The sequence below is a fragment of the Rutidosis leptorrhynchoides genome, chromosome 2 (assembly GCF_046630445.1).
Source record: "Rutidosis leptorrhynchoides isolate AG116_Rl617_1_P2 chromosome 2, CSIRO_AGI_Rlap_v1, whole genome shotgun sequence".
Lineage (NCBI taxonomy): Eukaryota > Viridiplantae > Streptophyta > Magnoliopsida > Asterales > Asteraceae > Rutidosis > Rutidosis leptorrhynchoides.
The window spans coordinates 452,666,807-452,738,895 of record NC_092334.1 but is presented as its reverse complement, the minus strand read 5'-3'; the positions used below and the strand labels follow the sequence as shown (position 1 = coordinate 452,738,895).

At 34.0% G+C, this 72,089-nt stretch overlaps 3 protein-coding genes across 5 annotated transcripts; 2 read left to right on the top strand and 1 right to left on the bottom strand.

Annotated features, from left to right (window-relative positions):
- The first annotated feature begins 29,280 nt into the window (after positions 1 to 29,280).
- Positions 29,281 to 32,970, top strand: LOC139892497 (short-chain dehydrogenase TIC 32 B, chloroplastic-like). Its single transcript, XM_071875606.1, has 7 exons — positions 29,281 to 29,500; positions 30,633 to 30,864; positions 30,976 to 31,055; positions 31,644 to 31,797; positions 31,884 to 31,962; positions 32,072 to 32,159; positions 32,630 to 32,970. Exons 1-7 carry the CDS (start codon positions 29,281 to 29,283, stop codon positions 32,860 to 32,862), a joined length of 1,086 nt encoding a protein of 361 aa, XP_071731707.1. The 3' UTR covers positions 32,863 to 32,970.
- Positions 32,971 to 36,061: 3,091 nt separating this feature from the next.
- LOC139892496 (arginine-specific demethylase JMJ20) lies at positions 36,062 to 40,143 on the top strand. Of its 3 annotated transcripts, none has more exons than XM_071875604.1 (9): positions 36,062 to 36,271; positions 37,902 to 38,072; positions 38,165 to 38,327; positions 38,463 to 38,580; positions 38,790 to 38,859; positions 38,953 to 39,033; positions 39,117 to 39,173; positions 39,291 to 39,402; positions 39,594 to 40,143. In XM_071875604.1, the coding sequence occupies exons 1-9, from the start codon at positions 36,197 to 36,199 to the stop codon at positions 40,037 to 40,039; spliced, it is 1,293 nt and encodes a 430-aa protein (XP_071731705.1). In that variant the 5' UTR covers positions 36,062 to 36,196; the 3' UTR covers positions 40,040 to 40,143. The 3 variants fall into 3 exon arrangements, with proteins under 3 accessions (XP_071731705.1, XP_071731706.1, XP_071731704.1); XM_071875605.1 differs by having other exon boundaries at positions 36,062 to 36,288; positions 39,735 to 40,143; XM_071875603.1 differs by having other exon boundaries at positions 36,062 to 36,288.
- A 6,538-nt stretch (positions 40,144 to 46,681) lies between these two features.
- Positions 46,682 to 49,075, bottom strand: LOC139892495 (protein neprosin-like). The gene is made up of 7 exons (XM_071875602.1): positions 48,974 to 49,075; positions 48,709 to 48,795; positions 48,385 to 48,600; positions 48,105 to 48,269; positions 47,953 to 48,006; positions 47,586 to 47,732; positions 46,682 to 47,059 (listed from the first exon to the last, which is right to left on the bottom strand). The coding sequence occupies exons 1-7, from the start codon at positions 49,049 to 49,051 to the stop codon at positions 46,682 to 46,684; spliced, it is 1,125 nt and encodes a 374-aa protein (XP_071731703.1). The 5' UTR covers positions 49,052 to 49,075.
- Between the last annotated feature and the right edge of the window lie 23,014 nt (positions 49,076 to 72,089).

Below are 72,089 nucleotides of genomic sequence, written 5' to 3'. Positions count from 1 at the left end.
ACAATCTTCGGCGTTCTTCTCCGGGTACTAGATTTCCCGCACGGAGTTGAAGACCTTGAAAATATGACTAATATTATAAAAGAGAGAGAAAGAAGTGAATTGAAGTGTGTGTTGGAATGAGTGACAAAGACGCCAGGCCAGCCCGTTTACCATGCCCGTTTGATTTGGGCGTATGGCAGGTCGTTTGCCATACTGGAAAGCCTTTTGGCAGGCCATTTGGAAAGCCGTTTGGCCTGCTGATTCGCTGGATCGTAACTTGATTTCTTGTCTTTCACCGTTTTCGCTCTAGAATCTTCGTTTTGGCTCCGATTCTCTTGATTCTTTTTACACCATCTTCTAATCACTTGTTCTTCAATTTTGACCGACGAAGCGGGTATTTCGGCGATAAAGTTTGGAACTTTATTGTTTTTGGGCCTTAATTCCGAGGTGAAAATGTGACTTCTTAGCGGATATCAGTCGCCTCTTCGTAAACCAAGCAATGGTATGGTGGGTTGCTATCACAGCTCCTTTGACTGAAGAACAAATGAATCAAGTGACTTTGGAGCAGTTTGCTGCTAAAGTGCAAGAATAGTATTGTACAAATTATGATATCAATAGATTGAAGCAGGAGTTTATGGATATGAAAATGATAGAAAATATGATGGCTGATGAAGTCTTTAAGCAGTATATGGATAAATTAAGGTTTTGTACAATAGTGGGTGCCTGATGAACAATCTCAAGTGCGGAAGTTTGTAGAGATATTGAGGTTGGAATACAAGACAATTGAAAGACTTCCTACGTCTTTAACCCAGGCTCATATGTTAGCAAAGATGACTGAAAATGATGTGAAAGCCGCCAAAAGTGCGGAATCTCATAGTGTGCAACAAACAAGACCAGCTGGAAGTCAGTATACTCAGAAGTCAAGGAAATCAGGGAAGTTCCAGTCTAAGGGACAGTCTGGTTCAAGTGGATCTGTGTTAAGTGATCAGAAAGTGTGGTGTAGGGAATGTAAGTCTACTCACAGTGGCAAGTGTTTGTCCTTGAAAAGGAGGTATTTGAGGTGTGGGATAGTGGGTCATGAACCGCAGAGTTGTACATTTAAGAACAATGTATGTTGGAATTGTCAGAAGGAAGGTCACCGATCGACAGATTATCTGTCTACTAGGAAAGCGTATACTGGGTAGGATCTGGGACAGGGTCACGGTCGCGTGTTGGTTCAGCAGTAGGATCATCATCTTGTTCTACAGGGCAGAAACGCAAGAATCCTCCATTGCTGGAAGCCAGATCCTTTCACATGTCAGTAGATGCCTCAACTGCTACTGACGATGTAATCACTGGTATGCTTTTAGTAAGTTATGTGCTGGGTCACGTGTTATTTAATACCAGAGCCAATCGCTCATTTTTGATATAACGTTGTGACTAACTTCTGTATATGTAATAATTCTTAGGTGACAAACAGAAAGGTGAAGGCTCAGTAAAATAAGACCACTGAGTACTTGTGCTTTCAGGTGAGTGGGACTATCTTTTCGGATAATGTTATATAGTGATAAGATAGTGTTATGTCTTGTGATTAGTGATATATATACTCATTAACCCATATTTTGTATGATTAGACTGTGCCTTTAGTCTGTGACCAGTGACTGTGATATTATGTGATTACTTGTACACCCAATGATCTCGTCGAGGTGTTTTGTGCGACGGAAGAGGTCAACCATTCCTAGTCGGGTGTTTGGTACGATAGGAATTGTGTTGGGTCCTTGTGTTACTGACGAGTGCGTCACGTCTGGAAGACTATACAAGTGTTTTGGTACTAAGGACTGTCGGTGAACTCTAGCCCGATCATCTAGAAGTTAAAGGCCTGACCCGGCCGTCGGTCCTCTTGTGATCTTTTTTGTGCTAGTGCCCCAGTAGCCTGTGACTTGTGATCTTGAGCAATTCTTAGATTTTAGAGTGATATCCTATTGGTTTATTTCCATTCACTTAGCGTTATGCTAACTCCCCCACAGTGTTTTGCCCTGCATGTGTATATTAGCAGCTTTTGGTGGGTATTGTAGGGAAGATGAAGACGTTTCATATAATGCAACTCTAATGTTTTTATAATAAATAATAGATTTGTAACGGTTTGTAATATTAACCTAACACCGGTGTTTTCTAATCATATAATGATATAATGCATTTTATATAATGTGTTTGCAAAACAAGTCTTCCGTCGTGAGTGTTTTAAAAAACTAAATAAATAATATATATGTGTAAAATTTATGGTGTTACAATTGTCCCCCATAACTCCTCTAAAGTCACCCAACCACCAAAATTTGAGCAACATCGCTGGCCACCACCAACATGGTGGTAGACCGCTACAAACCGTTAGAACACCAGAGAAACTCCTACAACCACCACCACTAAAGCGGTGGTGTAACACCGTAATTTGTTATTATTATTATACACATCGAAAGTAACTAAAACAACCATATACATATATATAATTACTTATAGTGTATATTACAACAACTCGATGTTACGTGTCAAAAACATTAAATCATTGTAATACACACATCAAAGTTATGGGCTTGTCAAACATAACAAAATATAATCTTATCTTCTTCCATCACTAACATGCAAAGACATCAGACATGTGGGGGAAAGATGTGAGGGATTAGCACGAAGCTAAACTCTGTTTCAGAGTTATAATTTAAGGAGAAAAGAAAGGAAATGGAAAGAAATTAGATTATATTGGTGTTCATGAGTTTTTTTAAGGAAAGAAAGGAAATGAAGTGACGGGAAAATTATGCCTAATTTTTTCTCCAACAATTCCTTCCAAATTGGAAATATTTGCTTCTCTTCATTTCTATTCTCTTCTCTTCATTTCTAGTCTGTCCTTCAAAAACTCGGGAACATAGTGTAAGTGAATGAAACAACCTAACTGAAAATAGTATATAGCATCAACTTCCATTATATTAAAGTAAACATATAACAACTATAAATACAACAAGAGGACCGACAACTTGTATGGGCCTGCAATCACTAGCTGATCAGGCTAGAGTTTACCGATAGTTCTTTTTACAGAGTCAATAGCATAGTCTTCCAGACACGACGCATGCGTTATTCTAAACTATACTACACAAACAGCAACAGTTGAACCCAACCTAACAATTTAAGGTTGACCTCTTTGAGTTAAGCCTAGAAATTCAAGACTGACTCATTTCAACTAAACACTTTGTGCACAAACTAACATATAGTGAGATGACCCGTCCTAATCCATAAGGACGAATACAATAACATATGGTTACATTGCGAGGTTTTTGACCTCTATATGATACATTTAACAAATATTGCATTCATTTTTAAAAGATAACCTTTCATTACATCGAAAGTTGACAAGTATGCATACCCTTTCATAATATATCCAAACTATAGATGACTTAATATGTCATTTACTTAATAATGATCTTTATTGAAATCAACGACTTGAATGCAACACCCTTTGAAATATGTCATGTATGACTTCAAGTATTATCTTTAAAATGAACAAATGCACAGCGGAAGATTTCTTTCAAACCTGAGAATAAACATGCTTTCAAGTGTCAACCAAAAGGTTGGTGAGTTTATTAGTTTATCATAATCGATTATTTCCATAATTTTAATGGACCACAAGATTTTTATTTCCATTTCTCATAAACATCATCTCATATCAGGCATTTCGCTAAAACTGCATAGAGATGAAAATCATTCATATGGTGAACACCTGGTAACCGACATTAACAAAATGCATCTAAAATATCCCCATCATTCCAGGACTCTCATCGGACATGATAAAATCGAAGGATTCGCGTCAATTAGGGTTTCTGTTCCCTAATTCTTATATTACCAGACTAAAAAGGGTGATATTCGATTCGATAATTCAACCATAGAATGTAATTTCAATTACTTGTGTCTATTTCGTAAAACATTTATAAAAGCAGAGCATGTATTCTAAGTCCCAAAAATATATATTGCAAAAAGCATTTAAAAAGGGAGCAAATGAAACTCACAATACTGTATTTCATAGTAAAATACATATGACGGCATTGAACAAATGCAAGGTTGGTCTCGAATTCACGAACCTATATTAATTATATATATTTATATGTTGGTCAAAATCTGTCTAACAATTCAGGTCAAGTCATAGTGTATCACAATTCTAATGCTCGAGATTATCATGCAAAAGTCAACAAAAGTCAACTTGACTCAAAATGATTTCCAAAATCTATACGTGTTTATTATATAACCTAAATATAGTCGTTTTATTTATTTAAATATAGTTATCAGATTTTATTAAAGTAAATAATAAAAGTCATTTATTAAAATATATATATGTGATAAAAATATACTTTTATATATCTTAAGTAATAAAATTTATAAAGTTCACTTAATATCATAAAAATACAATGGTATGTATTATTAATGTAATTATATTACGCGTGGTAAAAATATCTTTGTATAACATATTTATTTGTTAAAATAATATTGATAATAATAATAAAAGTTGTATTATTTTGTAATAATAATAATAATAATTATTATTCTACTAATAATAATAATAACAATATTTATATTTACTAATGATGATATTAATTATAATAAAATGATTAATCTAATCATGATAATTTTAATAATAACGATACTTTTTATTATTAACTGTAATAATAATAATAATATTTTATAAAAATAATAATTTTATTCAAAATGATAATTTTTAATAATAATAATAATAATAATAATAATAATAATAATAATAATAATAATATTGATAATAATAATAATACCTTAATGATAATAACATTAGTAATAATAATAATAACAATAACAATTTTTATTGATAATACATATATTAATAACGATAATGATAATAATAATAATAATATTAATAATAATGACGATAATAACGACGATAATGATAATGATAACGACGATCGTAATAATAATAATAATATTAGAGTTAACGATAATTCAGTTGACCATATCTTTAAATCCGTTCATCGAAAGCACACGACTTCTAAATGAAAAGTTAATAATTTTTCGACAGCTTTCCAATGACATGCATATCATATACCTTACATCAGTGTTATATGTATTAAATTCGTGATTCATCATATACTATTTAATGACGAAATAAAACATACAAGCATGCATAATCATATATACTCGAGCACTAGTCAGGGATACACTATTAATATATAAAAGATAAGATATGAATGCTCACGTATCAATATTGAGATTCAATATTGCAGGAAAGTACGTAGACACAACGGAGATGATAAACACTAGATTTGACTCATGAGCATACCCCCGATCCATACCCATAACCTCCATAGCTATAACTCATAATTTCCTTAGCTCTATCCAGCTTTAAAAACCCGTTTAGAATTCGCTCGCTCATAACTTCGTCGTAGTATTTTATGTATAATAATAAATATTAATACTACTACAAATAATAATAATAATAATAATAATAATAAGATTAATAATAATAATCTTTATTAATAATAATAATAATAATAATATATAAATAAAATATAAATCATATGAGTAATATAGATGGAGAGAAATTGAGTGAATGAAATCAGAAACTGAATTCGATCGTTTATAAAGAGGTGTGGCTACCACCAACCCCTCTATATATATATATATATTCCTATCCATTTATATAATGGTTCGTGAATCGTCAAAATTTGGTCGAGGTTAAATGAATGTAAGAGCACAGTTTAAAATTCTTGAGATTCAACTTAACAACTTTGCTTATCGTGTCAGAATAATATAAAGGTAAAGTTTAAATTTGGTCAAAAATTTACGGGTTGTCACAGTACCTACCCGTTAAAGAAATTTCGTCCCCGAAATTTGATCGAGGTCATCATGGATAACAATAAGAATGTTATTATGACGAATATAAGTTGATAAATAAAGTTTTATCATCATTGAGTAATATAGATAAAACAATTTGATTTTGTGAAGAGTACGAATGAAGCTATCGCAAAAGAGTGAAATGAGTAAGTGTAGATTCGTCATATCTTTTGACTTAGATAGGATTGATTTCTAGAGTTCAAGGGATTTTGAGAAAATCTTCGTAATAAGATTTGATTCTTCGGTAATTAAGGAATTTAGGATCCGCTTTGATTAAATGCGATAACCTGTTTTGATTGCTCTGTCGGATATCTTACTATATATCCACCCCCTTCGTTTCCTCAATTCCACATCTCACACCTTCTATTCTTTCTCCTTCAATTTATATTTTAAAGCATTCGTCAATATGCTTCATCCAGTTCTGATTCTTGATATACTCCTAACTTTCATATCTATCGTTCTTCTTTTTCATCTACCACCGGAGGAATCTATTCACTTCTACTACACTCTTAGTTTTATAGTGTTTCTAGTTCTCCCGTGTCTTTACGTTTCAATACTTATTGATATACACGGTTTTTAATTTATGCGCTGTCGTCGGGCTTTATATCTTTCCTTATTTTTCGAAGTCCCTGCTCTTGTCTTTCTATAATCATTGACATCCACAGTTAATGCTCTCTCCTATTTGCTGCGATTTATACTCCCATTTCTATTTCGGAGCTTCATGCTCTGTTTTCTCTTCTATCCATTAAGCACAGCAAGTAATGGTCCAGAATTCGTAGGTATGAAATTTCGAATGAACATGGCTAATGTTCTAAGAGAGAGATTGTAATAGCACGATCTTGATTGGTTAAATTACCAGAAGTCACCGGAAAAGATAGAACTATCAAGAAATATGTTCTTGATATAATTAGAGATCAAGTAGAATGCAAGAGTCGTGTAACATGGCACATGATGATGGTATGGTCTGTGAATCATCATGTTTCATTAGAAACTCAGCATGACTTACTGTAATATAATCACGTTAATCAAGTGTCATTATATTATACTAACTCATGCTTCAGTTCCCAACACTATTTCAAAACATTCATATTTTAAATTCAAATCTCTCAAAATTTAGAAACTAAAATTGTTTCTTTTATGATATAAAACTGATAGCACGAGGAGATAAATAATCTTAGATGAAAGTAGTTATGAATATGTCTTTAGAAATATCGAAGATATTTATAATGAAAGATTTGATAATATCTTAGAATATCTAAGATCAGAGGATGATAAAAAATATTGTCCGCAAGAGTTTAAAGTAATGAGCAAGGTATTCGCTAAAGACTTCAGCAGACACTGAATCATTTAGATTCTTTGAAGGCAGATTTAGTCTTTGTGATTTGTCCACAACCTCCTTCATGATTTGGTCAATCCATTTTCCAGTTCTATACCTTCTCTTCTTCTGAGCTTTGCCAACACACTATTCTTTATCATTAAACTTTTGACTGTTAAGGTCGTTTACGGTTTTTGCTGCTTCATTAGCATTTTTTCAAAAATTCGGAGAACTAGTTCGCAGTTTAGGGTGTTTTTCAGAAACTTCACATTCGAAATATGTAAGTCTAGGAGATAAACGTTATATGTATATATATATAACTTTTGGCGTAGAATTACTGCAAAATTCGAGAATAATGATTCAAGCTTTTTGGTATGGCAATTACCGTTACAAGATGCAGATAAGTACATGATAGGGTTTCAATGAATAAGTATAGTGATTTTTCGGAGAGGCTTAAGTTAAAGGGTAATGAAGTTGTTGATACGTTTACTGTTAATATGGTGGAATGTAAAAGGTTCCCTGGCAACAATGATGAAGGGGTAATCGTTATAATAAGGCTTATTCGATTGAACAATTGAAGTTGTTTTGCTGGAGCTATGACAAAACTGTGTATTTTGAAAAGGGATTGAAAAGTTATTTTTGGTAATAAATGCCAAAAGATTTGACACATATACGTGTTAAACTACTTTGGTTTTGAGAGTTTTTCAGGGGCATGACTGTGGGTAACATGTGGTTAGATCATCATCTCGATTGTTCATTATTTGAAGTATCTTCAGGAATTTCGAGGGGTTTGAACACAGATTGTAATCGTTAATATACATATGATGTTCTTGAATTTTGAATGACATGAATATTTTTCTGATGGTTATGAATAGAAGTGATGTTTTAGCACAGTTTTGAATTCAAAGTATGGCTTTGAAAGATGTAGAAATCTAAGAGTGATGTCTTCTGTTAAATCTTGACTTGAATTTTGATTTGTTAAAATCAGAATATGTAATCAAATTTGAATGAGAATGGTTGTTTTGATTTCTATGAAAGAATGAATATTGTTGTGAAAGTAGTAGGTATAGTTGATGATTCGTTGAATCAGAATCGAAGAATGTAACATATTAATTGTGAATTTATATATCTCTCGGGTATTACCTACCCGTTAAAAGTTTCACAAGTAATATTTTTTTACAAAAGAATTTTATTACAATCTTTATGAAAATATACATGTATGTATATTTTCTTTAGATGTAATATAGATTTAATGAGTTAATATTAAATTAAACTCATTTGATTTGCAGTTAGAACTAGAATTGAATAATTCCTAAAACTTTAGAATTTACGTAATCTTTACTAAGTATTTCTTCCACTTGAATGAAATTATGAATTAATGCTTCATTATTCATCTATTGATATTTCTTTAGTGAATGATGTTGGTGTTAGTGGAATTCTTGTGAACTTCGCAAGGTACGAATGATGTTGTCTAGAAAGTTTCGAGTACATCAAAGATGAAAGTGTAAAATCAAACATGTAATTGATTAATACACTTGGTTTATTATGAAATGGGATTCATTGAGTTGAAACATAGATTGTAGTTAACGATGGTTAAGTCTTTAACGAAGGATGTACATCATTGCATATTAGTAATATGAATTAACCGAGTAGTATCTACCCTTATTTAATTCATTCATAATAGCTTAATATGAAAAGATATACTATGGTTTTCAAAATTTATATATATAAGATATACATATAAATTCTTCAGTGAAAATGAGTTAATACTTCATAACTCGTTAATATGACATACTTGATGTTGATTAATGATGTTGTTCGCGGTGATTATAGATCTGGTGGAGCTTATGATGTTGTAGGTGCTGCTGATGCTGGTGATACTGTCGGTACTGCTGGTGCTGCTTGTATAACAAGTCTATTTTGTAACGCACGCACCATTTCTATCAGGGTTTCTATTCTTCCCTGTATCATCTCTATCCACCCACTCATCTTGGTTTACGGTTATGATTAGAATAAATAATCTCTAAAACTTTAGAGATTACATAATCACCGTAGAATATTTCTCCGATGAAGTTATGAATCAATACTTCATCGTTTGTTGTTGTTGATATTCCTTGGTATCTATGGCGAGTATGGCGTGGATGCTCGTGGAACATTTTGTGATGTCGAAGCATGGGGTGTGGATATTGTTGGTAGTGGTAATGGTACTGTTGGTGTTGATGATGGTGATACTGATGATGCCGGTGATACTGCTGGTGTCTGTGGTATTGAGGCTTGCAATGTGGATGTTGTTGGTAGTACTGGTGTTGCTGATGGTGCTTGTAATCTTCGCACCATATCCTCCAAAGCCAATACTTGAGCGCGAAGCTCGTTCACTTTTTCTATTACACCAGGGTGATTGTCGATTCGGATGAGCGGATGAATAAGATCTAGAATTTGTGATAATATATAATCATGACGAGATACTCTGGAAATGAGAGAAAAAATGGTGTTTTGGACTGGTTTGCCAGTAAGTGCTTCAGGTTCTTTGCCAAGAGGGCAATGTGGTGCATGGAAGGGATCGTCTTCTTCTTGTCTCCAATGATTAAGTAGACTACGAACCCATCCCCAATTCATCCAGAATAGATGATGGCTAATTGGTTGATCCATTCCGGTCATACTGCTTTCGGAGCTCGAGTGAAACTCCATATCGAAATTCGAGGGACTTGAACTAGTGGCGAGTTCCATTTTGTACTATCGAATAAAGGATTTTTCGATATGAAATGATTTCTGGTTATCGGATGGTATTCTAATTACATAGAATATCTATATATATAGAACAAAAGATTTCGTAGATTATGGAAGAATTTACGGAATATGTCAGGCAAATTTTATAGTAACAGATACGCTAAGATATGAATTAGTAGATACGCTAAGATACGAATTTTGTTTATATACTATTCATGCAATCAATTCAGTAAGATGTGTCTAGACTAAGAATAATAAGCATGTAATTTCTGACAAGAAATGATAAGCAAAACTTTTTTTGATATGCAGACACAGTCGAAGTCCAGACTCATTAATGCATCTTAATATCTATCAGTTAGACACACTAATGCAAGACATGGTTCGCTAAGACTACCGCTTTGATACCACATGAGACGACCCGTCCTAATCTATAAGGATGAATACAGTAACATATGGTTACATTGCGAGGTTTTTGACCTCTATATGATACATTTAACAAACATTGCATTCGTTTTTAAAAGACAACCTTTCATTACATCGAAAGTTGACAAGTATGCATACCCTTTCATAATATATCCAAACTATAGATGACTTAATATGTCATTTACTTAATAATGATCTTTATTGAACTCAACGACTTGAATGCAACGTCCAGTGAAATATGTCATGTATGACTCCAAGTATTATCTTTAAAATGAGCAAATGCACAGCGAAAGATTTCTTTCAAAACTGAGAATAAACATGCTTTCAAGTGTCAACCAAAAGGTTGGTGAGTTCATTAGTTTATCATAATCGATTATTTCCATAATTTTAATAGACCACAAGATTTTGATTTCCATTTCTCATAAACATCATCTCATATCAGGCATTTCGCAAAAACTGCATAGAGATAAAAATCATTCATATGGTGAACACCTGGTAACTGACATTAACAAAATGCATCTAGAGTATCCCCATCATTTCGGGACTCTCATCGGACATGATAAAATCGAAATACTAAAGCATCCGTAACCCGGATGGGGTTTGTTAGGCCCAATAGATCTATCTTTAGGATTCGCGTCAATTAGGGTTTCTGTTCCCTAATTCTTAGATTACCAGACTAAAAAGGATGATATTCGATTCGATAATTCAACCATAGAATGTAATTTCGATTACTTGTATCTATTTCGTAAAACATTTATAAAAGCAGCGCATGTATTCTCAGTCCCAAAAATATATATTACAAAAGCATTTAAAAAGGGAGCAAATGAAACTCACAATACTGTATTTCGTAGTAAAAATACATATGACGGCATTGAACAAATGCAAGGTTGGCCTCGGATTCATGAACCTATATTGATTATATATATTTATATGTTGGTCAAAATCTGTCTAACAATTCAGGTCAAGTCATAGTGTATCACAATCCTAATGGTCGAGATTATCATGCAAAAGTCAACAAAAGTCAACTTGACTCAAAATGATTTCCAAAATCTATACGTGTTTATTATATAACCTAAATATAGTCGTTTTATTTATTTAAATATATTTACCAGATTTTATTAATGTAAATAATAAAAGTCATTTATTAAAATATATATATGATAAAAATATACTTTTATATATCTTAAGTAATAAAATTTATAAAGTTCACTTAATATCATAAACATACAGTGGTATGTATTATTAATGTAATTATATTACACGTGGTAAAAATATCTTTGTATTACATATTTATTTGATAAAATAATATTGATAATAATAATAAAAGTTGTATTATTTTGTAATAATAATAATAATTATTATTCTACTAATAATAATAATAACAATATTTATATTTACTAATGATGATATTAATTATAATAAAATGATTATTCTAATCATGATAATTTTAATAATAACGATACTTTTTATTATTAACTGTAATAATAATAATATTTTTTAAAAATAATAATTTTTTTCAAAATGATAATTTTTAATAATAATAATAATAATAATAATAATAATAATAATAATAATATTAATAATATTAATAATATTAATAATATTGATAATATTAATAATAACCTTAATGATAATAACGTTAGTAATAATAATAACAATAACAATTTTTATTGATAATACATATATTAATAACGATAATGATAATAATAATAATATTAATAATAATGACGATAATAACAACGATAACGATAACGATAATGATAACGATAACGACGATCGTAGTAATAATAATAATAATAATAATAATAATAATAATAATAATAATAATAATAATAATAATAATAATAATAATAATAATAATAATAATATTAGAGTTAACGATAATTCAGTTGACCATATCTTTAAATCCGTTCATCGAAAGCACACGACTTCTAAATGAAAAGTTAATAATTTTTCGACAGCTTTCTAACGACATACATATCATATACCTTACATCAGTGTTATATGTATTAAATTCGTGATTCATCATACACTATTTAACGACGAAATAAAACATAAAAGCATGCATAATCATATATACTCGAGCACTAGTCAGGGATACACTATTAATAGATAAAAGATAAGATATGAAAGCTCACGTATCAATATTGAGATTCAATATTGCAGGAAAGTACGTAGACGTAACGGAGATGATAAACACTAGATTTGACTCATGAGCATACCCCCGATCCATACCCATAACCTACATAGCTATAACCCATAATTTCCTTAGCTCTATCCCGCTTGAAAACCCGTTTAGAATTCGCTCGCTCATAACTTCGTCGTATTATTTTATGTATAATAAAAAATATTAATACTACTAATAATAATAATAATAATAAGATTAATAATAATAATCTTTATTATTAATAATAATAGTATATAAATAAAATATAAATCATACGAGTAATATAGATGGAGAGAAATTGAGTGAATGAAATCAGAAACTGAATTCGGTCGTTTATAAAGAGGTGTGGCTGCCACCAACCCCCCATACGATCGCATGGGGTTTGGTCTTCCTGGCCATGCGATCGCATGGCCCAGGTATCCAGCTCACACTCTTTTGTTTCACTCTGCCAGTTTTAATTAATATTATATATTTATATATATATAACTAAATAATTATATATATATATATATATATATATTATATTATATTATATTTATATAAATAGTTGACTTGTAAAATTACTTTTGAAAACTTGTACGTTGACATTCGACTTATATCTTGGTTCCGATTTCTCGAACGCATTTTCGTACGCTTAGAAAACTAGCACGTTACGTTACGCGACGTATACCTTTATCAAAAATTAGACTTATACAACGATGAATCATATTATAAGAAATGTAACTTATATATTTGAGGGTTGTGGTCATTAGCTTTTATAAATCGACGTCTTGTTATATAATAATATTATTTTAAATTAAAACTTTTTATGACTACTTTATTATTATATCTCGTTATATTGTAAAGTATATATATATATATATATATATATATATATATATATATATATATATATATATATATATATATATATATATATATATATATATATATATATATATATATATATATATATATATATATATATATATATATATATATATATATATTCTCAAAATATAAGTTTGAAATATTTATTTAATAATATAATATTTAGTTTTTTTCAAAAGTAATTATATTTCAAGACACATTTATAATCTTTTAAATGATAGAAAATATTATGTCATATTACGCTTACGTTTTTGAAACGCAAAATATATTTGAAATTTATAATATAAAGCTTTAATTAAGTTCTTCAAAATTCATTAACAAAGTATCTTATAAAACGTTTTGATAATAAAGTTTTCTCTAGATTGAAAACGTTTTAGTACTAAACCAAATAAATATGATAGCTTTTGTTTTCCAAAACTCATATATATTTAAGAATCATTTTGTTAAAAGGTTAAAATAATGGAAATCGTTATATCGTATTTGAAAAGTAAAATTTATATATAATAGATTTCAAGTTTTTAAATTACTAAATATTGATGAAGCATGAGATAAAGTCCAAAGGTTAAATGAACGTACGAAATCATTTTAAGGTAAAACATCGATATTTATTTTCTAAGTTATCTATATCCCATAACTTTACTTTCATCTTAAATAATATTAAAGTTAAATAGTTGACGCATATAAATAGGACATTGAACAGGAACTACACTAACCCTTATCTAGTTCCCGTTAATTGACACTTTTGTTCTTACTTGTAAATCACTTTACCAATAATTCCGAATATCGTTAAAAAAACAGATTTCTTAAATCATAGTGTACCTTACAGCAGAGACCTGTAATCATATCACAATAAATCAGATAATTCAATTATTTGATATTATCTTTTAATTCCAGCGATAAATATATTAAACATATATCGAGGCAAATATGTTCATGTAAAGTATTATACATTTAATACTTTGTTAACATTTTCAAGTTATAAAATATATACACACACACATACACACACATACACACACACACACACACACACACACATATATATATATATATATATATATATATATATATATATATATATATATATATATATATATATATATATATATATATATATATATATATATATATATATATATATATATTTATATTCATATCCATTTATATAATGGTTCGTGAATCGTCGGAATTTGGTCGAGGTTAAATGAATGTATGAACACAGTTTAAAATTCTTGAGATTCAACTTAACAACTTTGCTTATCGTATCGGAATAATATAAAGGTAAAGTTTAAATTTGGTCGGAAATTTCCGGGTTGTCACATATAGCACATTATAATCAACAACTATATAACCATGGGAGTCTAATCATGCAGAAGTAACAACAGTAGCATAATCTTCTACTCTATACTAATATCTGAAAGGATAGTTCTACACACATATTGCCAGCAAAACTCGGTGGTCGTATATTATCAGGTCTTCTCCTTTCCCTTATGTAACAACCTCACATTGGGCCTAGTGGTAATTGTCCTAATTGCCCTTGTGTGTTATTATATGTCATTTTAATAAATATATATTTATAATTATTTAATTGTATAGTTGAGACCAGTTTGTGACAAGGGTCACAGAACAGGTTTGTTTATTTAATTTAGACCTCGTTTGGACCACTTAATGAGGTGTTTCGTATTTCAGATAACTGATAAATACTCGTGTGTATCACGGAAGAGATTTCCTTCCAATGAAGGAAACCCCTTTTAGTTAAAACCTCTGCTTCTCCTTTTATTTTCATTTTTAGAAATAATAACACATACATACACAAACGCTCCCATATCTCACAAACCCTAATCCCTAATCTTGTTCTTGATCTCGTTTTTAAACTGGAAATCATTCCTTGTGATTTCAGTAACAACATAAGGTATTTAACAAGCGATTTCATGTTTTTAATTCGAGTTAAAATCTGTGATTTTCTTAGTTTTTATGTCAAAATGGGTTTTGAATCAAAAAGTGATTTGAATGTGTTGTTTATGTCAAATTGATATTAGAAAAAATTTGTATATGAGTTATATATGTTTCCTAAGTGATTTGTAGTGTCAAAATAGTGCAAAAACGAGATTTGAGGTTAAAAATGACGAAAACAGCGACCTGGTACTGATGAACAGCTCCCGTACGGTTGCAGGATGCATTCGTACAGTTACGGGGTGTATCCGGACCATTTCTGATGCAACCAGGCGGTTGCAGGTGCAACCGGGCGGTTGCAGGTGCTCCCGCGCGGTTGCAGTCTGACAGCTTTTTGGAAAACTTGTTTTGGCCGTAACTTTCAAACTGTAACTCTGTTTTTGATGAATAAACTACCGTTGGAAATGTAATGAGATTTAATTTCTAATGGTGAAGTTTTGAAATGCTAAATCAAATTTTAATTTGGGTCAAAATGATGGGATAACGCGTATATCTCGTTCTACACGCGTGGGATAGTTGCAATTAGATGGGGAACCATGTAAACTTGTCATATATGGATATATTAGGCTATATGATGTTGTTTAGAGTATAAATTGATGATATTATTGGTTAGATATGTACTAACTTGAGATATGGTATTCTCAGGTAATAAGGGAACGGAAAAGGCTCAGTAATATAAGACTTCTGAGTTCTTGCTGTTTATCAGGTGAGTAGGACTATCTTAACTGTTATATGTATGTAGTAGCGGATTATGCTACTGTTGTCCTGCCATGCTATACCTGATGAGTTAGCATATGATGTTTATGCTTATGTGATGATTATGTGCACTTGGGTATTATCGGCTATGATGTCTAGTCGGTAATCAGCTTTGGGTATAAAGCTGAGCATAAGGTCAACCTTGCTGTCAGGTTGGGTTCAAGAGTTACTATTCGTGTAGTATAGTTTGAATGACGCATCCCCTGCGTCCGGATTACTATGCGAGGGAGACAGTAACAGGAACTTTCGGTAAACTCTAGCTCGATCAACTAGTAGTTAATGGCCCGTACAAGCCGCCCAGCCTAGTGTTACCATTCTGGTTTACCTTGTTGATGCTATGTCATTGTGCTTAGCTTGATGCTAGATACCTATGACTGTTAGGATAATTCTATTCACTTAGCTTTATGCTAACCCCCCACAGTTTATCCCTTGCAGGTTAAGTTTTGCATGCTATAGTTTTGGGAGTGGTTGCTTTTGGATATGTTTGACAGGCTACACTCTGATGTTTATATTTTGATGCCTATATGTGTGTAAAAGCTTTTAGTTAACGTAACACCTGGATGACTGTAATAACTATGATTTAGTTAATTACTACGTATGGTTTGTAAATATCAATATATTATGTTTCCGCTGTGATTTAAAAAAAAATGTACGGTGTTACACCTTAACACCTGAGAATATCATATTTTGAGTCTGTATATTTGATCAAAACAAAATTTAAAGAGCTAAACAGTTAAAATACAACAACACAACATTTGGGTCAAGATTGCACCTGACACATTCTCAAACTCGAGTTATCCGTACAAGTGAGCTCCCGTGCACGTGCGAGTAAATTCAGCCGTATGAGTGGCATCTTAGACGTACGAGTCGCAACACTTGAAAAATCAAAATAATCAACACGATCACAAAATGACTCGTACGAGTGACAATATAGCACTGACGGCAGTGGCAAAAGTGTTAAGGGGCAGGGGGTGGCCTCCCCTAATGGATTTTTTTCAGTGTAAAAATTTTGGGTTTTTCGACTTTGCCCCCGGTGGATTTTTTTTTTTCCCCCAAACCTACATATTTTGCCCCAAAACCTTCAAATTTTGCCCCAAATTCTCCAACTTTTGCCCCAAAATTTTCAAATTTTGTCCCAAAATCTCCAACTTTTGTCCCAAAATCTTCAATTTTTGTCCAAAAAAATTGCTACGGCTTAAAAATTTTTTTTTTGCCCCCGGTAGAAAAAATCCTAGTTTCGCCACTGACTGACGGTTGACCAACTCAATCTCACAAGTGAGGGTCATCCGTACGAGACATATAACATAACTACACGATATTCACTCGCATGGGTGGGACCTCACTCGAACGAGTGAGTCTCACCGGTACCAATTTACGTGCTCATCTAAGATTTCTACAAAATTCGAATGTAAATATAATTTTTGTACAAAAACTGAATTAGCATAGAATATATAAATTCGAATATATACGGGGTACTTGTTTTTAAAAAACTACATAAATGTTTATATAGAATACATAACTTTTACAAAAAAATTTCAAAATATATTATTTTAAAAAAATATATAAATTTAACAGCTATAGATTTTGTACAAAATATATAATACATAATTTTAATAGATATACATTATGTACAGAATATATATTATCCGTAGGTTTCATTCGATTTAAATATAAATCCATATTTTTATTCGAATTCATAAATCCTTTTAATAAAAAAAATTAATTGAACTGGATTAACGATACAAACATCTAACTTTAATATAAACCCTAGATTAATGATTTGTGCTAAAGAAGTTGGTATAAATTGATATTACAAACATGTGAGTGGAAAGATGGTTGAATGCATATAATGATTTTTGAGAGAAGATATTGAAGAATAGAGTGTTTTGTGAGGAATGAAAGTAACCGATTGCTCAAAACAATGTTAGGATTCCTAAATTGATTAAGAGTGAGTTAAACTTTGGTAAGATGACATTATCATGGTAGAGGTTTAATATATAGTATAGATTTTTAAAACATTTGTAACATTGATAGGATTGTGAAGACGTAGTAAGATTGGCACAACCTTATCTATTAGCGATTATATAATGTTTATTTAATTATTACATTTTCAGAATATAGATAATTACGTAATTAATAGTTTTTGACAAATTCAACTTCAGAATCAATCAATTGCGATTTTACATACTCTAAACGTTAAAATGAAAAAGCAGGTTGCCTATTACTAAACATGTACTCGTCATGGGGACTGTATACACGTTGATTGCAATGGATGAACGTTTAAGGACTTAGTGACTTTAATTCTCTGGTGCGGTTTACCGCGAATAACCCTAGTCGAGATGATAATCTCCAAAAGGGTGGTTAAAACGAGTTCACCATTGTTCGTTTTACCATGACAATGGCCGTGAGGGTTTCATTGGGTTTATGTTCATAGAAGATACATGTTACTGTAAGTTGTAGTTTCAGAGTAATCATATGTCGAGTATCTAAAATGTGATTGTTTAATGAATGATGTTAGGGTTTGTATTCATAGTTAAATCTTAGACCAAGATATTCTTGATAAAGTCTAGTTTCTTCTAAACTATCTTCCATATATGACGGGGTTATAATTAGGAAATGATTAAGACTTAATTTAGGATAAGATTGTTATATGTGTGCAACACAAGATCGCAGCACCAAATTTGAGAGTAAGATTGTGCAGGACTTAATCAGATAAGCATGCACAATCACATAATACGCACGAGCGCTGGATGCAGCGCTGGATGCAGGAGTACGCGTATTATTAGCAGCACAACGTGATTATCAAATAACCTAATTATTTCAGTATTTCCTTTCCACTTATTATTATTTCAAATTGTTTGTTAAATTATAAAAAATGATTTACTAAACATTTATAAAACTGATTACTAGATTATTGTGTTATCAAACATCATATTCAAGTTCAAACACCATATAGATATAACATGTTTTATTACAGCTGAATATTTAATTATAACTATTTAAAGCGTATAATCAATTTCCAAAACTCAAATCCAAACACTCCCTTAGTTGTGTTGGAACTTGCTCAATATTTTTCACAAAGTACCCAACTTTATAAGCATATAAGGTTCCATTCTAAAATCAATTAGTGATAGATGAATAACCTATCAAGCTTAATTATATATTGCCCTTAGAATTTTTATCACCGGAACATGTCTCCTAAGCTTATCACCAGGAAAATTTAGATATAAGGTATCATGTGATTCATTAATGTTGGCAAACCGATAGTACATCTTCCACATTATAATCGAGCTCATCATAGCTCTACCACTTGTAGAAATTTTGGTCAATATATACTTCATCAGTTACCCAATTATATAAGCTTATGATGTTCTACTTTAGAAACAATCGATGATGGAGGGAGTAATACATCATACTTATATATTGTTGATGAAATTTTTTCTCAAACCAATATGAGATTGAATTTGCATCAAACAAGTAGAAAAAGTTATAGGGAGAGTTGTGAAGATAGACCTCACCATATTAAATTAGTTCAATATTATCAAACCGTTTCTTATTATTATGTAGTAGTATCAACTAAGCGTATATCTTATAGGGTGTCATCGCCTCCTTTAAAAAAAATTTAAATAACGAAAACAATAATTATTTGAGTTACAATCAAGGTCAGCGTAAAGGAGATATTACAAAAATAGTGAAGACTCTGGAAATTATATTTATCAACAATGTATTAATCTTTTCTATATCTCTCGATCATTTTTCAACTGAAATCAATTTCAAATCAAATAAGTATCGTAAGTTTAGGAAATTTAATTTAAAAAATGTACAATTAAAATCGATATCATCACTGAAAATAAGTATAAACATGCAATACTAATATTAATTTTGCACACTCTTAATACTTATGTTCAAATTTCACCACTGTTGGTGCATTAATCCTCAGTTCTATAACTTGCAGTTGTTCTATTGTTAAGGCTTGTTACATTTCAGTCATGTATGAATATTGATTACTGTTTATTATTGTTTAATATGTTTAACCAATGCCGTCAGGCGGTTTCGAGTTGTTTGGTTGGCAACTCTGACCATCGACCGATGGAAGGCACTATCGGTCGAGGGACAAGGACAATCGGCCGATGGTCGAAGACCATCGACCGAGGGTCGCTGCAGGTGTATATAAATAGAGGTGTCGGGTTTCATTGTTAGTTAACGAACCCTACACCTCCTAGCCGAGTCATTTACTCCTGTTATCATCCCTAGCAATACCCCAACGACTACAAACCCTAAGGCGTCGATTTAATCAACAATTAGTTGGTTTTCTTTGATCCCGAAGCATAATCGTATTCATCTCACCCTAGATTAGTGTTTTTCGCCTCTAATCATGTGTGTACGTTTGTTCTAAGATCCTTAGATCGTCTACAACCACTGCTATTAAAGAAAAAAACAAAAAAAATAACACGTAAAGCCCAACTTTTCTTTGTTTGTTGATATCGCTCCAATTATACATATTTTATATTGCGATATCGAGTTCAGTTCGTATTCATTTTGTGATATTTTGAAGATATAATGAGGTTTTTATAAAGTTTATTGCCTTTTGATTCAAGTGATGTTTTGGAAGTATTCTTGGTGGTTTACGAGAGTTTTGGAGCTAAAAAGATGAATGTTGAAGAAGGTTCAAATTCTGGTTTGCGCGCCTCCACCGTTTTGGCCATAACTTGAGCATACGGACTCGAAAAAGGTGAATCCAAAGCCCAGGCGTCCGTAACTCAGAGCTTTAGGATAATCAAGAATTGAAACTACTGTTCAGAGGATGTGCACATCGCGGTCGCGATTGGCACATCGTGGCCGCGATTCAGAGACCGAAAATTGTAGTTTTCGAACAGCAAAGTATCCCGGTCGCTATGCAGCTATTCCGGTTGCGATTCGGGGCGGTCAGACTTTCGAATTTCCATCTTTAAATACTTCTATTTAACCCTAACTTTAGGGTATCGATTGGGGATGGATCCAGAAGCTAAAGAAGTCATTTTTGGAGGTTTTAGAGCCATTCTTCACCAAAGGAAAAGATCTAAACATCAAGGTTGAAGATTAGATCACTCTATCAACATTGGTACTCTAGTTTTTCATTATATTAGTGATTTTATGATGAATTCTAATTGTTCCAATTGTGTGTTTGATTCTCTTTTGAACATGCCAGGCTAAACCCTCTAGTGTTTGCTCAGATGTAATAACTTTTGATCGTTGGATTGTTCTTTATTTCATGGATTTAATGTTTGATTGATTTAGTTTATTTAAGTTTGGTCAAAGACCCACTATTATGCATGCTTTCTACTTTAATTTGATTTTACATGTTATTATATTTTTATTGTGAGATAATAGGTGTTAGATAACGTGTACTTCAACACTTCATGTGATCTAGACGATTAGGGATTTGATTTCAAGTGATTGTATTAAATATCTAATCGGTAATTGAATGGTATTAGGCATTATAATCATGATAATTACATTGAGTGATCTTTGTAGTTAGGATTTTAAGTGATTTTAATCTGGACCAAATCTTAATAGCTTAATCTAAGTGATCTATGAGTATTTTTTTCAACCAAAAGATCCATTATTGTGTGAATCGGTTACTTGACTTTAATTACATAATTCGTTATCTAGTTTACGTGAGTTTATTAGTGATAAATGGATTATGCTTTAACTCTTAGGAGATCTAGACATTTACATGTGAGTGTGAATGGTGATTAATTGGTAATTCGATAACACAGTCGTGTAGTTGCTTTAAGTGATTGTAGTAATTAAGGTTTTGCGTGAGTTTAACCCAAGTTGAATCACAATAGTTTAATCATATATAGTTTGATTGTTTGAATGCGATTAATGTGAGTTAGTCAAGTTTAGATGATTGAATTATAACCTATCAAACATTTAATTAACTTTAATCGAGAGAACAATCCATGTCATTAGTGAATCATCTGAGTGAACACTGCTTCGTCCATCTGATTATTTGTTTTATTTATTTTCGATTTATTAGTTTAATCAAACCCCTATTTTACAACATAAATCTTCAGAATAATTATTAGTCTTAAAATCTTAAACGCTGCTTCCTGTGAACGAATTCGTAATTTTATTACAATAAGATTAGGTGTGTCTAACGCATATCAAATTTTAGGCGCCGCTTTCGGGGAGCGGCGTGTCTTAAGATTTTAAAAGCTTTTAGTTATTCGATCCTTTCATGGAAACTTGTTTTAATGAAAGTTACTTTTCTGTTTTTTTATATTCAGTTTTACGCGTGGTCTTGTTGTGGTGTGGTCGCAGGTTTCTTAGAGTTACCTTTTTATATTCCGGCCTTAGAAAATATTAAGAAGGAAGAAGTTAAGATGGGTGAACCGCTCAGGGTTAATCCATGGAAGCTTTGATGAAATCTACAAGGTCTGGTAATGGACATGCCATTACCCAACCGGTAGTCGATAATGATTTTGAGGTTAAAGGGCAGATTTTAAATATGTTTACTCACCAGTGTCAGTTCAGGGGTACACAGAAAGAGGATATTCGAGCATCTTCGAAACTTCAAAAGCATCTGTAATTTGTTCAAGATTGCCCAAGTTGCAGATACGATTATCTATTTGAGAGTCTTTCCTTGGTCCTTGAAAGACGATGCCAAGGATTGGTTAGAATCATTGCCCGAAGGTGAAATTGATAGTTGGCCTACAATGGAAGATAAGTTTCTGCAGCGTTTCTTTCTAGCTTCTAAGGCTGCTAAATTGCAGAGTGACATTAATCATTTTGTTCAGAGGTCAAACGAGACACTCTATGAAGCATGGACACGGTTCGGTAAAATGCTACGCAATTGTCCTCAACATGGGTTGAATAACTTTAATAAAGTCCAGATATTTTATAAGGGTGTTAATGTGCCGACAAGGAAAGAAATAGATATTGCTGCAGGTGGGTCTCTAATGAAAAAGACGCCGGATGAAGCTTATAACATCATCTCCGAAACAGCTACGCACTCTTATGATTGGCATCAAGAGATGGATGTTTCTCGATGATCTCATGTAGCTAGTACCGAAACTAGTGATGAACTCGTTTCAGTTAAGGCACAACTTGCAATGGTTAAATGACAGATAGAATCTATGACTAAAGAATTGCACGCTATTAAAGTTGGTTGTGAATTATGTCAGGGACCACATCTTGCAAAGGATTGTAATCAGGCATCTATGGAAGAGCAGGTGAACTACTTGGGTAATCAATACAATAATCAATACCAGGGAGGTAGTTCGGGTTATCAAATGAACGTACCACCAGGGTTCGTTAATCAAAATCAAAATCAGTCATATGAGGATAAAGGTCCTTCACTAGAGGAGTTATTGTGGGGTTTTATTATAAAGATAGATGAAAGCATCACGGCTTTGAGGCAAGATAGTGAATCGACAAAACAGCAAGTGAGAAGTCAACAGGCCTCGATACAAAATTTGGAACGGGATGTGGGGCGTATAGCTCAATCGCTAACACAGAGACCACCGGGTGATCTTCCTTCGAATACGCAAACTAATCCGAATGTCAATGAGCCTCCCCGAATAATCTTGACTAATAACCACCGAAATGATGTGAAGAATAAAGAGCCTCAAGTTTCTAATTATTCGCAAGTTAATGTTATTTCTTGTGTTGAGGGTTGTGGTTTCGATGAGGTTATTCCGACTTATACTCATAATGGTGTAGACGGTTGGATTCGAGTTAGTGATATAACTCTCGCGTATGGTAATCATTTGATGAGTTTGATGATGGGGAATTCTTCTAGTTCGGGTAATCAAGAGTCGGAAGTGAAGAGTGTGGAGACTACCGAGTCTCCCGAGTTCAGTGTAAACAATGTTAGTGAAAGTGAAGTGGAAGAGGAGGTGAATCTTTCACCTAAATTGAAAGTTTACAATCCGCCAATTCCATATCCAAGAGCTATTCCATCCGAGCAACCAAAAGACACTATTTGTAAGTCTATTAATACTAATGATAATATTTTTGTGCATGTACCTTTGGTTGATGTTCTTGCAGGTATGCCCAATTATGGGAAATTTTTAAAAAGATTTAATGGCAAAGAAGGGTGAACATGAGCAGGCATCCTCCGCGTTTCTTGAAGCGGAATGTGCTGCTATTTTGGAAAAGAGTGATATGCCACCAAAGTTAAGTGATCTCGGGCCATTCATAGTGCCCTGTAGGATTAATGATTCTGGAATTTTTAAGTGTTTAACTGATTCAGGTGCGAGTATCAATCTTATGCTGTTGTCCGTTTATTCATGTTTGGGGTTAAATAAACTTAAGTCGACTAATATTGGAGTTAGGTTGGTTAACCAGTCGATTAGTAAACCCATAGGGATTGCTGAAAATTTGGTGGTTAAGGTAGGTGAATTAGAGTTCCCAGCTGACTTTGTCTTTGTTGATATGCCAGAAGATAAGGTTGTACCCATTGTTTTAGGTAGACCATTTTTAGCAACTGCAGGTGTGTTGACTGACTGGAGAACTTATAAATTGATTTTGAGGAATAGAGGTAAAACCTTAAGCTTCCAGACTAAGTTTAGTGTTAAACCACCACCCACACCTGTGGATTCTGTGAATGTAATTACTAGTGTTGAAACTGAAGCTAGTAAACCGAATAAGTGTGGGGGAAAGGTAGAGGAAAAGTTTGTTGATAACCGCCCGAGGATAGTGTTATTGATAAATCAAGGAGGAAGTTGTATAATCGGGTTAGGAATTCAATGTCTGAGAAAGATGAGCACGTTAGGAATAGATTGATGTCAAATCTTTCTAGAAAGGAAAAGGAAAAGCTTAGGGAGTTAACCAAGGAGTCAAAGATGGCGAATGTTTGGTTATTAAATGCAATTGGGTATAGAGATTCGATTAAAGGTTCCAGGGGGTTGAAGGATGGACCCGCATACCATCCGGGCATCAGTTGAGAAGGAAGAGGAGTCGAGTGCGCGACTCCGGAATAAACATCGCACAACCTTGTAAAGTTTGTAAGCAATTCTTTTATTTTTATTGCATGACTTTTTAAAACATAAAAACCCAAAAAAAGTATAAAACATTTGAAAAAAAGCTGGGGACTGGATCGCGGCCTGAGCACAGGGTATCGTGATCGCGATATATTTACAGAAATTAGAGTTTCAAGAACAAGCTCGATCGCGAGCGGGATACACTGGATCGCGACCGCGATTCGGGTGTCAGAAAAAAATGGTACAAGATACAAGGTTGATCGTGATCGGGATTAACCCAATCACGAACGCGATTCAGCTCCAGACCAAAATGCATTTTTCCTTTTATTTGCTGTTTGTTTGAGACTATTTTTAATTTCTTTTTTTTATATTTTGGATGCCTGTATTTGATATTCGTAAACTATGTACTTGGATGATTTGATGGGGCGTTTCGGTACCGTGGTGGTACCACCCCATTGTTTGCATGCGTGGTTTGTATTTTGATTTGCAGGTTATGATGATTCGGATGCTGTTATTTTCAAAGACTGGCATTAAGTTCAGCGACTTATATTGCATTTGAGGATTATTGTGTGATTAATGTTCGAGTGGATGCTGATGTTCTTATGCTGGCAGTAAGTTCAGCGCCATCGTGCACCGTCTCTCCATGATCTTCGGATCTAAAATTCCGGGTTTCTTTTTCTTTTTCCCTTTTCACTATTGCCCTCTCGAATTTATCTTTGATTATCTGATTTCATGTAAATGAGGGCATTACATGATCTTAAGTTGGGGGGGGGGGAGATAAATTCTCGCGAACATTTGTTACCAATTTGAAAATTTTTATGAACTTTTTGAATGGTTTTTGTTAAAAATAAGGGAGCAAAGTATTCCGAGATTTCAAAAATCCAAATTGTAGGATGATTCAAGTCCATCCATAAAGGAAGTTGAGTCTTCCGAATGCCCATCTTACTTGATGTAGGAGACTTCCTAATCTACATCATTTCATACTGACATTGGTTAATACTTCATTTCACGATGTATTACACCGATGTATCGTACTGTGGGAAGAGGAGCCTTGAGCTTCAACCGTGCTGTCTTTTTATGTAAGAGCAATGGCTTCGTGCTAGCGTTTGCTTAGACAATGCACGCCATGGCCAAAAGCCATGGTACCCTTTTAAATACGGTAATGTAGTATCTGCTTCCTACATTTTCTTAAAACTAGCATAAAAGCTAGATGCGTGGGAAGTGGGGTCCAAGGACCTTAAAAACATTAACCAAGTGTTTAAACACTTCCGGGAGAATTGAGTCCTCCCATGTTGTTTTTAGGAAGTAAAGTCTTCCGGAACTTGTAAGCAAAGTCTTGCAAGTTAAATTGAGTTTCAAAAGACCATTGCTTGAAAGTAAAGTCTTTCAGGTTTCGTGCACTAGGCACCCCCGCCCCCTCCCCCCCCCCCCCCCCCCCCAAAAAAAAATTTACACCCAAGGTAGTTGCTTTCTCATCGCCTTTGAACCGGAAGGTAGTTCACTTCGGTGATATACCGGGTTGGCAACTACCCGTGCGGCTGTCCCACAACCGGGAAGGCTTGTATGTACACCGCCTTTTTGAGCCCAAGACAATTGTTATCTCATCGCTTTCGAACCGGTAAGTAGTTTATCCAAGATAATATACCGGGGTAACAATTGTCCGTGCGGCTGTCTCAAAACCGAGATGGCTTTGAAAGCACATAACCTTAAAACCCAAAATTTTCGGAAAACTGGTTTCGTGTAAAAACTTAACTAGTTTTCCCGTTCTTAAAATGCAAAAATGGTTTTATAAATGTCTTGTTTTCCCTAAGGCCAAATTTGTCTTGGTTCCGCACGTGGTATTCTTGATTCGGGGTATTGAAGCTTTTGGGTAGTTACGAGTTCGATTTTAGAAGATTGTGTTGAATGAATGCTTGAACCTTGTGCTTGTTGTGTTGAAGACTACACGATATGAAATTATTGCTTTTGAAGAATGATATCGGTATGTCGTGATTTTCTAATTTTTTAAGACTTGTCCGAGTGTGTGTATTTCTACATAAGTTGATATTATTTAAAGATAGACTTGCTTGAGACAAGCAAGGTTCAAGTGTGGGGGATTTGATATCGCTTCAATTATACATATTTTATATTGCGATATCGGGTTCAGTTTGTATTCATTTTGTGATATTTTGAAGATATAATGAGGCTTTTATAAAGTTTACCGCCTTTTGATTCAATTGATGTTTTGGAAGTATTCTTGGTGGTTTACGAGAGTTTTGGAGCTAAAAAGATGAATGTTGAAGAAGGTTCAAATTATGGTTTGCGCGCGTCCACCGTTTTGGCCATAACTTGAGCATACGGACTCGAAAAAAGGTGAATCCAAAGCCCAGACGTCCGTAACTCAGAGCTCTAGGATAATAAAGAATTGAAACTACTGTTCAGAGGATGTGCACATCGCGGTCGCGATTGGTACATCGCGGCCGCGATTCAGAGACAGAAAATTGTAGTTTTCAAACAGCAATGTATCCCGGTCGCGATGCAGCTATTTCGGTCACGATTCAGGGCGTTCAGACTTCCGAATTTCCATCTTTAAATACCCCTATTTAACCCCAACTTTAGGGTATCAATTGGGGACGAATCTAGAGGCTAAAGAAGTCGTTTTGGAGGTTTTAAAGTCATTCTTCACCAAAGGAAAAGATCTAAACATCAAGGTTGATGATTGGATCACTTATCAACATTGGTACTCTAGTTTTTCATTATATTAGTGATTTTATGATGAATTCTAATTGTTCCAATTGTGTGTTTGATTCTCTTTTGAACATGTCAGGCTAAACCCTCTAGTGTTTGCTCAGATGTAATAACTTTTGATCGTTGGATTGTTCTTTATTTCATGGATTTAATGTTTGATTGATTTAGTTTATTTAAGTTTGGTCAAAGGCCCACTGTTATGCATGCTTTCTACTTTAATTTGATTATACATGTTATTAACTTGTTATTGTGAGATAATATGTGTTAGATAACGTGTACTTCAACACTTCATGTGATCTAGACAATTAGAGATTTGATTTCAAGTGATTGTATTAAATATCTAATCGGTAATTGAATGGTATTAGGCATCATAATCGTGATAATTACATTGAGTGATCTTTGTAGTTAGGATTTTAAGTGATTTTAATCCGGGCCAAATCTTAATAGCTTAATCTAAGTGATCTATGAGTATTTTGTTCAACCAAAAGATCCATTATTGTATGAATCGGTTACTTGACTTTAATTACATAATTTGTTATCTAGTTTACGTGAGTTTATTAGTGATAAATGGATTATACTTCAACTCTTAGGAGATCTAGACATTTACATGTGAGTGCGAATGGTAATTAATTAGTAATTCGATAACACAGTCGTGTAGTTGCTTCAAGTGATTGTAGTAATTAAGGTTTTGCATGAGTTTAATCCAAGTTGAATCACAATAGTTTAATCATATATAGTTTGATTGTTTGAATGCGATTAATGTGAGTTAGTCAAGTTTGGATGATTGAATTATAACCTATCAAACATTTAATCGACTTTAATCGAGAGAACAATCCATGTCATTAGTGAATCATCTGAGTGAACACTGCTTCGTCCATCTGATTATTTGTTTTATTTATTTTCGCATTATTAGTTTAATCAAACCCCTATTTTACAACATAAATCTTCAGAATAATTATTAGTCTTAAAATCTTAAACGCTGCTTCCTGTGAACGAATTCGTAATTTTATTATAATAAGATTAGGTGTGTCTAACGCATATCATTTGTTCTCGTTCTCGTTCTCGTTCTCATTCTTGCACAGCCACACCTACACATCGAGAACGCCTTGATGAGAATATATACAACACGTTTTATCTTGGTGGAACGTGTTGTGACTTGTGACGCTCAAACCTAAAACGCCACGTAACAAATGGTCATACATTTACATTTTATAAGACAAGTGTATGTGTGTGTATATATATATATATATATATATATATATATAAAAAATAGAAGATGGGAGACCAGATATTGATAATGAGTGTAAAAAACTCCAATAATTACCATGTAAAAGGATTACCAACATTATTAATTATACTTTTGCCCTATTAATCACTTGCTTCAATTTTAAATAACTCACACAAAAGTCAAATATTTGAAGTCAATTCCTTATTTCCCCTCTAATAACTTAGACACAAAACTAACATCCTAGTGAAAGACCACTGCAGCTTGTGGTGGACCATGGAGTAGTAGATCAATGTTGAAACTCATCCCCATATATATTTGTACTTATTATATATTTGTTGTCATAGCTTTTGTGTGGTGGTTTGTGATAAGGTGTAAACCAAACATGAAGGGAACCATGAGATACTTAGCTGGTATTGCAGGCCAAAGCGGATATGGATCAAAGTCTACTGCTGATCAAGTTACACAAGATTGTTCTTCACTTCCTCCTAATCTCACTGCCATTGTCACTGGTATTTTTTTTCTTTCTGAGTTACTTTTGTCAAATATGTATTTAATTGGTAAAACTTTTGTTTTGCAACTTGGTTTATAGTAACAAAATTCAAAAATAACATGATACTTGGATTACAAAATTTCGTTTCTTTTTAATAAGTTAGTATTGGTTGATTCCTGCCGGAGGTCCACCGAAAGCAGTCTCTTTACCTTCGAATAGGGGTATGACTGTATACCTACTACCTATTCCTACTCCGACTTTAATCGGATTGGATACTCAATGTCTCATAAGAATATATGCATGATACATATTATGGTAATGACATACTAAGGTTGCTACAATCCATACATATAAATTTGATAACTTCAACTAATGGTACTGTATGATCAAGAATTGTTACAAGAATTCATCGTGGAATTGAACTACACGTTTACTCCACCATTAGTGTGAATGTCGATGTGGTTCACAGTGTGATTCTTCAAGTTGGTTTAGAACAGATTTCAGTTCTAGTGCTTTAAAAGATATGATCCGATATGATTCATGAAATCAATTTAGAAAGTCTTATATATTCTAACTTATGCTCTAAGGACATAATTGTTTGCATAAATAATGTAAATCATAACTGATAATTGGAAATTAGTGAGTTTAATTAATGTATTTTATGCTATACATTGTGAAACTAATTGAGTTTAACTTATACAGTACCTTTCTTAGCCATTAATTTAATCCATTTAAAAATGACTAGGATATTGAAATGAAGAAAATAAAGAAGACATAGTAATGAAGTGGGACCCTTTTTCATGTTGAGGAAGAAATTGTTTTGTCTTTCATGAATACCTTCTCTCTCATTGGTTTAACAATATCACTGCTCTCCAGACAATCCCAATGACACAATCACAATCATGTTTTTTTTTTTTTTTTTAAATTGTTTACTCTTTCAAAATTTGACAGTCACATTCAAGAGGTAACAAATTTGACATATTTACTGTATCATGTTACCTCATTTGGATAAATTTTATTTACCTAATAGTTAGCTGATGTTGTTTTAATTGCTGTTCCACTTACCACCTTAGGTTAATTATTTATTTTTATATTTATAGTAATTTGTATTGATTAATAAAAATGTAATGATTCTTGTTTCATTTTTAAAGGGGCTACGTCGGGGATTGGGGAAGAAACGGCACGAGTGTTAGCAAAGAGAGGGGTGAGGGTTGTGATTCCGGCGAGAGATCTTAAAAAGGCGGCTCAAGTGAAAGAAAATATACAAAAGAAGCATCCAAAAGCCGTGATCATAGTTTTGGAGATTGATCTAAGTTCATTTGCTTCTATCAGGAAATTTTGTTCAGAGTTTTTGTCACTAAACATACCTCTTAATATTCTCATGTAAGGTTTAACCATGTTTATGGTTATGGATTATAAATTCATGTTTATTTTACTATTAACATTTGAGTATATATGTTACTAATGGTGAAGTAATTCTTTTTCTTTTATTAGAAATAATGCAGGGAAATTTTCTCAAAAGTTGGAGTTCTCAGAGGATAAATTTGAGATGACTTTTGCTACAAATTACTTAGGTGAGTGATTTTGTACCCTTCATACAAATCTTGAATGCTTCTATATATATTGAAATTCTTGTATAAAATTTCATTTTTACATTTTATCATATCGATGTGAAGTTGTAACAATGTACATTTACATCTTAACGGATTAAATGACGTGTGAATATCGATGGGAATTTAAAAAACTAGATAAACTGTTTAAAGTGAATTAGTTATGTCGCGTAAATTTGAGTAAAAAATACTCATCAACAAACCTATTTAGTTATTGTTCACATTTGATTTGGTTGGTTCATACATGTAAATCAATAGATTATATTGTAGTTAGCGTGCATATCGACCTTTTAATAATTTAAATTTTGAAAAAGCAAAAAGTAATTTGGGAAAAATAGAGGTAAGAAACTAAGGTCAACTAATGTCGTGTCAATATGCACAATGAATAGTTGATGCACTTATACTGGTGCATGTACCACCATTTTTGTAAAAAAAGAATATCCAGAAAAAGTCTTTTATGGAGTATAAAAATTAAGCGTCTGAGATTATTATTGTTAATTATTTTTTGAATTGGAATTTATAATAATAAATTAATTGTTTGATTATGTGCAGGACATTTTTTATTAACAGAACTACTGTTAGAAAAAATGATAGAAACAGCAAGACAAACAGGAGTTCAAGGAAGAATAGTGAATGTTTCTTCTGTAATTCACAGTTGGGTAAAAAAAGATCATTTCAGATTTAATCAAATGCTGCAACCAAAACAGTAAGTACACTTGGCCTAATCTAAATTTATAAATACTCGTAGATGCGCGCACACTAGCTAATGTTTGTATGTTCGTCGCACTATAGTTATAATGCAACGCAAGCATATGCACAATCGAAGTTGGCCAACATAATGCATGCGAATGAACTAGCAAAACAGATGAAGGTATGCATGTTCATGTTCTTAAATAAGATATACAAGGTTTGTATTTTTCAATATGTTAAGTTATAAAGTTAATGTAGTTCTAACTTTGATTGTTGGTACTGTTAAACAGGAAATTAACGCGAATGTAACTATTAACACCGTGCATCCAGGGATTGTGAAAACCGGAATCATCAGAGATCATAAAGGCATTGTCACAGGTATGCTTTCATATATAAATATGTATAAACAGTTAGCGATAATGATTGATACACCTAATATATAGACCTAATAGCACGATGAGTGGTGACTGGTGAGGGTTCCAGTTCAGTGTTCAGGTCAGTCTTCTCAAAGAACATTGTAGCTGAAAAGTGGCATGAGTATTCTGAAGTTAAAATGGGCTCACAAATATATTTTTTAACCAGTAAGAAAAAAAAGGAATTACTTGTTATTTGTTGCGAGACGTGGAGGAACGCCGTAACAAAGTGGGGAACGCCTGATTCCCGGTTTTATGTTTGTAACTACAAAATATAGGCCTGTATATCACTGTTCCAACAGTTAAATGGCACAAAATCATGTTACATTAGTGAATAATATGCCGTTCATGCACACTTAGTTGTTAAGTTTTACTTGACAAATATGGAGTAAATATAAATCTACTAAACTAAGGTTTTTCTTTTTTTGTCTTCAGATTCTATGTTCTTCATTGCTTCCAAGTTGTTAAAATCGACATCACAGGGTGCATCGACCACATGTTATGTGGCTCTAAGCTCGAAAACAGAAGGGGTAACAGGGAGATACTTTTCAGACTGCAATGAGAGCCGTTGTTCTTCCCTTGCAAATGATGATTCAGAAGCACACAAGTTATGGAAACAAACTCGAGCACTAATCCATAAACGATTACGAGTCCAACCAAGATCATGAAAAGTTCTTATATTATTTCACATATAACTCAATACAGTTATATATAGTCAAGCTTATTGTATATGTGTAGGTATAAATCATAAATGTATGTAAATGTTCATGTTGTTTCTCAACACGGCATTTTTTTGCAAAAAGTAAAGATAAAAGTATCACAGGCAGTTCCATGTAGGTGTCGCAATTCGGGTTCGGTGTTATGATCTTTCCCAACTCACCATTAGATTTGAGAGAGATACGAACTAACCCCGGGATTCCACGCAAGAAGGAAAGAATGGGAATCCGAGTTATCGTTAGCCGCACAAGTTAATCACCCAAGTGTAGAACTCACTTCCAAAAATCGACTTAGAGAGGAGGGGACACTCAAGTTATAACCACCATTTGGATTTACTCTCCCACTGATATGGGATCATGAACCCAATTAACACTGGGACCTTTTATTTCGGACACGACTCAAGTAACCCGTTATTTATCTAATCAAATTTGCGTATTGGTTGCCAAATGACTCGATCGGCTCAATCTATTCAAGCAGGTTTATTTCCCAAATCGCCCGTTTGTCCATTCGCTTCACCTACACATTCAACAACATAATGATAAGTACTGTTGAGTCTAACTCACGGGTCAATGAAAGTCAAAGTTGCGTTAGCTCAATGTGCCATAGTTTGATATGTTGAGGTATATTTAGAAGGGCTATAAATACATCTTGTAAGGTTCATTTGCTTGTGGAAACTCTCTCAACTTTTGTAACAACCTTTGCACTAAATTATATCATTTTATTAATAAATCAATTTCTTAAGTGTTCTTCATGATCTAGCTATGGATTAGTGTCCTACAATAACCAATATTATTTAGTGTGTAGAACGATTAAACAGTATTAATCGACCAAAATCACCAATATCGAATGCGGAATAACTCGATATTGAATTTTATATCAAAAACAACTTAAATAACTTGTGATCTATTGAATAAACTTGACTTGTAAATGTTACAGATCGACTTAGAAGAGTGCTAGACCTGCAGAGAAACAAAAACATGGCTACAGTTGTGTAAGGGTTCGTAACCCCAAAATGAACCTGAAATCAACATTAAATAGGGTCTGCACGTGTAACCGTGCGGTTGCAGTTTGCAACCGTGCGGTTGAACCTATATCCGAATGCATTCTGCATCCGTACGGTTACATAGACAGTAAGTAGATAAACAATAAACGCATACAATTGATTATGAACAAATAGAAAACGTAATGAACCACCAACCAATTGTTTAAGTACTTACAATGTCTATCATACTCGCGAATACACGATAATAAACTGGGCACTTACGTCATGCACTAACATAGTAAGCAATAATGATCTTAACATACATACACAACATTAATGATCCTTATTTCTCTGCCATGTAAATTTCAATAGGAATCAACCAAAAATTACTAAGAAATGCAGGTATAATTTAAGGGAAATTGGTATCCATTTCCAAAAGTGTTTAACAATATACTCTAGAAATATCATAACTGTAAAGATGCCCCATGAACACGCATTACACACCATGCATCATGCTTGTAAGTTGGTGCGTGATGCGTGTTAGCAAGATAATGACCAAGACAGTCATTTTGTATCGCGAACATGCACCACGCCCCAAGCACCATGCACGGTGCATGGTGCTTGGGGGTTAGAACTTGTTGGACAAGAACTTTGAATGATCATATCTTTTGACTCATAGCTCCGATTTAGTCACCATTTTTTTTTATTCTTTTTCAAGAACTATCCGTTGGAATGCTTCTGAAGTGACAAAAGTATTTTCGAAATTAGACTTGATATAATATTGTGATTTTTTTTAATTAACCTTAATGCCCGATTTGCGAAATGTGACGTTTATTCAAGTTGATTGATGGGTTTCATGTACGTTTAGTCAATATTGGTGACAAATTTAACGGATCACAAATTAGAATGTTCTATAGCAAGTTATGAGTGGTCAAAGTATGTAAAAAGTCAAAATCAATGAAAATGTCGAGGTCTTTGAGGCTGAATTTCGAAATTTTTTGGGATAAACCGCTTTCGTCGTTTGCCAACGGATAGACCTCGAAAAATACACGTTAACTAAATCGGAGCTACAAGTCAAAAGATACGGTCACCACGCACCAAGTACCATGCGTGGTACGTGTTCGCGATGAAAAATGGTTGTCTCGATCATTATCTCGCTAACATGTATCACGCACTAAGTTACAAGCATGACGCGTGAAAAGTGGGCATTTTCGTATATTAACTTGAAGCCCATACTTGAGGCTTGGTGTATAATGAGTCATTGGATTATCAAAGTTCAAAGCTCGTTTGTTGGACTAGATTATCCACTGTCTCAATTTTATTTACTCCATCATTTATCATTTATTAAAGAAAAAAAAAAAGTAAAATCATGGCACTTATAAAGTTAGTGAGACATTTCATTCAAATTTGATGAATTATCCTCATTTTCAGGTAGCAATTAAAAGTTAGCAAGTCGTCTCGCAAATCTCAAATTTGCATTTGCGATGTATGAGGGTAAAGTTGTAAGTTTCTTTTGGCAAATTTTATTGATCGTTCGAAAAATAGATAACTTAGTTACTCCGTATTATTTTCTTATATTCCAACTAAAAAATGAGGGCAATGGATCAAATATAATTTGAATGATAAGTTTGTGTTACACAGTACTGATTGTAACGGGCTTAAATAACGCAAGTTACTTGCCCATGTGGACTAAGAAACGTCAAAATATGCAGTAATGGGGCTGCTCTTTGTGGTGTCTCTTTGACGTTTGGGAGAAAATAACGGGTTAAGAAACACCATGTTACTTGTTTTTTTATTTTTTTATTAATTTAAAAATATTATTTTTATCCATTTTTAATACTTAACCCAATTATATTTTTACACATTATCAAAATACTTCTAACCAACACAAAAAAGAAACACTACCACTACACCACGAAAAAGGTAACATGCCATACTCATTAAAAAAGTGCAAAAAGACAAATGACAACACAAGTAACACCACTCACCGTTACAAATAATCTAACTGGATCGGTGAATATGTATTGAATAGGGTGATAACTGTTGACTCATGTCAGATAGTAGTAACAGGCCCAACAATAAAGCCCAATCTATATTTCCAGCCCAATCCATCTTTTTCTTTCATATTCGCCGGGTGTTTAGGAGCTCTGTTTGCCGGAGAGAAAGAAAACTAATCGGAAAAACAATGTGTTTAAACATTACCGGGAGCGTGGACAAAGTCAACGGAAATGATTTGAGTTACAGTGATTTTGTAAAGAAATATTTATCGAAGAACGAACCTGTTGTAATAATTGGACTCATGGATGATTGGAAAGCTTGTAAAGATTGGGTTTTGGAGGATGGAAACCCTAATTTTCACTTCATCTCTTCCAATTTCGGTAATTCCAAAGTTCAGGTGCCCTAATTTCTCTAAAATTTTAAAAAAATTGCACGTGTTTAATGTTTATTTAAATGTGTTTGTGATTAAGTGTAGCTCATTGTTTTACCCTAGATATAGAAATTAGACTCTGTAACTGTGTGTGAGATATATTAAGTTTGCATTTGTATCTGATGATTATATGGATAAAAATTAATTTCCTCAGTTCCTATAGGTACTGGCTATATACTATTTTTATAAGTTATTATGAGATGGTTTATAACTAGAAATGGCTAAATCTTTGTTTAATTTATGCCGCGCCCATCAATTTATGATTCGACGCAAGATATAAAAGTAGATAACTTAGGTATTTTCTATGTAGTACAAGGACTGATTTGAAAAACAAAATGTTATGTAATTTGTGATAATCTAAGATTCAAGCTCAAATGTGTACGTAACTAATGACATATCGAATGTGTTTTGATATCGAGTTTAAGTCTACTTTTGAGTGTTCATGTTTAGGTTATCAAGTAACTGTAACTTGAAAGAATTAGTTTTGGTTGGATTTTTTATTTGAACGGGGATATCGACATTGAATGGTCTCATTTGTCACCCACACACGCGTTAGGAGGAAACTCTTCACACACCATCGCCACATTGGGTACCCGGTGTGCTTTGGATTAAATTGAGATGCTCAAGGCATGCAACGTATCACCCCAACAGAATCCTTGAGAAAAACCCCCTCCCAGGATTCGAACCCTCGCCTATTATTTCAAGGATGTGGGCCTGGAATCAACACAGGAGTTGTACCACTCAGGCAATGCCTCAGTGGTTAGTTTTGGTTGGATACCGTATTACATCCTCACTAAAATGAGTCGTCATCAGATATAAAATCTGTAAATTGAACTGATTGCAACAAAGGGTTGCTTTTGTGAATATGCATCAAGTTTTAATTTAGATTTCCTTTCTTGAATACTAACGAACTTGGTCCTTCACAATTCACATTGTATACCTGTATGTGAAACTTTAATGAAGAGACACACCAATTTATACATGTCTGTACAGAATATATCGTGGAAAATATGTTAAAGTCTTACAATGTGTTGATGGGTGGTTGGCTCTTTGCTTGCGCAACAACTTCCACCTGGCATGCCCTTCGAGTTGCTGTCCACAAGGTCCTTTGGCTCTATTTATTGAGGCAACGACAAGCGTCGATTTAGTGGCGCCTTGACTGCCGCTTAGAGCCTAAATTGATTTCCAGGCAGACTTTAAAACCCATGAAAATTTGATTCTACCATTTTCATGGCGTCTATCTTTTATTTTTTATGTATTTATTTCTTTCCTTTTTATCTCATTTCTTTTTATTTTATTTTATTTTTTTATTTTTTATTTTTTCCTGGCCGGAGGTCCCCGCGGAAGCAATCTCTCTACCCTGAAGTAGAGAGGGGGATGAATTTCCTTTCCTGTGGGTGGAGAATCTTTTCTCGACTCGTGGTTAAAGAAACGACTTCTCTTCTATTCTAGGGTAGAGGAAGGATTGTCTACATCTTACCTCCCCCATACCTCGCAGGCGCGGGATTGGGTATTGTTGTTGTTGTTGTTGTTGTCTTACAATGTGTTGACTTTGACTTTTGATATTTCATAACACGTAGGTTGCTGACTGTGGTAGCAGAGAATTTACAGAGCAGAAGAGGTTCGAGATGTCAGTGGCAGAGTTTATCAATCGCTGGCTTAATATTTCTTCAATTGAACAGGGGAATCACCCAACTAACAAATTGAACGGAAAAGCCCTGCTTTACTTGAAAGACTGGCATTTTGTAAAGGTACATTCGAGTTAGTTCAGTTAGGATTACCCAAAGTATGACCTGGCATTTTATCTGTTGTATATTATTATCTTATATTATGAAGATTCCAGGAGTATCAAGAGTATACAGCATATGAAACTCCTCAGTTTTTTCGTGATGATTGGCTAAATTTGTATCTTGACCACTATCACATGCATGAAAACCCTGATGCATATCAAAACGTAGACGACGTAATCTGTTCTGACTACCGTTTTGTTTACATGGGTGCGAAAGGTTAGTCCTTTTTTTATCCTGCAAGACAGAGTCTTGTCTTTATATTTTATTTTTTAGGGGACGTGTTGATGTTATACTTATTGCCACCATCGACCAATTTCTTACTGTTATTTTTTTTAAATCTTTTGCATTTAGGAACATGGACACCTTTCCATGCTGATGTTTTTAGGTCTTATAGTTGGTCAGCCAATGTGTGTGGCAAGAAGAAATGGTATTTTCTATCTCCAGAACAACGTCACCTTGCCTTCGATAGGTATATTGTGATTTTCTTTACGTTTATATAACATGTATTGTAAGATATAACATTTACAACGTATAATATTATGTGTAAGTAGTAAGCACACATTACTAATAGGTAGAACATAAAGTGCATTATGTACAAGGTTATTAAGACCCTTTTAGGTACAATAAAGATATCTATTATTTCATGATGTTGTACCTGATCACTTTTTGTACTTCCAGAAACATGAAAAGATCTGTATATGACATATTCGAAGAAGTCAGCGAAAAAATATATCCCAATTTTAAGAAGGTAAATTTCCTTTGTAGATCACTAGATAACATTTAACTTAAAAACTATAACTTTTATATCTGTTAAATTGTTACTCGCACGTGTTTTGTGCAGACTTTATGGTTGGAATGCACACAAGATGAAAACGAATTAATATTTGTTCCTAGCGGATGGTATCATCAAGTTCACAATCTGGTATATGACACTTAACAAAAGTTTACAGAATGTGTTAAAGGTTGTTTGTGCTACTTGATACATGATAAATCTATTTGTTACAGGAAGACACAATATCAATAAATCACAACTGGTTTAATGCCTATAACCTCTCATGGGTGGTGAGTACTTCCAGTTAAATCAAAGAATTTATAGCTTATATGAAATATATTGTTCTATAACTGAAGTTATGATTTTTTATTTTATTTTATTTTTTATTTATTTTTGTGTGTGTGTAGTGGGATCTTCTTTATAGAGATTACAAGGAAGCTGCAGAGTACATTGAAGATATTAAAGATATATGTGATGATTATGAAGGTTTATGTCAGCGGAATCTCGCAGCTAATACTGGTATGTTGTGAAGCATAAGCAATGCATTAGTTACAAAGTATTGTTTAAAATGGATTTTATTGTTAACTAAATATAATTATGAAAAATATAGTTGAAACACACACACACTTGCACACAAAAAATATATATCCCATAAAATAAATACTTAATGAGATCTTTAAAATGTTTACAAATTTTTTTTCTTCATGTAGGCATGAATTTCTACGACTTCTTCAACTTCATTGTTCGCTTTTCCTTTGCCAATATCGTCCAGCTTTGTCATCTTATTAACAGCAGCGCGATTGGCAAATACCGTTCGTTATCTAAAGCTAATAATTTAATCTTCAACCTAGAGTCTGCAAAAGACATTGCTATAAAGATGAAACTCACGTGTTTGTCTGAAAATCATAACATCTCGCTCGATTTCAAAAGTATTTTGGAGGAACCCACTTTCTTGAAACTATGTTCCCAACTGGAAAGAACATATGCTTCCATACACGATCAACATGAACCTATTCTTGAAACAAAGAAAGATTTAATGGACGAGTTGGTGGACACAGGCCTTTTTAAATTATTCAGCTCTGTGATCTGTAATCCTGAAAATCTGGTAAGTCTTATAGATGACACCTTGCTCATTCTAAAACGTTCATTTGTATAACTTTTCATCGATATGTTAGCAAGATGTGATTATTTATGCACCTAATTAGTTTTTGTTTATGAGTTCATATTTGTGGTTTGTTAAGTAAGCTGTGACTACCCAAATAACACATGAAACCCATTGGGGAGTTAGATACAGTTGATGCTACCGTTGACTTGTTAAAAATGTGATATGATTTTGAATTTGTGTTGCATTTAATAATAAAGACAAAACAAGATTTTGGAATTGTTCCCCTGGCTCATTATTTCTTAAATGCTCAAGAGTCAAGGTGGGTTGGGTTTGCAAGTATATTTGTCTTATCTAACTTAAAACTATACAGGGTTGACTGTGTTCAAAGTAATCCCAAGTTTTTGTTCAAAGTAATCCAAAGTTTTTGCAAGTGTTAAATGAGTATATTTTAATTGTAATTTATATAATTATTATAATAACTATAATTATAATTATAATTATAATTGTATATGTATATAGGATTCATCACTTTTACAATTAGGCTTGCATAGCCTTAGAAAGTCTGAAGAGTATATCGAAGCATGTCAAAATCAATGAAATATGAGGATGTTGATGTTGATAATTTGTTAGTTTCTTTTGTTTGTATGTCTTTCTTGTATCTTGTTGCTTTCGTTTTGGAGTTTTGGTAGTTAGCGTCTCGGCTTAGGTGTAGTTTGGTTAGGGTGTCGGTGGTTATTTTGTTATCCTGAGTTGCTCTTTTCTTTTTCTGAGAAAATGGTTCGTTATATATTATTTTCGCCAAAAAAAAAAAAAAAAAGAGTTAGCACCTTTTTTAGTACTCTTTGAGTCAATTTCTTATTGTTTTCACGCATTAAGCTTATGAATACTTTTATTTGCTATAATACCCTACTTTGTCATAAATAAATCTGGTTGTTAACAATCATATATCTATTCTCACATGTGTAAACTTTCAAACTATACGAGATTGACTACACATTCTACGAAAGTTTGCTATTATTTGAATCCTCCTTCAATCAAGGATGATTTATTGACTAGTTTAACTTTTATGTTGTGTACTTTGCATAATACGTGCCACTTCAATTTTTACCTATGATCATAGGCGTGCAAGTCCACAGTTAGTTAAGCCTCAAGAAATGAATAAAGATTATGATGGTGATAGAAGTAGGGGTGCTCAGTATTTGGTTTGAAACCGTGGAATCCGAAAACCAAACCGAAACCAAACCGGAAAAAAACCAAACCGAATTTGAAAAACGGTTTTCGGATCGAGTCAAACCGAAAAATTTGAATTCGGTTTTTGGTTCGGTTTTCGATTTTGAAAATTCTGAATTCGGTTTAACCGAAAACCGAATTCAAAACCGAATTCAAAATTTTTAAATATTTAATTTGTATATTTATGTTTTAATGTCATTATAATTTGGAATCCAATCAATAAATTATGTTCACACCCATACGACGATTTGGTTGCTCACATTATAATTATGTTATTCAAATTATAATGTTCTTCTTCTTAATAACAGAAGCAGTAAACGTCATATTTAAGCTTTAAATATTAATAAATCATCAAATTATTGATAATTTAATAGTACATCATTGTTTTAAGATATAAATAACTAAGACATTAGTAACACCACAATTAAACTACTATCGTTCTCAGTTTTTTCATAATATTCGGTTTTAACCGAAAACCAAACCGAATCCGAATTCGAATTCGGTTTTCGGTTCGGTTCGGTTTTAACTTTGAATTCGGTTTTCGGTTTTGCCCAAAAAAATTCAAAACCGAATACACCGAACCGAATAAACCGAACAAACCGAAAACCGAACCGATGAACACCCCTAGATAGAAGAGTGTTTGGTAACCAATATCAGACTACATTGATGAATTGAAGGTTCCGTTCAATACCAACTAATTGCAGAGAAATAGTAGAAGTAGATATCCAAGCCATTGACTTCATATTTAAGAAGCCAACTAAATTTCATCGAATCAAATCAAATATTATATACCACAAACAACAATATTCAAAGTTAAAGTTATAAAATCCGATCACATATGTCAAAAATGAGCTGACAACTACAGGGAAAGTAGCTGAAAATCAAAAGGGACATAATAACAAACCATAACATATTAATCATTCTATTATTATACCTTACTAGATTAATGCCCGCGAATTCGCGGGGCTTATTTATGAGACTAATCTAGATTAAATTTGAAACTCCATAAACTAATATTATAATATTTGTTTGGTTGCGAGTTAACGGGCGAAATCATATAATGAGGTTGTATAGTTGTTGACAAAATCAAAACAAATATTAGAATTAATGGTGTAATAATGGATGATTCAATATTAGTAAACGAAAGGTGCGATCCGAATTTCAAAATCAAAGAACTTGATCATCAATGTACGTATTCGTTAATGTAAAAAACTGCATCCAAAAAACTGGTTGCTCACTTGGGGTTCACCTAAAAAATAACAAAATGCATCGATAGTGAGTCTATCCAACCCTTACCACAAAATGTAAGTTGACAAACCCCTTAAACAACCAACATATTTTTAAATATTACTCCGTATCAGAGTGACCTACCTATGAGGCAAGTATATATAAAATTACCTGATTCAGTGGGTATTGGTATAGAAAACGATATGTATCAAGTTTGATTCAACGGCTGAAAAATACTCTTCCAGATTCAAGTGAGACAATCTTATTTGTTTCAGTGTATCACAAATCACCTATTAGTAGACCCACCCATTGTACACCAAAACAACTTGCACCCATAAATATAGTATCAAATTGACTAAAGTCTAAGGTAAGTATAATTAAAATCACATTTTTGATATGTACCCTAATAAAAGTTAAAATGCATACACTTAAAATCCAATCGGATTGCCACAACATATCTGAAGAAGGAAGCTTTAATCGTAGACCACAATACTCAATGAAGAAATAAAAATGTAGTATCCGCATGCGTTAATACTGGTACTTATTACTTGTATTATACACTTACAATGATGAAACATAACATTTTTTTCATGTTCATGTTCTTACAACGTCTAAACAGAAGCTTCTTTAGCAACCTTGTACCTTTTACTACAATAGGCAGAGACCGATGTAAGAGACTTTTTACCCTGTATGAGGTGTTGCATGTGTTGTAAGATGCTCTAGATGGTTCTTTAATATCTTCAATATTTATGAATAATAATGTAATACTTATGCAAAGATTAGTAATAACAACATCAGATACGCTGTTGGAACATATAATTCATATCTAAAATAACCAACACAAAAAAATGTAACCAATAATAAATAGTGTAATACTTACGCAGAGATTAGTAACAAACATGTCCTAAAAAGGAAGTTGATGTTTTGACCCGGGTTAATATAGTTTCCTGTTTCGACCCAACCCTGTTGTGACCCGTTAGGCCGTTACCTGCCTAAACACTTCTAAACCTCTTGTTGTTGTAAGCATTCCAATACCATCTGCATAGTACATAAATAGACAAATTTAAAAATAAAGTTATAAAGATTATTATTGCTCCTTTGAAAAGATTAACTTCTACCAATTGGATCATTTTTGGCATATTTCATTTCAATGAGATCCTCATAAGAAATATGTATAATTCCATAACTCTGAACATCAAATGGAGCAACGATGCGTCTATTCAACTGATGATTATACCGTATACAACTAAATTGCATCTAACACAATGTTCGAAAATCTCAATTGATATAAATAGCTTCAAAGTTTATAACATCACATTTAACTCGGTTGAAATAGCCATCTTTAGGTTCCAATCCATTTAATACCCAAACAATGATTTGGGTCAGTGATCACAGGTGTCAACTTATACCCAAATAAATTTCAGACAACACAAACATTAAAATTTGCAAGCTACTGAACCTAAGAAAAATCAGTTAAGTATAAATCAAGCTTTTATAGATGTAATAATTTATAACGACAAGTGATATGATGAACTTACAATAAACATATTGTTCCTTCATATCATTGCCAGACACATTGCATATAATCCACTCGCATCGTTCTAAAATGTACTTGAATTTAATTAGCTGATAAGACCACATGCTTTCCTATTCCTTGCATTGTAAGCTGCATATATATAGATGTGGGTTAACCTCCAATTCCACTTTCAACCCCACTCTTATACTTTTGGACGGTTTTGTTGATATACTTTTGTGTTTGCACAAACAAATCAAATCTTTAATTAAATTCACATGATCACAAGCCTGCAAGATTAAATCATCAGCAATTAGCACCAAAACTTGTAACCATCAGAATGCAAGAAGTTGGATAGTAACACTGTACTTAGTTTTCTGTTGCCAACAAACCATAATTATTTTGACTTTGCAAGAACAAAAAAAAGTTAAGAAGTGTCATTTATTTTCAATATCTAAACACGTATAAAAAATGTTTATAGTTGTACTAAACAAATAATTAAACATAATTAATACGAACGGGTCATGGTCTAAAAATGATAAAACCTAATCAAACATAATTAATACAAACGGGTAGCGAGTTAAATGGGTAAACAAAATATATATGCATACATATATATATATATATATATATATATATATATATATATATATATATATATATATATATATATATATATATATACACACACACACACACACACACACACACACACATATATGTCATTCAAACGGGTCAAAGTTCAAATGGGCGATACAAACCAATAAACTTACACAAATGGGTCGTGGTCCAAACAAACAAATAAACCGACACACGCACCGCAAACCGGCAACCACCGCCAACCGGCGGCAACCACCACTGACCGGCAGCGAGCAGCTGCACGCCGGCAGCAGCAGTTGCCGGAAAACAGAAACAATACACAGCAGCAGGTGGCTGCGCGCACCTGCAAAACAGAAACAGAAAGTAGCAGCGGCAGCAACACAAACAACAGCAACAGCAGCCAGCAGCAACCACTGAGAGCCGCTAACAGCCATCGCGCGCCAGCAGCAGTAGCAGCCACCACCGCCAGCAGCACTAGCCGCGTGGCAGCTGTGGTGCAGCAAACAGAAACAGTAACAACGATAGCTGCTGCTACACCCGATTTGACACCCAAATTTCATATTTCAAGCAGCTTTTTGTCAAATTACAAACATGCAAATAACCACTATCTTATGCATCATTAATCAAAGTTAGTGAATAAACCCTAAATTGGAGTAGAACCATTTCGGATCAACCCGACTCAAATAAAATCCTAAATTAGAATTAACTTTCACAAATGAACCCATACGCACACCACAAATTCCATACATACACATATTTTTCTAAGAGAATATTAACAAACAATCTAGTCTAAGTAATCTCACCAACAACATTTTAGTCTACATAATCGTACCACAAATTTCATTCCCACACCTTTCTGAAACTACATTAAGCAATAAACTATTCAATATTAAAATCAACACACACTTGCAATTCTTAAAAATTGTTCTATTAGAAGATTCAAGATGTTTGTTCCAAACCTGCATACACGCAATATGTTAAAAATATACCGTAATATGTTTACTCTCAAGGCAACATTCAAATGCTACTTCAAAACAGATTTTATAAAAAAGTTTTCTCCGTTCGGGTTACCCGAGAAGGGCGAGTAATCCGACTCATACTCTAGTGTACCCTTCATTAATACAAATGTCATTTCTAAATTCTTAACAGATTGCTATAACTACAAATGGAAGCCACTACATATGTAAATTGATGCTATAACTAATCATAACTCTAAGAGATGCTCCTCATCTAGTATATGATAAAATTAGATTGTGATATGCTGAGTAGGACCCAAAAAGGATTCACCATAAAATTCAAGGCAATCGAGTCTCTTCACTTTTATACAGAAATTAGTATAAAAAAACAAACAAAAATTAAACAAAATCAATAGAAACAAAATCCTAAGTTTAAGATTTTTGTTAAATTGCTAATAATAAACCCTACGTTCAAGCAATTAGTTAAATTAAGTGAGTAAATCACATACCTGTGTCATTAACGATGAAATTGGTCGATTTTTAGGGAATAATCAATTAAGGATTGATGGACGAAGATGATACTATAGATCATCGATGAACGTCAAGAGGAATTGATCGATTTCAAAACATTAACATAAGCGAAGCCAATAAAGGACGAATTGATATTCGATATTGATGGTCGTTATGTGTGGAATTGAGAGGATTTAGGGTTTTTTGTGTAGCTTTATGGTTCCGGTCAATCAGTTTAAATAATGTGAAGGGTATTTTTGTAATCAAACAAATCAATCTAGGATTATGATGTCATTAGGAAGATTAGGAAGAAATTAAGGTCTAAGATTAAAGATGGTTAATTAAATGGATGATTAAAATTAGTTTAGACTCCTTAAAATGACCTATTTTTGTCTTTGTTATTATTATATATAGTAAATAGTAAATAGTAATAGTAATAGTAAATAGTAATAGTATAGATATAGATAGAAGTATAGATATGCAGAAACTCGCATATATTATTAATAAAGTAAGAAACTGATATTTATGGAGATTAACAACTTCAACTTTCAATTTTTAAAACTTATGTAACTCTACTTACTATGCAGGGAGAATTAACCATTAACCATTAACCATATAAATAATAAAGAAAATTATATAAAACAAGTTATATATCTTTTATTGACACCTTACATTTCTTCCTGGACCTCCATAATAAATATAATTCCCCCAAACATTGTTTTTCCCTTCTTTAATATCATAACAATTTGGATGATCAGCCAATAAATGTAGATTTGTTAGAGGAATCAAGCTATTGTCCCAATCAACACTCTTTAAGTTTCTAAAATATGAAGCTTTTCCGAAACCTTCGTCTGCAAAATGACCGCTACCCATTTGTGTTGACGTGTGATATCCCCTTGATCTCGTGTTCACTATCTCCCCTCCAAATTGTAGCATGCTTGAATGTCGTTGCAGATGACTAAACAAAAACGACGGCCAATAGCCTATCACTAGTCCTGACCCAAATTGCAGCCACCAGTGTCCACGTTTCAGGTCCTGCACAAGCAAAAACAACTTATTATAGTACTATTTTTTTTATAATTTATGTATGAATAAACATATTATGATTCTAACTATTTAGTGGTCAAATAATTAGTTTTATAGATAGTGGCAACTGTTACAAAACTGATAACCATTTACTGAATGATGGATATATTTTAAAATAAAAAATGACATCAACTTGGTAATATTCTCTAATGTCTTAAAAGAGAAAAAGTCTACACATGGGAGACCACTTTCTTGAAGGCAAAAAAAAAAAAAAAAAAAAAAAAAGAGAGAATCTTATCTTATAAGTTAATATTTAATACTATTTAATTTTTAATACTACCATAAAGATCAGTGCTATTAGCAGAAAAACTGTTCTCCAAGTTTAGTTCATGCGCAACTGTATCTTTGCAAAAGGTTAATTAGACACCTAATTGATGACCCACAAAATATTGTGAAGCCTTAAAGTATATACTATATAATACTATAATGTAATATCCTTAAAAGTAAAACTAGGAATCATGTTATTAAGATTTACCTTCCATATCATAATGCCGATATCGAACTGTTTACTATTGTAAGATGACCTTGGAGATATTGCTGCACCTATTGCAATCCTATTGTTAGTTTGAACAAATCCTGAGCACAATAAGTTGTAGCATCCAGTTGTTTGGTATGCATCAGTCTGTTACAAATTAACCAACATTAGCTTACTCGAACATTATCTTCTAAAGTTAACTAATAGGTCAATTTGGATTATGTTTTATCACTAACGGACCAATAAAGTTAACCCAATCTGCCTGACCCACCCATTTTGTAACCTTTAGTGACCACTCACCAACTTTGTTCACTTTATATTATCAAAAGGTAAAGAAATATTAAAGTTGATAATTGATAATACTCACCGTCCAGTAAGTGAAAAATCTAGGGTAACCATCTCCATATAACTCAGGGCTTACCTGAATAATCATAATTAAGTATTATCATCATGAATGGTATTGTTTATATCTTGCCGAAATTAGTGCTATATGTCGCCGAATAAGTAGCTTGAAATTACCTGCCAACCAGCTTCAACGGTATTTAAATCGTTTCCAAAAGAACCAGATATAACCCATAATTGTGAGAGACTAAATTCATATGGATCTGTAACAGCAGGTGTCCATACGTTTATATTCGCCTTAGCTCCATAATATCGACCTCCATTCACAAAAGCAACTGCATGCTACAATATAAATGACCATGTAAATATGACTTGTATACAACTTTTTTTGTATGAAAAATGTAACATTTATAATTTATATGCATTGTAAAAAAATGTTAATAAAGTTGGTACTGACTTCATGACCACCGCTCGTTGTGTCATGTCTCACACCCCTTACGATCTTTCTTCCAAATCGTTTTAAAGAACTCGCTCGTAGAACATCGTTTTCTGTAGTTCTTCGAATTGGAATAGTGCCTTTTGGGCAAACTTCATTAGATTGTGCCCATAACTGAATAGTTTCAATGATATCATCACTTGAGTTGTGCCCCTTTGGCCTCTCCAATGGTGCTTCCTAAAATTTTAAAAGATTAAATCAATAAAAACAAGAAATTACAACCCATTTGAGATTTTAACAATGCATTTTTTTGTAGATAGTTAAAAAACATATATACGGATATACCAATGGTTTTTGTCCTTTGAGCATAGGATGATCAAATGCAGGTTGAAGATGAGAAGGAACACAATCTATCAAGTCTCCATTAGGACTCTGCTTCCAAAATATATTATATATATATATATATATATATATATATATATATATATATATATATATATATATATATATATATATATATATATATATATATATATAATGAAATAATTGCTACAATACATCAAGAAAGTTGAAAATGAAGAGAACCTATTAAAGAAAATAATAAAAATACCTTTATGGTTTTGATTGAAGGTTTGTTGATCTTTTTGAGATGATTTCTAATTCTTCTTAGCTTTTTTAACTTTTGCATTGGTTTGAAGATGGTTTCATTCTTCGGTACAACAACGGGTACAAACATTAGTATACAAACAAATGTAAATAAGATTTTGGAAGAAGAAGAAGAAGCCATTTTTGTTTTCTTGGTGTTTGTTTGTATTCTAAGGTAACATTAGTTTTAATATATTTGTGTTTGTATGTAGTTGGAGTTGTCTATATCCAACAGAAGTGAGATTTTATTCAAGAAAACAACAAGAGCAAGAAACTAGTTTTGGTTTTATGTTAAGTTTTTGTCACAAGGAAGAAAACACACAAAATGCAGATGCATACAAGACAGAAGCAGTGTGAAGTTTCAAAAGACAGAGAGAGTGAGATTTTAAAATGGTTGAAAATATTTTTCCATTACTTCCTAATGACTTATATGGTCAGATAACTACAAAACACATCCACCACTCATATAAATTATATTTTTATATTAGATATACTTACTAATATTATATTTTATTACTCCCTCCATCCCAAAATATTTGTCTTGTTGTACTTTTCAAAGTCAATTTATTAAGTTTTGACTTTAAATAATTGTTTGTGTATGCTATAGAATATTTGATAAAATTTATATCAATAGATTAATTTTCGAATATGTTTTCATTTGGTATAACTTTCATTCGATATTATATAATACAACGATAGATATTTAAAGTCAAAGTTGAAGAAAAAAGACTCAAAAAATCAATATAGGACAATTATTTTGGAACGGAGGGAGTATATATTTATACTAGGTTTTTAACCTGTGCGATGCACGGCTGTTGAAAAATCATTTAAAAGATTAGCTATGATAAATGGCATTCATTTATTATTAACCACGTGTGATGTACTACCAAAAAAATGGTTAAATAGTTATTAGATTGAGTATGAATAGTTTGTCGTGAAGGTTTATGTCAATATGTAGATGATTCACATTTAGTCTGAGTTTGATATTGTTGAGTCTCCAAAATAATTAAGGATTTAATTATGACAAAACTGTAATTTATTTGCTCTAAAATGTTATGTGCAGCCAGATAAAGTTTGTTTATGTATAGACAGCAGATATTGCTGTGTCGAGTGTAGTTTGCTGCTCAGTCTACCAGCACAAGTTAAACAATGTTCTTCAATCAGCACAGGATGTGTACTCAGCAGTTCAAGAATATCAAGTGTCTCAGCAATGAAGAACCAGCACAGCTGGAATGCAGCTTACTACACAAGACAGCTATGCTCCATTATAAGCATAGTAGTTTCCCGAGTGGTCTACATCAATTGTACTATTCAACAGAAGTCAAAGACAAAGTTGAACAGAAAAGGACACGCGTCGGCGGCTGACAAGTGACCTTACAAGACCACGTGGGAATGCAGAAGTTTAACGCATGTGCAGACATGGGTTATACTTTGTCAACACCTAGGGAACACAACATTCTATTTGTTTAATCAAATAGTGGTGCCAAACCGAATTGGGGTGTTCCTGCAAATAGCTACCAAAGAGGAAAGAGGAGAGCATGCTCTCTGATGCAGTTGTCCCCACAAGTACAGACATCCTATGTACCATTGGACAATAGAACCATTACACGGTTAATAGGACTACTATAAATTGTTATATCCACTATTGTAATAACTAGTGGTGTGTGTTTATTTATTTAGAGTCAAAAACGTGTAATAGCTTTTAGTTTACCTCTTAGCTATATTCTAGGTAATCTGTATCAACCAACTATCATTCCGTCAAGGATAGTTGTGATTCTTTGTGATTCAATCAATAAAGAATAACCGTTAGAAATTACATGTGACTCTATTTAATTTACATGCTTGAATACTAATCGTGTTTAACTATTAAGTTAATTAAAAGAAATTGTATTCACCCCCTCTACAATACTCCTGTTGTTATCAAGGGACCAACAACTGGTATCAGAGCTTCAGTCTTGATAATTAATATCTTGGATCTGAATTCTCTCATGGCTGCATATTCAAATACAGCTTACCTTGAAAATGGCTCATCCAATAGACCACCCAAATTTGATGAAGATGAGTATGAAACTTGGAAGGCAAGATTCATGCTTCACCTTGAGTCTATTGACCCACTCATGCCTGGTATTGCCACAGATGGTCCATTTGTTCCCACTGAGACTATTAGTAGTGCTCCAACTATAGCTGACACTCCTGCTGTTCCTGGCAGAGAGGTTATTCTCACTCCTTCTAAATGGGATGCTGAGGATAAACGTCGTGTTGGACTTGACCCTAAAATCAGAACCCTGTTAGCTATAACTTTGCCTAACCCACTGTTCAAACTAATTAAGGGAAAAGCAAATGCCAAGCTTATGTTGGACTATCTAGATGTCACCTATGAGGGTATGGGAGAAGTAAGGCAGAACAGAATGATTACTTTGAAAAGAGAATATGAAATGTTCTTTGCCTACAAGAATGAAACCCTTAAGCAAACCTTTATTAGGTTTAACTCCTTGATTGCAGACCTGATCACTTTGAATGTCACCTATACTGAATTTGAATAAGTAAACAAATTCATTGATTCACTGCCTACTAAATGGAAATCTGTTACTTACCCTTTAAGAACCACTCAGACCTTAAAGAACTTTAACATGTCTTCTCTCTACAGTTCACTATGGAACCATGAGAAAGTAGAGGCTAAATTTGAACTTAACTTGAAATAAAACTTTAGGTCTGCCCCCACCACTTCAAAATCTTCTAAGATAGATGATACTGCTCTTATTGCTGCTGTTAAAAAGAAAGTTCAAAAGGCTTTACTGGTTCAAAAGTTGTTGGCAGAAGAAGAGACAGCTGAGAGTGATGTGGATAGTGGTACTGGGTCTGAAGAAAGCAGTGATGATGAAAGTGATGTAGAAGGGTTTGCTGAAGGTATGGCTTTGCTGGCTAGGCAGTTCAAAAGGTTCAATCGTAATAGAACCAGCAAGTCATACAAAAGGAGTAAGAAACTAAGTGCTAGGTATAGCAGCAAGTCAGTCAAGGGTCCTAAATCTGAGTGTTATAATTGTGGGAAGGTTGGACATTTTGCTGCTGAATGCATGTCCAGGAAACCTTCAACTTCACATGCTAACTCTTTCTTAAAAGCTGATAAGTACAAGAAAAAGTACAAAGCTATGAAAACTCGGATGAAGGAAAGTGCTAAGACTGATAAGAAGGGTAAAAAGCCAGAAAAGGTTCTAGTTTCTGAGCATTATGATTGGGATGAAACCAGCTCGTCGTCATCCTCTGATAGTGATACTGATAATGATGGTGCTGGTTATGCTTCTGGTAAAAAGTTGTGTTTAATGGCCAAGGAGGTCAAGGAGTCTGATGAGGATGATAGTGGTAGTAAGTTTTTGGCTGATATGAGGGAAGCTGATCAGAAAAGAGATTCACCTCAATGGAAAACTGAAATGATGTATAAGGTTGATAATTTTCGAACTTATACTGATGATGAAAAAGCCGAAATGTTTGACTACCTAAGAGTTGACTTATGTAGAGGCAGCAAACGTGAAGAAGTTTTGAAAACTGACAACAAATCTTTAAATGAGAAACTTAAAAGCAAAAATGATGAAATTAAAATCTTGAAAGATGATATTTCCAAACTTGAAAAACAAAACTTTGCTTTAAAGTCTCTTCACGTTGAGGTAGCAGAAGTCAAGAACCAGCTGGATAATCTTAAAAAGGTTGTCGCTTCGTGGTGTACATCTGCTCAACGCACAGCCAAGTGTGTTAACGAGCAGGTGCCTGCCCAAGTTGAAGCTTTCTTTGCTGGTGACTATGCTGCTGCTGCTGCTGCTATTTCAGAAGTTACTTTCATGGACCCAATTATTGAAACTGATCCTGAAGCTGTCTTGCCAAATACTTTTGCCAAGATAGTCAAGGGTAAAAAGGTCTTGACAAATAAGTTTGTTAGACCTGCTGTGTCCCCACCACCTGCCATGAAAGAGTTTTTGGAGGATGAAGTTAGAGCAAGAGAAGCCAGTACCTCAATTGATGAGACTACTGACCCCTCAAGCATCTACTACATGACTCTAAAAGAAAGACGTATTAAAAGGGAAATCACTGAAAATAATCTAAGAAAAATTAAACCAACTGATTCCCCTTCGTGTTCGAGTTCCAATTGTGCTGAGCCAGCTGATGACAAACTTACTGGCCAACCAGTAGCTGTAGACAAGTCAGTCAAACGAAATACTGGCAAGTCCAAGGCAGCAGGTAAAACTTCTTCTAGCTCATCAGCTTCAGTAGACAAGCCAGTAACTTCCCACGCTGGCTCGTCAAGTGATAAAGGCAAAGAAATACGCCATTACTATGGTACTTGTTCTAAGAAGAAAGCTGCCCTTAAGGAAAAAGCAAAAGTGGACTCGAATGATGAGCTGTCTATCACTGAGATTATGACAGTCAAGCTTGACCAGCTAATTGAGGCAGTAACCAAAAGTCGACCCGATCTTACTGCACCCATTTATTCAGTGTATGACCAGTCACTGATACCAAATGTGAGAAAATACTACAAATGTGGCAGCAAGTTTCACTTAGCCAACCGGTGTACTCTAACCCTAACCCCATCTGCTGTTGCTTCTTCAAGCAAACCAGCAGACAGGAAGAGATCATCAAAGATGACCCTTCCAGAATCCATACTTGGATGGTGTAACGACCCGCACTTTTTCGATCATTCTATACTTATAAGATTAATATTTACATAAATTAAACCTTGCCAACATGATAAGCAATCCAAATTGTTGAGATTTATGTTTCCGAAAAGAGTTTTACATAACGTTTGACCGTCTAGTTTGACCGATGATATCACGAACTATACAATATATGATAATTATACATTTGTGTATATATATGTATATATACATATTTAACATGATTAAAGAATGTTTTAATACCTCATTTTATATTAATAACAACAAGTTATATGTGTATTTTGAAACTACTAACTTAAGTTTTCAAAACGATAACAATACGTAACGTTATTTGACATATATACTTAAGACTTATAATGTTATACATATATTGTATAAGTAATGTATTTAATTACTTTTAAAGAACTTAAATACATAAAACCATATAAGTGTATTCACAAAAGATAGCTATATTTGAATCCTCATTTCATTTTTCACAAAATTTCTATACGTATACCTAGAGTATTTGTACTCGTATCATACCTAGCTCCTATACGTATTTACTAATAGTAAATACACATCAAAATCACCACCTAACCAGCCATTATTCATGCCCTTAGAGCTAGGTAATTACTTTTGGATGATTACTTGACTAATTAACAAAATTACAAACTAAAAATCTTATCATGTATTACATGATACACGTTTTTTTTAGGTTATAAGTATCACCATTTCTAGTTCATTTTCTAACCTCATTTTTAGTTAAACACACACTCTTTCACAACCCTTAAAACCCTTAATCAATTCAGCAAAGTTTCCAAGAAGATCTAGCTTCAAAAACCATACTAAAACACCATAAGAAAACCATACAAAAACACTTCAAGAAAACCCTCCAAGAACACCAACTTACTTCCAATCTTTCATTCACCTCTAGTACCCTTTTGATTCTAGCTTCTTACTTCTCTTTTACAGCAACTTCATCCAAGGAACTTGAGGTAGAATCTATGTTCATAACCTTATTCGATTCATATATATATAGCTATCATATTTTGTGGTATACAAGTTTAACAACAAGAACATAGTTTGAATGTTTTCAAACTTGTTTGCAAACTAAATAGATCCTTCTAACTTAACTTTTAAAATACTTCAAGACATGTAACATAACTTATTTATATGTTAATTTAACAAGGTAAAACTTGGTTTTTCAAAGTATAAGTATTTTTGGAAAAATGGTCATTAAATGATTTTGTTGTAACAAAAATGTTTAACTTCATATGTTTCACTAAACTTTCACCTATGCTGTATGATTTTGAATACAAACCAAGGTATTTACAGTTCATAGTCTTAAAGAAGAACTCGATCCAAGAAGATGGCAATTTGAATCAACGAAAACGGACTTGTAACGAAGAAACTATGACCGAAACAAAATTGGCTATCCTAGACATTTTCAACTTCGGGATTCATTGGAAAAATTTACATAAAATCACATACTTCTAAGATAACATGATATTTTATATATATGTACTCATAATTCAATTTCATATGGTTCAGGATCACCCGTAAGCAACACGAGAAGATTAATCATAAGATCCCATGATTGTACGCAACACGTCATTTGACAACACCAGTACTTTATGTACGCAACACGTCATTTGACAACACCGGTACCATGGGTCAAGATTAATCTCGACCAATACATATACGATGGGGTTTTATTTATTTCGTTGGGGGTTTTGTTTATTGCGGGTATATTAAACATCTAAAAATGAACCATTAAAATTGAATTACTAACATCGAAATGCTAACTACTGACTAAGGAAATATTCAAAATATTAAAAGTATAACAAGTATATATATATATAACGTTTGTTTTAAAATGAAAACATATTGATATATTATATATGGATAGGTTCGTGATATCAACCGGAAGACCGAGTCAAAATATATATATCATCAAGACAAGAGTGAGTATATAGTCCCACTTTTAAACTCTAAATATTTCGGGATGAGAATACATGTATTTTATGTTTTACGATATGGACACAAGTAACTGAAAAATATATTCTACGTTGAGTTGTACCACTGGCATACTTCCCTGTAGCTTGGTAACTAATATTTACAGCGGTATTGTAAACGCGAATCCTGTTGATAGATCTATCGGGCCTGACAACCCCAACCGGACTGGACGACCAGTATTCAACGGTTGCACAGTACTTCGTTTTGTGACTACACTTGGTACGGTGTAGTAAGATTTCATATTAAAGGGAATATGCGACGTGAAAATGTTAAGTATGGTTACCGAGTGCTCAACCACTTAGAATACTTTTATTAAACTGTTTATATACGAAATCTTGTGGTCTATATATATATATTGCTGCCGGCATTAAACCTATATCTCACCAACTTTATGTTGACCTTTTTAAAAACATGTCTATTCTCAGGTGATTTCTAAAGCTTCCGCTGCATCATGTTGGATCTAACCAGGATCTTGCGTACGCATGTTTGTGTCAAAAATAAAACTGCATATCCGAGATGTTGTATTGTAAAATATGCTAGAAACCGTGTTGTTGTCATCATTTGTAAAGTTTGTAAGTCGAAGATTATCGCTAAACGTTAATCTTCTTTTTATTGTCTTAAGCTTGTAACAAAAATAATGGTTATGGTTTGTAATGTATAATATATGCAGTTTTCTTTCAAAAATGTCTCATATAGAGGTCAATACCTCGCAATGAAATCATACGTTATCTAACGCGTTCTTATGGTTAAGGACGGGTTATGACATGTGGTATCAGAGCGTTGGTCTTAGCGAACCAGGTTTGCATTAGTGTGTCTAACCGAGAAGTCGTTAGGATACATTAGTAAAGTCTGGACTTTGACCGGGTCTAATTTTAAAAAAAAAAAAAAAACCATTGCTTATCACTGTTGGTTAAAATTTATGTGTAAATATTATGTAAGTACTAATGGGTTAGTTGTTGTGTGATAGATGTCGGGCTCGAAACTTATTATCACATTCAGCGACTCCGAATCAGAACCTTCAGATTGTGTTTCAGTCATTAACATATCCGATGACGAAAGTGGTATTTTTGGGGAAGACTCACAATTTCCGGATGAACCAACTATAGAAATATCGGAAAGTGAACCCGAGGAGGAAAGTGAACCCGAAGAAGAAAGTGAACCCGAGGAAGAAATACTAGAAATTACGAAAGAAAAATTCGATCAAGGAAAGAAACGAAAAGCTAGTGAATTAGAAAATCCAAATCCCGAGTTTAATGAGAATGATGTGGCACCAATTCCACTCAACACTACCACCCCTATCCCCGCTATTCCTATTAGTGCTATCCCCGCATCTAGTTCTTCGGCTCCTCAGCCAAAACGTAGGGAGACAGCTAGGATTCGCGTTGGGGGATTCCCTGGACATAAATGTTTTGGGAAATAGATCAAACGATGCGCTGTCGAATTAAACCATGGAATCAAATAATGTTTTGTATAATATTATTAGTGTGGTTTGTTTAATGTTCGATGTAAGATAAGCATATGTAAAATAGCGAAGTATGAAATGCAATAATTTTCCATGGTTAAGTATTATTTAGATTGTAGTAATTGGTTCTGTACTAAGCTATTAAGTATGAACATTAACGGGTAGGTACTACCCTAGATATAATTATAAAACGCTAATAAGAAGAAAAGGCTTTTATAATAATACCTGGTTCATATTATTAACAAGCTATAAATGTACTATAAATACACACTACATCTATAATAAACCATGTGAATGATTATTTTTTTTTCATTAGGAAATGGCGCGATTGAATCGAATGACGGAACAAGAACTCGAGGAACTCATCAATCAACGAGTGAACGATAGAATGTTATGGGTCGAAGCTGCAAGAGCTGCTGCAGTTAATCCAAATCCTCGTGTAAGATGTACTTACAAGACTTTCCAAGCTTGCAAGCCATCATCATTCAGTGGAACGGAAGGACCGATCGGTTTAACCCGATGGATAGAAAAGATGGAGACGGTGTTTAAAATTAGTGGTTGTGATGAAAAAGACATGACCAAGTTTGCATCGTGCACTTTACAAGATAGTGCACTCACATGGTGGAAGAATTATGTGAAGGCGGTAGGAGGAGATGTAGCTTATGATACTCCATGGGAAGAATTCAAAGCAATGATAATCACCGAGTATTGTCCAAGGAATGAGGTTATTAAGTTAGAAGATGAGTTACGAAGTTTGAAGGTGGTTGGTACTGAAATCACCAACTACAATCAGCGATTCATGGAATTGATTTTACTATGTCCTGAATTGGTTCCAACCGAAGCACGGAAGATTGAAATGTACAAAGGTGGTTTGCCCAGAAAGGTCAAGGCAAACGTTACGGCGTCGAAACCTAAGACAATTCATGAAGCTATAACCATGGCGAACGAGTTAATGGATCAGGTCATTTTGGACAAGAAAGCATTCAATACTGAAGTGAAGGTATTGGGGAACAAGAAAAAGTGGAATGGAGGTTATGATCGAGGTAACCAACAACAACCTTATAAGAAACAAGAAACCACGAAAGGTGCGGGTAGTGGTTCAGGCTTTGGTTACAAAGGACAAAGTCCTTTATGCAACCGTTGTCACAAACATCATTTTGGTTACTGTAGTGTGTTGTGCACTAAATGCAATAGACAGGGACATCTTGCTGAAGATTGTAAGGCTCTCGTTACAAATGCAAATGGTAACAAGACTCCTGCCACCAACGCAAATAGAACTGCTTTGGCTAACATTACTTGTTTTGGGTGTGGAAAACAAGGTCACTATAAGAGCCAGTGCCCGAATCAGAATGGCGGACCTGCACGTGGAAGAGCGTTTGTTATTAATGCTAGAGAGGCACGAGAAGACCCGGAGCTTGTTACGGGTACGTTTACCATTAATAACTTATCAGCATCTATTTTATTTGATACTGGCGCCGATAGAAGTTATGTGTGTAAAAATTTTTACACTAAATTGAATTGTTCATCATTACCTCTAGATGCTAAGTACTTGATTGAGTTAGCTAATGGTAAACTAATTAAAGCCGATAAAATTTGTCGTGGTTGTGAAATAAATCTAGCCGGAGAAACGTTTAAAATCGACTTAATACCCGTAGAATTAGGAGGTTTTGATGTAATAGTCGGCATGGACTGGATGTCCAAAATAGGAGCGGAAGTTGTTTGTGCTAAGAAGGCAATTCGTATTCCTGGTAAGGATAAAATACCGGTGATGATTTATGGAGAGAAGGGTAATTCAAAGCTAAAACTCATTAGCTGTTTGAAAGCCAAGAAGTGTTTAGAAAAGGGATGTTACGCTATTTTAGCACATGTTAATAAAGTCGAAAAGAAAGAAAAGTGCATCAACGACGTGCCTGTGGCAAGAGATTTTCCTGAAGTTTTTCCGGAAGAATTGCCTGGATTACCTCCATTTAGATCGGTAGAATTTCAAATAGATTTAGTACCAGGAGCTGCACCAGTGGCTCGTGCTCCATATAGACTTGCACCGTCCGAGTTAAAAGAACTTCAAAGTCAGTTAAAAGAATTACTGGACCGTGGATTCATACGACCGAGTACTTCACCGTGGGGAGCTCCAATTTTGTTTGTTAAGAAGAAAGATGGATCTTTTAGGATGTGTATAGACTATCGTGAATTAAATAAGTTAACTATCAAGAATCGGTATCCACTACCGAGAATTGATGACTTATTTGATCAGTTGCAAGGATCATGTGTGTATTCGAAAATCGACTTAAGATCGGGCTATCATCAACTACGCGTCAAAGAAGAGGACATTCCGAAAACTGCTTTTCGGACACGTTATGGTCATTACGAATTTTTGGTTATGCCGTTTGGATTGACGAATGCGCCAGCTGTATTCATGGACCTCATGAATCGAGTTTGTAGTCCGTATTTAGATAAGTTTGTTATCGTTTTCATTGATGATATTCTTATCTATTCCAAGAGTGAGCAAGAGCATGAAGAGCATTTAAGGTTGATACTGGAGTTGTTGAGAAAAGAACAACTTTATGCTAAATTTTCTAAGTGTGCTTTCTGGTTGAAAGAAGTGCAATTTCTTGGTCACGTTGTTAATAGCGAAGGAATTCAGGTTGATCCAGCAAAAACTGAAGCTATTGAAAAATGGGAGACTCCTAAGACACCAACGCAGATACGTCAATTTTTGGGTTTAGCCGGTTATTATAGAAGGTTTATTCAAGATTTTTCCCGAATAGCTAAGCCGTTGACAGCGTTAACGCAAAAAGGGAAGAAATATGAATGGACCTCGGAGCAGGAGAACGCATTTCAAATACTGAAAAAGAAGTTAACTACGGCGCCTATTTTATCGTTACCAGAAGGGAACGATGATTTTGAAATATATTGTGACGCTTCGCGACAAGGTTTTGGTTGTGTTCTTATGCAACGGAAGAAAGTTATTGCATTTGCATCCCGACAATTGAAGATTCACGAGCGAAATTATACGACGCATGATCTAGAATTGGGAGCAGTCGTGTTTGCATTGAAGATGTGGAGACACTACTTGTATGGGGTTAAATTCACTGTGTTTACTGATCATAAAAGCCTTCAACATATTTTTGATCAGAAACAATTGAACATGAGGCAACGTAGGTGGGTCGAGTTAATAAACGACTATGATTGTGAAATTCGTTATCATCCCGGAAAGGCGAACGTGGTGGCCGATGCTTTAAGCAGAAAGGAACGAGAACCAATTCGAGTTCGAGCAATGAATATAAAAATTCGCATGAATCTCAACTCACAAATCAAAGAAGTTCAACGAGAAGCACTTACTAAAGAAAATATAGGAAATGAAATAATGAAGAAGTATGAAAAGCAACTCGTTATGCGGGAAGATGGAATTCGATATTTTGCAAATCGTATTTGGGTACCGAAGTTGGGTGGATTAAGGAAGTTGATATTGAACGAGGCACATAAGACAAGATATTCGATACATCCTGGAGTTGGAAAGATGTACCAAGATCTTAAGACGCATTATTGGTGGCCTAATTTGAAGACAGACGTTGCAACATATGTTGGGGAATGTTTAACTTGTTCCAAAGTCAAAGCAGAACACCAGAAGCCGTCAGGGTTACTTCAACAACCAGAAATCCCAGAATGGAAATGGGATGGTATTACCATGGATTTCATCACAAAGTTACCAAAGACTGCCTGGGGATATGACACCATTTGGGTGATTGTTGATCGTCTCACCAAGTCTGCACATTTCTTGCCTATAAAGGAAACGGATAGAATGGAGAAACTATTACGATTGTATATAAAGGAAGTTGTTTCAAGGCATGGGATACCTATTTCCATTATATCCGATCGTGATAGTAGATTTACCTCAAAGTTTTGGCAATCACTACAGGAGGCACTAGGAACTCGGTTGGATATGAGTACCGCATATCATCCACAAACCGATGGACAGAGTGAGAGAACGATTCAGACTCTCGAAGACATGCTCAGGGCATGTGTGATCGATTTTGGAAACGGATGGGATAAATATTTACCGTTAGCAGAATTCTCGTATAATAATAGTTATCATGCGAGCATTGGAGCTGCGCCATTCGAAGCATTGTACGGAAGGAAGTGTAGATCTCCTATCTGTTGGAATGAAGTAGGAGATCGACAATTAACTGGTCCCGAGATCATACATGAAACGACTGAGAAGATAGTGCAAATCAAGGAGAGATTAAAAACAGCCCGCAGTCGCCAAAAGAGCTACGCCGATGTCCGAAGGAAACCATTAGAGTTTCAGGTCGGGGACATGGTTATGCTAAAGGTGTCACCTTGGAAAGGTGTGATACGTTTTGGAAAAAGGGGTAAACTGAACCCAAGGTACGTAGGCCCGTTCAAGATCATCGAACGCATTGGACCGGTAGCTTATCGACTCGAGTTACCGCAACAACTCGCCGGAGTACATAATACCTTTCACGTCTCAAACCTTAAGAAGTGTCTTGCAAAGGAAGACCTCACCATTCCTCTTGAAGAAATCCATGTCGACGAGAAACTACAATTCGTCGAAGAACCAATCGACATCATGGACCGTGAAGTTAAACAGCTCAAACAGAGCAATATACTGATTGTTAAGGTTCGTTGGAATGCTAGAAGAGGTCCCGAGTTTACGTGGGAACGAGAGGATCAGATGAAACGAAAGTATCCGCATTTGTTTCTCGATGACGCAAAATAGGTACAATTTTAAAATTTCGGGACGAAATTTATTTAACGGGGAGGTAATGTAACGACCCGCACTTTTTCGATCATTCTATACTTATAAGATTAATATTTACATAAATTAAACCTTGCCAACATGATAAGCAATCCAAATTGTTGAGATTTATGTTTCCGAAAAGAGTTTTACATAACGTTTGACCGTCTAGTTTGACCGATGATATCACGAACTATACAATATATGATAATTATACATTTGTGTATATATATGTATATATACATATTTAACATGATTAAAGAATGTTTTAATACCTCATTTTATATTAATAACAACAAGTTATATGTGTATTTTGAAACTACTAACTTAAGTTTTCAAAACGATAACAATACGTAACGTTATTTGACATATATACTTAAGACTTATAATGTTATACATATATTGTATAAGTAATGTATTTAATTACTTTTAAAGAACTTAAATACATAAAACCATATAAGTGTATTCACAAAAGATAGCTATATTTGAATCCTCATTTCATTTTTCACAAAATTTCTATACGTATACCTAGAGTATTTGTACTCGTATCATACCTAGCTCCTATACGTATTTACTAATAGTAAATACACATCAAAATCACCACCTAACCAGCCATTATTCATGCCCTTAGAGCTAGGTAATTACTTTTGGATGATTACTTGACTAATTAACAAAATTACAAACTAAAAATCTTATCATGTATTACATGATACACGTTTTTTTTAGGTTATAAGTATCACCATTTCTAGTTCATTTTCTAACCTCATTTTTAGTTAAACACACACTCTTTCACAACCCTTAAAACCCTTAATCAATTCAGCAAAGTTTCCAAGAAGATCTAGCTTCAAAAACCATACTAAAACACCATAAGAAAACCATACAAAAACACTTCAAGAAAACCCTCCAAGAACACCAACTTACTTCCAATCTTTCATTCACCTCTAGTACCCTTTTGATTCTAGCTTCTTACTTCTCTTTTACAGCAACTTCATCCAAGAAACTTGAGGTAGAATCTATGTTCATAACCTTATTCGATTCATATATATATAGCTATCATATTTTGTGGTATACAAGTTTAACAACAAGAACATAGTTTGAATGTTTTCAAACTTGTTTGCAAACTAAATAGATCCTTCTAACTTAACTTTTAAAATACTTCAAGACATGTAACATAACTTATTTATATGTTAATTTAACAAGGTAAAACTTGGTTTTTCAAAGTATAAGTATTTTTGGAAAAATGGTCATTAAATGATTTTGTTGTAACAAAAATGTTTAACTTCATATGTTTCACTAAACTTTCACCTATGCCGTATGATTTTGAATACAAACCAAGGTATTTACAGTTCATAGTCTTAAAGAAGAACTCGATCCAAGAAGATGGCAATTTGAATCAACGAAAACGGACTTGTAACGAAGAAACTATGACCGAAACAAAATTGGCTATCCTAGACATTTTCAACTTCGGGATTCATTGGAAAAATTTACATAAAATCACATACTTCTAAGATAACATGATATTTTATATATATGTACTCATAATTCAATTTCATATGGTTCAGGATCACCCGTAAGCAACACGAGAAGATTAATCATAAGATCCCATGATTGTACGCAACACGTCATTTGACAACACCGGTACTTTATGTACGCAACACGTCATTTGACAACACCGGTACCATGGGTCAAGATTAATCTCGACCAATACATATACGATGGGGTTTTATTTATTTCGTTGGGGGTTTTGTTTATTGCGGGTATATTAAACATCTAAAAATGAACCATTAAAATTGAATTACTAACATCGAAATGCTAACTACGGACTAAGGAAATATTCAAAATATTAAAAGTATAACAAGTATATATATATATATAACGTTTGTTTTAAAATGAAAACATATTGATATATTATATATGGATAGGTTCGTGATATCAACCGGAAGACCGAGTCAAAATATATATATCATCAAGACAAGAGTGAGTATATAGTCCCACTTTTAAACTCTAAATATTTCGGGATGAGAATACATGTATTTTATGTTTTACGATATGGACACAAGTAACTGAAAAATATATTCTACGTTGAGTTGTACCACTGGCATACTTCCCTGTAGCTTGGTAACTAATATTTACAGCGGTATTGTAAACGCGAATCCTGTTGATAGATCTATCAGGCCTGACAACCCCAACCGGACTGGACGACCAGTATTCAACGGTTGCACAGTACTTCGTTTTGTGACTACACTTGGTACGGTGTAGTAAGATTTCATATTAAAGGGAATATGCGACGTGAAAATGTTAAGTATGGTTACCGAGTGCTCAACCACTTAGAATACTTTTATTAAACTGTTTATATACGAAATCTTGTGGTCTATATATATATATATTGCTGCCGGCATTAAACCTATATCTCACCAACTTTATGTTGACCTTTTTAAAAACATGTCTATTCTCAGGTGATTTCTAAAGCTTCCGCTGCATCATGTTGGATCTAACCAGGATCTTGCGTACGCATGTTTGTGTCAAAAATAAAACTGCATATCCGAGATGTTGTATTGTAAAATATGCTAGAAACCGTGTTGTTGTCATCATTTGTAAAGTTTGTAAGTCGAAGATTATCGCTAAACGTTAATCTTCTTTTTATTGTCTTAAGCTTGTAACAAAAATAATGGTTATGGTTTGTAATGTATAATATATGCAGTTTTCTTTCAAAAATGTCTCATATAGAGGTCAATACCTCGCAATGAAATCATACGTTATCTAACGCGTTCTTATGGTTAAGGACGGGTTATGACAGATGGGTTCCCAAAAAGAACTAATCTCTTAGCTACTGTGCAGGGCATTCAAAACAAGCAAATCTGGTATCTCGATAGTGGTTGTTCGAGACATATGACAGGATGTAAGTCCCTGCTGATGGACTATCAAGAAAAGGATGGTCCAGTTGTTTCGTATGGAGATAATTCGTTGGGTTACACAAAGGGTTTTGGTACTTTGACAAATGGGAATGTCACGTTCTCAAATGTTGCATATGTTGTTGGGCTTAAACATAATTTACTCAGCATAAGCCAACTGACAAGTAAGAATAAGATAGTCCAATTCAGAAGAAAAATTGGCACTATTTTTGATAAGACAGGGAAGCCACTACTGACTGCAAAACGTCATGAAAACATGTATCAAATTGACATGAACACAGCAGTCACAACAACTGATACTTGTTTCTATTCAAAGGCAGCAGACAACCTGAAGTGGTTTTGGCACAAGAGACTCTCACATCTCAACTTCAAAGACATTCACAAATTATCCAGTAGAAGTTTGGTGTCTGGGCTACCCACTATGTCTTATGTAAAGGACAGATTGTGTCCTGGCTGTGAAAAGGAAAAACATCACCATGCCTCATTCAAATCAACGCAAATCTCATCTGTTGAGAAACCATTTCATTTACTTCATATGGATCTATTTGGTCCTGTTAATGTGGCCAGCTGTAGTGGGAAGAAGTATACACTGATTATTGTTGATGAATATTCCAGATACACTTGGGTATTCTTTTTGAAGCAAAAGAGTGAAGCTGCTGATGAAATTATCAATTTTATCAAAAGAATGGAGCTTTTAAATGGGCAACTGGTGAAACAGCTAAGAAGTGATCATGGTACAGAATTCAGAAATGCTACATTAGAAGAATTTTGTGCTGACAAAGGTATTTCACAGAACTTCTCTGGTGTGAGAACACCTCAACAGAATGGTGTTGCAGAAAGAAGAAACAGAACTCTCATTGAAGCAGCAAGATCTATGTTAGCTGAGTCTGGGCTGAAAAATTCATATTGGGCAGAAGCTGTGAACACTGCATATTTTACCCAGAATAGATCTTTAATAGTGAAAAGACGTCAGAAAACTGCTTATGAAGTTCTCAAAGGAAGAAGACCCTCAATTTCATTTCTTCATGTATTTGGCACTCCCTGTTTCATTCTAAACAATAGGGATCAGCTAGGCAAGTTTGATGCTAAGGCTGATGAAGGTATATTCTTGGGATATTCCAACATGTCAAAGGCATATAGGGTTTTCAATAAAAGAATGGGTTGTTTTGAAGAATCAATTAATGTTACATTTGATGAAACTTCCCCAGCTTCATCTCCCAGTCAAGAAGATGAAGAGTTATTGTTTGAAGAGCCTACTCAGCAAGCTCTTGATGATGATGAAGAACCAGCTGCAAATCTCTCACCAATCCATGTTGCTGGGTTCTCTGATGATGAGATGGAACACTTTGTTCCATCTGTGTCTAAACCAAGTGGACCTACTGGCTCTACTGAAGTCCTACAACTTGAGCATAGGTCTACTGGTTCTGAAGGATCACAAGCTGGTACTGGTTACATTAATAATGAACAGCTGTCTCCAACTGCTGCTCATACCTTTGAACCAGCTGATGATCAAGATGTTGTGTGTTCCACAACAAGCTCACCTGTTTATAACACTAGATGGACAAAAGAGCATCTAATTGAGCAAGTTATTGGTAATCTGGCTAGTGGTGTTAAAACAAGAAGACATGCAACCAGCAACTTTTGTATGCATGTAAATTTTGTGTCTACCATTGAACCTACATGTCCTGATGAAGCAATCAAAGATCCAAGCTGGGCAGGAGCTATGCAAGAAGAGCTCTTCCAGTTTGATAGGAATAAGGTTTGGACATTGGTACCTAAACCTGATGATGAAACTAAAAAGATCATTGGTACCAAGTGAGTTTTCAAGAACAAGATGGATGAAGATGGAATTATGATCAGAAACAAAGCTAGATTGGTAGCTCAAGGATTCAAACAGGAAGAAGGATTGGATTATGGAGAGACATATGCTCCAGTGGCTAGGATGGAAGCTATCAGATTGTTCTTGGCATATGCTGCCAAGATGAACTTTAGGGTATTCCAGATGGATGTTAAATCTGCATTTCTAAATGGGAAGCTGAAAGAAGAAGTTTATGTCAAACAGCCTCCTGGTTTTGTAACTAGTAGATATCCAGAGCATGTCTACATGCTAGACAAAGCCCTTTATGGCCTCAAACAGACACCAAGAGCATGGTATGAGACACTTCATGTGTATCTCACTGGTATAGGTTTTAAAGTTGGAACAATTGATACCACTCTGTTCTCAAAAGAGACAGATGGTGATCTCTTGCTGGTACAGATATATGTAGATGATATTATTTATGGATCTAAAAATGAAAAACATTGTCAAGATTTTTCAAAACTTATGTCAAAGACATATGAAATGAGCTTACAAAGAGATTCGCAGTACTTTTTGGGATTGCAAATTAAACAACTTGATGATGTGATATTACTCAAATTAGTCATATCTTTAATCGTAATATCACGTCCTATTGTTGTTTATTTCATATGTAAACATAGTAATTCCGTTTGTATTTCATATTATTGTAATATAGTCTAGAATCATTGTAAACTTGAAGAAATATGGAAGATTATGTATGATACAGCTCAGAGATCGAAAATAAGACCATAAATCCAAAGACAGAAGGGTGCGCTTAGCGCACCATAAAGGGTGCGCTCAGCGCACAATGCATAATTTTGATCAGAAGATTTCTTGGCCAAAACCGAAGTGCGCCAAGCCTAGTGCGTGCCGCGAACAGTAGTGCGCTCAGCGCACCCATACACGCACTTTTACCAGAAAATTAGATTTGAACGTGCGATGTCGAGCTATAAAGAAAAAGTGAAGTAGGTAAAGAGTGAGCTCAACGCACCCTTACTGTGCGCGCCGCGCACAGTACTTTTCAACAACTGTTCAGCTTATTTAATTCCATTTCCAGCTTCATTTCTTAGGCACCAGTTTCCTTTCTGTTCAGAGACTAAAACATACGAATCATAGTAATTTTTGGGCTTATCAAAGTGCATCTAAGCACTCAAATCATTGAAGAATCAAGGATCATTCAAGAGCTTCATCCAAGATTACTCCTAAAAGGTCAATCTTGTATTTACAATGAATTCTATCTTTGTTACTGTTTTGTTTAAGTTTTCAAGCATGATTGTTGGCTAGTCCATTTTATGTTCATCTAGATAAATAACCGAGATGTTGAATGTTTACTATTGATTGATTGTTATTATGCACGATAGTTTGATGTTTGAATACAAGAACCATTCTTGTTAAGTTTAAACCTTTCGATTCAACTGGTTGATATGTTCATTTGATTAAGAAACATCATCTTGTTAAGTTAATGTATTGATTTACACCTAATGACATGTGTTTATCCGTCTTTTACCAAAAGGGATAAGTTTAGTTCAAATGGTTAATTTACATAAGAATGTAAGAACGACTCTTGTAGATACTTTGGAATAGCTTAATTAGTATGTGTAATTGTCTAGGAGAATGACCAATTCCTTAGAATCTGTTATACACACTTTCAACTACCTAGTTCCATTAATTAACATGTGTTAGTGATTTGCCTTATCTAGTGACGTTTATAGGGATCTTATTATAACACTTAGTTAATTATTTGAGTTGGGTGAATTGAGCATTTAACCGGACCAAGGGAATGAACTAAGTTAAACTTTTAATTGATATAGGAGTGGATCATGTACAACACACCATTGAATTGATTATCATTCAAGTCTTCAAACTATTTGAAATAGTTAATTACAAATAGGAGGTCTTAGATGACAAGAACATCACTTGCGTCATGTAATCCCGTTTGAGTGTTTGCGCAAGACTATTCTTGGTGAACCAATTAATTAGTTCTCGTGCATAACCAATCAATCCGATCTTAATCCTAAATAACATTCAACATTAAGGGTAAAAAGTCTAGATGAGCATATTTCCTTAATTTGATATCAAAACTATCTTTTTACTTTCATAAACTTAAAATACCAAAAATATTGTCTTTTAATCTTATTCATCACTTGATTCGCCCATCGTAAAAGGGCAAACCAAAATATCTTGTAATTGTAATTTTATTAGTTAATCACAATTTAGTTTATAATCCTAATTTGACTTAGATATTGTCTTTGGAACGATACACGGATTTTACCATTTACTATACTACTACACGATCGGGTACACTGCCCGTTAGTGTGTAGCAATCTTTAATCGGTATTTTTCCATACTATTTCATACTACAATTTATATACCACGTTTTGCACATCAAGTTTTTGGCGCCGCTGCCGGTGACAGTTTTGTGTCAAAATAGAATTGTTAACTAATTTGTGATTAAGTAGTTTCTTAATTATTTTAAATTATTAATAGTCTTTGATATAATTTTGTAGAATCGGTGCGTTTAATAGTTTTGTTAGTTGTGTGATTGACAAATTTTAAGTTGCATATGCCACATACCCGAAGTTCAGATTCTCCATTACTTACACTGCTTATGGAACCTGATAGAAAGCTTGGTAGGATTCCGAAAGAAGTACTTGAACTTTTTGAATCTTCATCAAAGCAATAAACTTTTGATTCAGAATCAAGTACAACTAAGCCAAGATACTCTGAATTTGGTGAAACCGTTCATCCTCCTAATTTTGAAATGGAAGGAGAGGCAAGACAGGTGGTACCAAGACAATCAATGGCGGCCAAGATGAAGGAAACCCGAACCGGACAAGGAAGTGCAATTACTCCGCCCACAGGAGAAGCAAAATTTGAAATAAAAGGACCTATTCTCCAAATGATTAACAACAGATGTCAATTTGGTGGTGGTCCGAGTGAAGATGCAAACGAACATATTCGTCTTTTTCAAGAGATATGTCATCTATTCAAACTTCAACCGGACACTGATCAAGCCATATTTTTAAGACTTTTCCCATGGACACTCCACGGGGAAGCACAGAGTTGGTTAGATTCATTGCCCGAGGCTACGATAGAAACTTGGGATGGTATGTTGGAAAATTTTCTTAAGAAATATTTTCCAGCTTCTAAGTCCGCGAGACTCCAACAAGAAATTACCCAATTTTGTCAAAAACCGATGGAAACCTTGTATGAATCATGGAATCGATTTTCCAAAATGCTAAAAGGTTGTCCAAATCATGGTTTGGATACCTTCCAAAAAGTCCAAATCTTTTACAAGGGTTGTGATGTTGCAACCCGGATTTCTATTAATCAAGCGGTTGTAGGTTCACTCATGGACAAAACCGAGCAAGAAGCTTATGAGATAATCCAGAAGCAAGCCGATTATTCTCATGAGTGGCATCAAGAAAGACCAATTACTCGTCATGCCCAAGTTCAAAGCGCCGGTGCTTATGATGACCTTAGTTCCCTAAGTGTGAAAATAGACGGTGTTGCTCGAAATATGGACAAGATCACCAAGGAAATTCATAGTATGAAGGTGGGTTGTGAATACTGTGGTGGTCTCCATTTAGGAAAATATTGTGATGCCGGTTTAACAATGGCTCAGAAAGAAGAAGTGGCTTTCATAAGCCAAAGAAATAATAATCAATTTCAAGGAAGAGCCCAGTTTAACCGAAACTTCAACAACCCATACAACCCTCAAGGTCAAAATTCCAATTACCAACAAGGGTCAAGTAGTGGGTTCCAACAACAAACTCCGGGTTTTTATCAAAACCCCCAACAGGAAGAGAAAAAGTCAAATTTGGAGAGTATGTTGGAAAAGTTGATTGCATCACAAACTCAGCTTGTTACAAACATAAACTAAACGAACGAGAAAAATGAACATCAGTTTAGAAACCAACAAGCCTCAATTCAGAATTTGGAGAAGTAAATGAATGGTTTAGTTAGTTTACTTAGTGAAAGAAAAGCAGGGAGTTTACCGGGCGATACTAATAAGAACCCCCGAAATGAGCACGCCAATGTTATCACCACAAGGAGTGGTCTAGCATACGAAGCTCCAAGAATGCCCGAAGATTCTAATTTTAGTGTTCCGTTGAACAAAAATGATGAACCGGTTAAGGAGCCGGAACAAGTGGTTGAGAAGGAAGAACATGAGAAACCCGTAGTGAAGCCATATCAACCACCGCTCCCATACCCAAGGAAACAACAACAAGAAAGGCTCGAAGCTGAAAGGTCAAAATTTCTAGATATGTTTAAACAAATTAACATAATTATGCCTTTCATTGATGTGATTTCAGGTATGCCCAAGTATGCTAAGTTCTTAAAAGACTTACTTACTAATCGGAAGAAATTGGAGGAACTTTCATCCGTCACCATGAATGCTAATTGTTCCGCAATTTTAATGAACAAAATACCAAAGAAGTTAGCAGATCCTGGGAGTTTTACCATACCATGTCTCCTAGGAGATTTGGAATGCATTAAAGCATTAGCGGATTTAGGAGCTAGCATAAATTTAATGCCTTATTCATTAAATGTTAAGCTAGACCCCGGGGTACTAAAACTAACCCGAATGGCAATTCAACTAGCGGACCGCTCTGTTAAATTCCCTCGTGGAATTTTAGAGAATATGTTAGTAAAAGTGGGTACCCTAGTATTTCCGGCCGATTTTGTAATTTTGGACATGGAAGAGGACACACGTGTGCCTCTTATATTGGGTCGACCTTTCCTCAATACCGCTAGAGCTATGATAGATGTTCATGGGCAGAAATTGACCCTTATCATTGAGGATATTAAGGTTACCTTTTACATTGACCATGCCTTGCAATACCCCGAGTCTACTGATGATAAATGTTATTATTTGTAAACCGTAGACACATATTCAGAGTTGTTGTAGGAATTTTCAGAATTGCAAGGTTCGGAAGAATGCATTTTGACAGAAGGTGATGAAGAGAACATGGTAGAAGAAGTGGAGATGTTGACCACCTTGATGGCTAACGGTTATGAGCCAAATGATGAAGAATACAGAAAGTTGGATTTAAAAAATGAGTACCGATGTAAAACATCGATTGAAGAACCTCCCGTTTTGGAACTAAAGCCACTTCCAAGTCACTTGGAATATGCTTACCTTCAAGAGGATTCTACTCTCCCTGTTATCATTTCATCCAAACTCTCTGTAAGTGAGAAGTCTAAACTTGTTTCCATGTTAAAAGCCCATAAACCGGCTCTAGCATGGAAAATTCATGACATCAAGGGTATAAGTCCCTCTTATTGTACACATAAGATATTAATGGAAGATAACTATAAGCCATGTGTACAAAGACAAAGGCGACTGAACCCTAATATGCAAGAAGTCGTTAAAAAGGAGATTGTCAAACTCCTTGATGCGGGTCTTATTTACCCAATTTCGGATAGTTCTTGGGTGAGTACTGTCCAATGT

Coding starts and splice junctions, on each gene's coding strand:
- LOC139892497 (XM_071875606.1), top strand. CDS start 29,281: ATGTTGAAACTCATCCCCATATATATTTGTACTTATTATATATTTGTT. Junction 30,865..30,975: donor ATACCTCTTAATATTCTCAT/GTAAGGTTTAAC, acceptor TTCTTTTATTAG/AAATAATGCAGGGAAATTTT. Junction 31,798..31,883: donor CAAATGCTGCAACCAAAACA/GTAAGTACACTT, acceptor GTCGCACTATAG/TTATAATGCAACGCAAGCAT.
- LOC139892496 (XM_071875603.1), top strand. CDS start 36,079: ATGTGTTTAAACATTACCGGGAGCGTGGACAAAGTCAACGGAAATGAT. Junction 38,328..38,462: donor TGTTTACATGGGTGCGAAAG/GTTAGTCCTTTT, acceptor TTTTGCATTTAG/GAACATGGACACCTTTCCAT. Junction 39,403..39,593: donor GAATCTCGCAGCTAATACTG/GTATGTTGTGAA, acceptor TTCTTCATGTAG/GCATGAATTTCTACGACTTC.
- LOC139892495 (XM_071875602.1), bottom strand. CDS start 49,051: ATGCAAAAGTTAAAAAAGCTAAGAAGAATTAGAAATCATCTCAAAAAG. Junction 48,270..48,384: donor CAACGAGCGGTGGTCATGAA/GTCAGTACCAAC, acceptor TTTATATTGTAG/CATGCAGTTGCTTTTGTGAA. Junction 48,007..48,104: donor CCGTTGAAGCTGGTTGGCAG/GTAATTTCAAGC, acceptor ATGATTATTCAG/GTAAGCCCTGAGTTATATGG.